Raw genomic sequence first — 72,089 nt, 5'->3', positions numbered from 1 at the left:
TGGCCGACCCAGGGCCGGCCTTCGGCCAAGGGGATGCCCAAAATGCCCCTTTGGTCGCCTATAAATACCAAGGCCCCTCCCTTGGTCCAGGTAATCCATTCTTGAGTACTGAAACGTTGCCGAACTCGTACCTCGCTCGTTTCTCTCAAGTCTCGGCCTCTAAACACCAAAACCTCCTATACCCACCTCAATCCTACTAATGTTGAGCGTCGGAGAGGTAAACAGAGGCAACCCCTCTGTTTCCCCTTTGTAGTTCACACCTTTTCTTCTTGTTTTTCAGGTGCCTGGACGAGATAGACAACACCTACAGCTAAGGGACGGCTTGGGAGACCAAGCCCGACACGCTCGAGTCAAGACGAGACCACTTGGTCCGGCCTTGGGTCTGACCGTCTGTGACTCCTAAATCGTTGTCCGAAAAACTGAGACAACAACCTCATGGATCCAAATGAACAAAGCTTGAGCTAAACACTTGGACTCAAAAGTTCACAAACCTTTTCCAAGTTTAGCTTAATGCCAACTGACTCCACAAAAGAGTTGAAACTGAAAATCTCTCGGTTCAAATGAATTTATTTTCTACTCAAGAATTCAACCAAATTATGATGAGCGGATCCACTGAATATTATCAGCTAGTCGGGATTTACGGAATTACCATTTTACCCTTCTAGCTGTTATTTCCCCAACTCCTTTGTCGCTTGTGAATAAGTTAGAAACAATGTATTGACGAGGGGCTAACAAGTCACATTGTTTCATCCAAAAGAGTCAGGACTCAATTTGGACACTGGCCAGTTCATTTATTCACATTCGAAGGAACAAGGCATGAGGTGATATACATTGCATTTCAGCAATCTTGTACGTGAATTCCATATCTATGAGAACTTCACAAAGTTACTCAAGACATTCTCACAACTTAGTACTTCATCAATAGGCCCTGTTCGTAATCACATAGTGAGTCCGCACTCTGACTTTTTCAAATGAGAATACGTAAGCTGTGAAAGGGCATGTCTCATTTCAAGATTAAGGTAAACACAATGCAATTCATACGTAGTGACTTCGAGACATAAGAGGTTAAATGGTTTTTTCTTATTTTGTCTCTAGAAGTGAACTAGTCAATTCAGTACCTTCAGAAGATACCTAGACGAACTATAGAGTCTCCAACTCTCAATGTCCTATAACCAGACATCATAGATTCTCCTAACAATCATACTGAGGTCAAATAGTCCTTTGACCCTTAGATTGCGAATATATCGTTTTAATCAAACTACGAAGAGTTTGTTCATGCAAATGTAGAATTGTCTCTTCGTACGTTGTTAAGTTTGTTTATGGACTAAAGACTAATGTTTTATCATAAGGCTTCAAACAGACAAGGAAGAATGAATGAATGTTTCAACTTTTTATTAGTGGATAAGCAATTAGAAGCACGAGTCTTCATGAGACTTTATTTCATCAAATGTATAAAATAAAGACTACAACTCTTCTTGTGGGCACCATTGACAACAAACTCCCACTTGACTCAAAGAAGATGTGTGTAGTCCTTCATGCCTAATCCCTCTCGATATTGTCAAAGACCTTGTTCGCTAGGGCCTTGGTGAATGGATCTGCTAGGTTGTCCACCGTTGAGATCTTCTTCACTTCCACGTCTCCGCGCTGCATGATCTCTCGAATCAAATGGTATTTCCTCTCAGTATGTTTAGAGCGCCTATGACTTCCTTTGAGTTAGCGACAGCCCCACTATTATCACAAAAAAGGGTCACGGGCTCGTCGACATTTGGAACAACTTCCAAATACCTAAGGAATTTTTTAAACCATACAGCCTCTTTGGATGCTTCACAAGCAGCCACATATTCTGCTTCCATAGTGGAGTCAGCAATGCAAGATTGCTTAATACTTCTCCACACAACAGCTCCACCATTAAGGATGAACACAGATCCCGAAGTGGATTTCCTGGAATCCTTATCCGCTTGAAAATCGGAGTCGTTATATCTCGTCATAGTCAGGTCAGTACCTGAGTATGTAAGCTTCAAGTTCCTAGTTCTTCGAAGATACTTAAGAACATGCTTAACAGCAATCTAGTGTTCGGGTACAGGGTTGGATTGGAAACGGCCAACTACGCCAACAGAGAAACAGATGTCTGGTCTCGTGCAAAGTATAGCATACATGAGGCTTCCTACGGCAGAGGCGTAAGGAATTTTCCTCATGTCTTCAATCTCTTGTGCAGTCTTGGGAGACTTGTCCTTAGAGAGTGAGAGTCCATGCCTAAAGGGTGTTTGGCCCTTCTTGGAGTCTTGCATCGAGAAGCGATCCATCACCTTATCAATATAAGATGCTTAAGAGGACGACAGAGTCTAGTTTTTCCTATCTCGAAAGATTTGGATCCCCATAATGTACACGGCTTCTCCTAGATCCTTCATATCGAATTGTTTTGCTAGCCAGACCTTAACCTCAGATAACTTACCCATGTCATTACCTATGAGTAATATATCATCGACATATAATACCAGAAACACAACTTTGCCTTCGTGGATTAACTTGTAAACACAAGGCTCATCTATTGACTGTTCAAAGCCGAAGCTTTTCACAGTTTCATCGAATCTAATATTCCATGACCTAGATGCTTGCTTTAGTCCATAAATGGACTTAAGTAACTCACAAACCTTGGTGTCTTGACCTTCTTCCACGAAACCGTCTGGTTAAGCCATGTAAATGCGCTCGTCAAGATTGCCATTCAGGAAGGTTGTCTTAACATCCATTTGCCATATCTCATAGTCGAGAGCTGCAGCTATGGATAGGAGTATGCGGATGGATATAAGCATCGCGACTGGCGAGAAGGTTTCTTCATAGTCAATCCCTTCTTGTTGGGTATAACCCTTAGCCACAAGTCATGCTTTGAACGTCTCGACTTTCCCATCCGGACCCATTTTCTTCTTGTATATCCACTTACACCCTACGGGTTTAATCCCTTCAGGAAGGTCTACAAGTTTCCAGACTTTGTTGACATACATCGAGTGAATTTCAACTTTCATGGCGTCAACCCAAAGGTTTCATTCAGAACAAGTCATTGCTTGGCTATAGGAAACAGGGTCATTCATGTCAGAGACGGCTACGAGAGAGTCTCCATATGACATGTACCTGTCAGGCTTTTGAGTAGCCCTCCCACTACGTCGAAGTACTACTTGACGAGATTCCGAAGAGTTAGGTTGTGTTTCAGTTGGGGTAAGAACAGTTCTTATAGATGAGGTAGAAGCTTCTTCACCCAACTTTTCTTCAAGCACAATTTTGCTTCTAGGTTTTGCATCCTTCATAAAGTCCTCCTCAAGGAAACGAGCATTCGTGCTAACGAAAGTTTTATCGTCCTCGGGACTATAGAAAATGAAACCTTTGGTTTCCTTCGGATATCCAACGAACAGACACAATTCTGACCTACTAGCCAACTTGCTAGTCTTTTGCCTTAGCACGTGTGCAGGACAACCCCAAATTTTGATGCGGCCACGATTCACTTTATGGCCAGTCCATCATTCATAAGGAGTACCAGGAACCATTTTGGACGGAACTTGGTTCAGAATGTAAGCGGCTGTTTCGAGAGCATATACCGAAAACGAAAGAGGGAGTGATGAGTAACTCATCATTGATCTAACCATCTCCATAAGAGTTCGGTTTCTTCTCTATGACACTCCGTTTTGTTGGGGTGTGCCAGGTGCGGTAAGCTAAGAAGCGATACCTTATTCTTTAAGAAAGTCATCGAACTCTCTAGAGATATACTCACCACCTCGATCAGATCGAAGGGTTTTGATCACTTTGCCAGTTTGCTTTTCCACTAAAGCCCTAAAGTTCTTAAATACGTTAAAGGTATCGGATTTGTGTTTGAGCAAATAGACAAAACCATATCACGAGTAATCATCGGTGAAGGTAACAAAGTATTCGTATCCTCAACGTGCCTGTTGGTTGAGCGGACCACATACATCAGAATGTACTAGTTCCAGCAACTCAGTGGCTCTTCGACCTTTATCTTAGAAAGGTCGCTTAGTCATTTTTCCTTCTATGCAGGATTCACAAGTAGGTAGTGAACCTATTGCAGAGGCTTGGAGAGGACCGTCCCTCGCAAGTCTATTAATCCTGTCTAGACAGATATGTTGATTTTATTAGATCGGTGAATTCAAATAGTTTGATCCTCTTTGGCTCCCTAACTAGATCATTATCTATTTCGGTGTCTAAAAGTGATGGTTGAGTGGGATAAATGTAAAAAAGACCATTCTTCATACATGCATCAGTGACGAAAGAATTATCAGGAAACAAAATACGAATTCCATTCTTAATGAACTTTAAACAATAATCTTGCTCAAGAAGACGAGCAACGGATATTAAGTTCCTCCCAAAGGTAGGAACAAAATAAACATGATTCAAGTTTAAAGTGCGGTCTTCAAAAGACAGCGTCACGGATCCCACAACCTTTGCAGACACCAGGCTCCCATCACCCCATTTGAAACAGAAGTCGCCTTCCTCTAAACTTTTGGTTTTCTTAAAACCAGTTAAGGAACAACAAATTAGTAGCAGCGGAGTCAATAATCGACGATGATACATTATCAGCTACTACGGAGGCTTTGTGCTCAGTAGCATGTGCGTCTCCTTGATTCCTCTTTCTCTTAGTGAGACCTTTAGCAGTGTGAAGTTCCTTTACAAGCTCGGTAACAATGTACTCTAGCTTATTCATGGAGTAGTTGCACTTGAAGGTATCAAAAGATTCGAGGAGAGTTTCCAAGATCATATCTATTTTGATCTCCTCGTTAATCTTAGATCCTAGGATTTTCATCTCATTCAGGTAACTAGCGATCAACATCGTATGGTCCCTGACAGGAGTCCTAGCGTTCATGCGACAGTTCATAAACTGTCGGACTGCTTGTTGCCTTGTTTGACGTCTTTGCTCTCCAAACATCTCATGAAGATTGTTGAGCATGTCGGCGGCAGTCTCGATGTCACGATATTGTTGTTGCAACACATTGTTCATTGATGCTAAGATATAGCACCTCACAATCTCATCGGAGCAGAGCCAGGCCGCAAAGGCGTCTTTGTCCTCTTGAGTCGAATCATCATTCATCAGAGGAGGACACGGGGTGGTGAGTACCCATTTGTGCTTGTTAACGGTAGGTATCATGTCAAGGTTATGTTTCCAATCTACGTAGTTTTTGTTTTCGAGTTTGTTTGAGGAAAGGATGATCGAGAGAGGTTTGAGAGACATTTTGCCTATAAAAGTTGAAACAAGTTTATGATTAGTCTTTGGTTTAGGATTTAAGTTTTATTTAAGACTTGACAAAATCCAAAGGTGTTATACACCAAACGATAATTTACTCCCTCAAGAGAAGGCCGTAAAAAATCTCCATTTATAAGTAAATGACACATCATTAATACTTAGCCAGATGTCAATACACCAATTTTGATTAGCCACCTTTTAAATTGGTTTGATCACTCACATCCTTTCGCAGAGCCTCAAGGGAGGATTACTAGGGATTGAGCCTAAGTGTGCCACCAACCACTTAGTCCAAAAGATCAACTTTGAAAAACAATCCCCCAAGGGGAGGCCTTGTCATCATCGTCTCACTCTCGGACGTAGCTCATTGAGCAATGATCGAAGCAAAAATGCCTTAGAGTACTCCCATTTAAAAGAGGGTCGGAAGAGCGGCTCTTAGTTTCACGTTAATTGCATCTTTCATTAGTGTTGGGGATCGTGGGTTACAAACAACAAGTATAACCCTCCCACTTAGTTTTTTGAGTTGGTACATCAACTCTTATAAGTTCGGAAACGGTTTTCCTAGTTATAGAGCGATAGAGCGGACAACTAGAAAAGAATCCTAGAAATTCATGTTCAGAGCAGTGTTAGTGCATAAAGGCACAAGGGACATACTCGGATCTTTTCCTATTTTCTATTCGGGGAAAGTGCATGAGGGAAGTGTGAACTTCAACTCACTCGAACACTTGGAAGTTTGAGATTACACATCTTTTTATTTTTCGGCTCGTCTACGAGGAGACCTCCTACTTAAATTTTTAAGAGCTTACAGATTTTGAACATATGTGATATAGATATAGTTTTGAAAACATTTTGAAAACTAATTTGATTTTGATGACAAAATATTTTCAAGTTTGAAAGTGAAAACGGTTTTTCAAAATTCAAACTACTTTTGTAAAAATTCAATTTCAAGGTAAATTTTCAAAAATCAAAACATTTTAATCTTACACACTATGTTTATAATCTTATGAAAAACATTTTTACCCAAGAAAATTTTCTCATTAGAGTTCTATAACTCATGGTAGTGGGGCTGAAAATCCGGATTTAAAAAAAAACTGGACTTTCGGAACTGCCGCGCACCTCGGAGTAAAATCACCATAACTGGCAGCTCCTATGTCCTTTTCACCCAAAACCGGTGGCATAGGAAAGACGACAAACAGAGATTTAATTTCATACCAGAATCATTAAATTTCGATTTCTGAGAAGAGTGTTATGCCACTTTTACTGCGGGTTTTACTCTACCTCGAAGAAAAAGAAATAATTAAAGTTCGGTCCTTTTGGTGCGTAAAAAGAATCGAGTGTAACAGAACGTTTTAGGAAGTTGTTAAGGCTTTTATTTGTGTTTTATTAACATGGTATAAAAGAAACAGCAACAAGCTCATAATTTTAAATACATGTAAATGCATATCTTTGACAATAGCTCTGATACCATTTGTTGAAATTGATCTAGGGTTTAAGAAAAAGTTTAACGCTTCGGTAAGCAGCGGAATTTTAAAAATTTTCTTTTAACTAGTAAAACGTTTTTACTAACCTAGACAAAGAGCAAGCACATGTAAATAAAACTATTATGAGCATAAATAATTAACTAACCTTTTTAGAAGCTTGAACGTTGATGAGCCTTTAGAAGGTTGAAAACGTTCGTCTCCCCTCGCATCACATCTCTCTTTCTTTCCTCGCCAACTCAAGCAACCATGAAAGTTTCTATCACTAAATCACTCGAGAGAAAAGGAATTAGTGTGTGGGAACTTTTAAACACGACGACTCCAGAACAAGTCTTAGAGTCGAAGAGCTACAACACTAGGTCAAATGTGGACCTAGGTTCCAAAACAAAAAAACGAAATTGACTAGAGAGAGAGAGAGAGGAGTCGGCCAAGGTAGAGAGAGAAGCTCTCAAATCTCTAAAACTTGGATGAATGAAATGAGGAGAATAAGGCTCCTATTTATAGGAGAGGTCTCACCTTCAATAAGGTAGTTTCCTCTTCTATAGAATATCACATATTCATGAGCAAATATTGCCTTATTCCCTCATGAGTCACACGGCCAAGGCAGCCTTCTAGAAGGCTTGGATTTGTTTCCTTTTTTGTTCCTTGCCTTGCCTTTGACTCTCATGGCCGAAATTCCCTTATGCATGCATGGGAAATCTGTTTCCTCTTTTTCTTTTGGCAAGTATCTTGATACATTTATGCGCAAAATATTCTCTCTTTTCCCTTGGGTAGTAGGCGCCCAACATCACCTAGAAAAGGCTTCTAGAAGCTTTTGCATCTGTTCATGACAAACATGAAAAAGGCCCATTAAGAATTTTCAATAAAACTCTTATGAAATGAAATTAATCAACAAGGCCCAATAAAACTAATATTGGCCGAGTGATACATGTCATTGAATGACCTTGTCAAAAAATTTATTGACATTTATTTCATCCTTTGTCTAAAAAAACAGAAATACCATTTTGACAATTTTCGTAAAACATGTGTCGTTCTTGTTTTCACTTAGCTTCTAGTTTAACTATCCCTACTCGATGTGATTCGTGACAGTGACCTCATGGATCCAAATGAACAAAGCTTGAGCTAAACACTTGGACTCAAAAGTTCACAAACCTTTTCGAAGTTTAGCTTAATGCCAACTGACTCCACTAAAGAGTTGACACTGAAAATCTCTCGGTTCAAATGAATTTATTTTCTACTCAAGAATTCAACCAAATTATGATGAGCGGATCCACTGAATATTATATATGTTTACCCTTCATGAATATCATCAGCTAGTCGGGATTTACGAAATTACCATTTTACCCTTCTAGCTGTTATTTCCTCAACTCCTTTGTCGCTTGTGAATAAGTTAGAAACAATGTATTGACGAGGAGCTAACAAGTCACATTGTTTCATCCAAAAGAGTCAGGACTCAATTTGGAAACTGGCCATTTCATTTATTCACATTCCAAGGAACAAAGCATGAGGTGATATACATTGCATTTCAGCAATCTTGTACATGAATTCCATATCTATGAGAACTTCACAAAGTTACTCATGACATTCTCACAACTTAGTACTTCACCAATAGGCCCTGTACGGAATCACATAGTGAGTCCGAACTCTGACTTTCTCACATGAGAATACGTAAGCTGTGAAATGGAATGTCTCATTTCAGGATTAAGGTAAGCACGATGCAATTCATACGTAGTGACTTCGAGACATAAGAGGTTAAATGGTTTGTTCTTATTTTGTCTCTAGAAATGCACTTGTCAATTCAGTACCTTCAGAAGATACCTAGAAGAACTATAGAGTCTCCAACTCTCAATGTCCCATAACCAGACATCATAGATTCTCCTAACAATCATACTGAGGTCAATAGTCCTTTGACCCTTAGATTGCGAATATAACGTTTTAAGCAAACTACAAAGAGTTTGTTCATGCAAATCTACATTTGTCTCTTCGTAAGTTGTCAAGTTTGTTTATGGACTAAAGACTAATGTTTTATCATAAAGCTTCAAACAGACAAGGAAGAATGAATGAACGTTTCAACTTTTTATTAGTGAATAAGCAATTACAAGCAAGAGTCTTCGTGAGACTTTATTTCATCAAATGTATAAAATAAAGACTACAACTCTTCTTGTGGGCACCATTGGCAACACGAGGAAGCTTCGCCCCTACATTTAAGCGCACCCAATCGTGGTGCGTATGGGACACCCCATCGAGAAGTCTCTACAAAAAGGGACCTCGTCTCCAATGGCCATATGGTCCCAAGAGTTTGGCGAGTATGGGGTTGAGTTTCAGCCGAGGACTGCCATCTAGGGCCAGGCCCTCGCCGACATCGTGGCCGAATTCACCAGCGCACCCTCAACTGACGAGGGCAGCAAAGGCAATGAGAACAAAGAAGACAAGGAGAACGACCGCGACGGGTCGTCAAAGAAGAGGACCAACGACCCGATAGGGCCGGTCTTAGACTTGCACGTGGATGGCGCGTCAGAGGAGGACACGGGGTGGTGAGTACCCATTTGTACTTATTAACGGTGGTTATTATGTCGAGGTTATGTTTCAAATCTATGTACTTTTCGTTTTCGAGTTTGTTTGAGGAAAGGATGATCGAGAGAGGTTTTAGAGACATTTTGCCTATAAAAGTGGAAACAAGTTTATGATTAGTCTTTTGTTTAGGATTTAAGTTTTATTTAAGACTTGATAAAATCCAAAGGTGTTATAAACCGAACGATAATTTACTCCCTCAAGAGAAGGCCGCAAACAATCTCCATTTATAAGTAAATGACACATCATTAGTGCTTAGCCAAAATGTCAATACACTAATTTTGACTAGCCACCTTTTAAATTAGTTTGATCACTCACATCCTTTCGCAGAGCCTCAAGGGAGGATTACTAGGGATTGAGCCTAAGTGTGCAACCAACCACTTAGTCCAAAAGATCAACTTTGAAAAACAATCCCCCAAGGGGAGGCCTTGTCATCATCTTCTCACTCTCGGACGAAGCTCATTGAGCAATGATCGAAGCAAAACCGCCTTAGAGTACTCCCATTTAAGAGAGGGTCGCAAGAGCGGGTCTTAGTCTCACGTTAATTGCTTCTTTCATTAGTGTTGGGGATCGTGAGTTATAAACAACAAGTATAACCCTCCCACTTAGTTTTTGGAGTTGCTACATCGACTCTTATAAGTTCGGAAACGGTTTCCTAGTTATAGAGCGATAGAGCGGACAACTAGAAAAGAATTCTAGAAATTCATGTTCAGAGCAGTGTTAGTGTATAATGGCACAAGGGACATACTCGGATCTTTTCCTATTTTCTATTCGGGGAAAGTGCATGAGGGAAGTGTGAACTTCAACTCACTCGAACACTTGGAAGTTTGAGATTACACATCTTTTTATTTTTCGGCTCGTCTATGAGGAGACCTCCCACTTAAATTTTCAAGAGCTTATAGATTTTGAACATATGTGATATAGATATAGTTTTGAAAACTAATTTGATTTGGATGACAAAATATTTTCAAGTTTGAAAGTGAAAACGGTTTTTCAAAATTCAAACTACTTTTGTAAAAATTCAATTTCAAGTTATGTTACCGGTCGTTTTCGGGACACCGGAAACTCAAAAACGATTCAAGGCCGGCCGGGCTTTGCCGGCCGGAAGCCCAACGGGCCCCGGCCCACCAGGCCCGAGCGCCCCGACGCACCCACGGACCGGCACGGCCGGCGCGCGCGCCCTGCGCCCCCGGCCCTGAGGCCCCCGGCCCAATGGGCCTCAGCGCGCCCTATCGCGCCTGGCTCGCGCGCACCCTACGCCCCGGCCTCCCGGCCCGCGCTCGCACTCCTGCGCGCGCCTCGGCGCCCCGGCCGAGCGCAGCTGCTGCCTCAGCCAGGTGTCCCTGCCACCTCGGCCACCTCGGTCGAACGCCTTCGCCAGCTCGGCCGCCTCGGCCGAGCGTCTTGTCCAGCTCGGCCGAGCGTCTTCGTCAGCTCAACCACCTTGGTCGAGCTCCTTCGCCAGCTCGGTCGCCTCGGCCGAGCGTCTTCGCCAGCTCGGCCACCTCGGCCGAGCGTCTTCGTCAGCTCGGCCACCTCGGCCGAGCGTCTTTCCCACCTCGGCCCAGCGTCTTTGCCACCTCGGGCACCTCGACCGAGCGTCCTTTCCACCTCGGCCACCTCGGCCGAGCGTTCTTGCCACCTCGGCCGGGCACGGCCGCTGCCGGGCACGCCGCGCCCGGCCAAGTTCCGCGCCTGGCGCACCCCGCGCCCATCCAGGCGACATGTCTCGCGCGCCCTGCGCCCTCTTGGGCGTGAGGCCTCACGCGCCTCCCTCCTGGCCACCCGGTGGGCCTCAAGAGGCCGGCCCAAGGCCTCCCCTCAAATACTATATATACCCCCCCTAGGGGAGGAAAAGAAGACAATACACAATTGATACAATTGTCAATCCATACATTTCGAGAACATTACTTCTCTTCTCTGATGAATTCTCTCGGGCTCTTGTGACATTCCAAGAGCACGCACTCCTCTTCCCTCTGCTCAGAAACAAGGACCCCCTCCACAAGAGGGAGCGCGCTCCTCTTCTACGACCCGAGCTTCTGCAGTACATACTGCTCTCCTGCTTCTTGGCCCTTGAGCTAGAACTCCGAGCTACGAGGCAAGCGACCCCTCTAAAGTCTTCACTAGAAGCTACGAGCCCGGTCCCCCTCTAAGGCCTTGAATTCACAAAGCCTCCGAGCCCAAGATAGCCTCCCAATACACAAATTGAACTACGTTCTGACCTGATTCCGACTAAAGGGTACGTAGGCAGCCAACCTTTGGCACGGTCACACCCCCCAAAACACACCTCAGGGTTTGGAGGGTGCAGCTCGGTCTACGAGCTCCCATTTTTGGCCCGGGCGTGATCACTTGGTCCGGCCTTGGATCGAACCGCCCGAGGTATTTAATCATTGTTCATTTTCGTGCGACAACATTTTGGCGCTTGAAGGAGGGGACTTCCCGACGTACACAGCCCGAAATCCCTTCTACAGCTCGACCCCTTTCTTCTCGACTTGAGAAAGACATGAGTGGTCAACCACCCGTTCGTTCTGAGGGCGTGAACAACCCCGGAAACGCAACCGCGGTGAAGAAATACTTCCTGCGCTCCTGAGGGCAAGGCGACGAGGAGTCTCTCAACGACGAGAGCCACACTCCCTCGCCCCCTCCTCTTCAGGACAGTCTGGACGACGGCATCCTTGAAATGGAGGAGAGAATCCGCCAACTGAAGATAGCCAATGCAAGGTACCACCGCCAACTGGCGGGCAAGGCACCTGCACACGGCGCCCCTCACGGGGAATCTGAGGACCTCATGGACGAGGGACATGATTATGACCCCGACTATGAACGCTTGGAAATTTCGGCGGACGTCGAGACTTGTCTCACCAAAGACGGGGAACTCCCTGTTGAGATCGAAGCCGGTCCATCGAAAACAAAAGCCCATGACCGACTCGGTCAAAGAGGCAATGTCAGGGAAGGTACTACGACTTGGCGAGTAAGTCATGTGGCTCGAAGCTCACGCCCCCATACCGCCGGGCCGGATCTTAGAGATCGACTTACCGCCCAACGGAACAACCGTGGCGAAGACCTCCGAGAGAGGCTGAGCGCTCGTAAGGGTCACAACCCTACGGCCCCAATCAATGGGGACCCTCGCACGGCTCAAGGGTCGAACGAAAGGCGACAGGTGACTCCTCCTGAACAAGGAGTGACCCCAAACACTGGCCTCGACGTCGTCACCATGATTCACTATCTTCGTAATGAGGTGCGTGACCTGCGTGAAGGCGGCTTGGCTGGTGATACATACGGGGTCGTGGAAGAACATTCCTCTCCCTTCGCCGCCCAAATCCTTGCTGAGGTGTGCACGGGAAACTTTAAACTCCTGAATCTCCCTCCATACAATGGGAAATCTGATCCCACGTATCACATCCAACATTACGAAACTTGGATGATGATCCAGGGCGTCTCACCTGGGGCTCTATGCCAAGCTTTTAGTCTTACCCTCACCGGACCCGGTTTCGAGTGGTTTAAGAATTTAAGACCAGGAAGCGTCCAATCGTTCAAAGACCTGAAGGACATGTTCCTAGCACGATTTGCTACATCCATGGTCCAAAAGAAGACCAAGATGTACTTATGGTCGATCAGGCAAGAGAATAACGAGTCCATGAGACAGTATCTCACCCAATTCACCGCAGAATCAAATAAGGTTGACCGCTTTGACGACGGTGACGCAATTACAGCCATCATCGAGGGCTTGCGCACCGGAGACTTCTTAAAGTCCGTCGTCGGCAGAGTCCCTTCTACGATGGCCGAGTTAATGAACCGAGCCAAAACCTTTGTGGGCGTAGAAGATTACCTCGACGGCCGCAGGAGCAGCAGCCAAAGCTCCCGCCGTCGGGATGAGTCCGGCAATGAGCCTGGAAACCTCCGCAAGAGGATAAACAAGGGCGGTCAAGCTACCGATAGCCGGCCCCCTACGTCTCAAAAGCCGCGCCTTGCGAGCAATTTTAGAGACTACTCGGGATACACTCCCTTGAATGCCCCGGTAGAGCAAATCTACGCTGTGGCGCGTGACAAGTTCGTGGCTCCGGCTCCAATAAGGGGCAGCCCCGCATCTCGCGACCGGTCCCGTTACTGTGAGTTCCACCGGGATTACGGTTACACGACCGCTCAATGCTTCCATCTTAGGAAACAAATTGAGGCATTAATCCAGAAGGGAGAGCTCAAAGAGTTCGTCCTTCGCTTGGTAGGAGCGGCAGCCCCCGCCGGCAACAGGCCGCAGCCTGAGAAAGGTGGAGGGACCAATGCAAACACCGACCGCACAGCGGTCACAGCTACGGCTGATGCGCAACTCCACGTCGTTACCACCATACTAGGTGGCTTGCAAGACGGGGACTCAGCCCGGCAAAGGAAAAAGTTCCTCAGAGCTGCCTCTCAAGAACCTCCGTCCGTACCTTACGAGACGATACAATTCACCAATGAAGAGGCCAAGCGAGTTGTGCACCCGCACAATGACGCTATAGTCCTCAAGGCCCAGGTGGCCAACAACTTGGTAAAAAGAGTTCTTATTGATAACGGCAGCGTGGCCGATATAATCTTTAAGACCACCCTCGAGCGCATGAAGCTCGGGGGCTCCGCCCTATCCCAACTCAGACACCCCTGTTTGGGTTCACAGGAGAAAAGGTCATGACTGAAGGAATCATTGATTTACCAGTCACCTTCGGAACTACCGGAGGCATCGAAGTCGTTCACATGGTCCCCTTTCTTGTGGTCGACCAGGAGTCGCCCTACAATGTTATCATTGTGCGACCCACGTTGAACAGATTAAGGGCTATCACGTCCACTTATCACCTACTAGTGAAATTCCCCACCGAAGAGGGAATTGGCGTCATGGCCGGTGATCAAACCCAGGCGAGGATATGCTACGTCCAAGGCGTGGACGGCAAGCCCGCTGAAAAAAGGGTTAACACGATCTACCAACTGGAGGAGGACTGGCCGTGTGATAAAAAAGACGCACGGCAACTCGGGGAGTTAGACCCCCGCGACGATATCAAGAGGTTGAAAGTTGACACCCCCGATGATCTCACTTCGATCATTCTCGACGAAGCTAAACCTGACCAGGTAGTAAAGATCGGTGCACAACTCCCTCTCGCCATCAAAACTCAACTCGCGTCCTTCCTTCGGGAGTTTAAGAATATCTTTGCATGGACACATGCAGACATGCCCGGCATAGACCCCGATGTGATTGTGCACCGATTGAATGACGATAAAACCAACGCTGAAAAAGGTACAAGCTAGACGTGCGTTCAACCCCGAACGGTACCTAGCAATAAACGAGGAAGTCGAAAAACTTCTCTCCGCTGGTTTCATCCGAGAAGCCAAGTACCCAAAGTGGGTGGCCAATGTGGTCATGGTCAAAAAGCCCAACGGGAAGTGGCGCATTTGCATATATTACAAAGATCTTAACAAAGCCTACCCGAAAGATTGCTTCCCACTCCCACGCATCGAACAACTGGTCGACGCCACGGCAGGACATGAACTCCTAAGTTTCATGGACGCCTACTCGGGCTATAACCAGATACGAATCCACGAGCCCGATCAGATCAAGAAAACCTTTGTCACTGATCGCGGCCTCTACTGCTACAAGGTCATGCCTTTCGGCCTTATGAATGCAGGAGCTACTTACCAACGATTGGTAAACCGGATATTTGCCGACCTAATCGGCAAGACCATGGAAGTGTACGTTGACGACATGCTCGTTAAAAGCCTATTGGCTACCAACCACGTAGACAACCTGAGGGAGATGTTCTTAATCCTCCGCCGGTCCAAAATGAAGCTCAACCCCAACAAATGCGCGTTCGGGGTCGAATCCAGGAAGTTCCTAGGCTACATAGTTAGCCGTCGAGGTATCGAAGCGAACCCCAAGAAAATCAAGGCACTCCTTGACATGAAGTCCCCGCGACGTGTCAAGGAAGTCCAAAGTCTGACCGGTCGGATTGCCGCCCTATCGCGTTTTGTGGCCAAAGCAACCGACAAGTGTCAACCGTTCTTCAAAGCAATTAAGAGGACGGACGCCTTGAATGGACGGACGAGTGCGAGAAGGCCTTCCAAGAAATGAAGGCCTACTTCGGGACACCTCCGTTCCTCTCCAAGCCAAAAGAAGGCGAGACGCTTTACATCTACCTCGCCGTCTCCGAACGAGCTGTGAGCGCCGTGCTGATCCGTGAAGAAGATAGGGCTCAATAGGGCTCAATGGCCCATCTTCTACATAAGCAAAGCCCTACTTGACGCCGAAACGCGTTATACAGAGATAGAGAAGCTCTCTCTCGCTCTCCTCGTAGCGGCCAAAAAACTACGCCCCTACTTCCAGGCTCACCCAATCGTTGTCCGAACCGGACACCCAATCGGTAAGGCTCTTCAAAAGGGAACATTGACCCGCATGGCGGTCTGGTCCCAAGAATTGAGCGAGTACGGGATTGAGTTTCATCCGAGGCCGGCGATAAAGGCTCAATCCGTAGCTGATTTCGTGGCAGAATTCTCCTACACTCCCGACATGGGAAGAGCAGAAGACGACTCGACCGACGACTTGTCAGTTCGAAAGAGAAAGGTCGACCCTACGGGTCCCATCTGGGAACTACACGTAGACGGAGCATCTTATGCCCAAGGAGCAGGCGCCGGCGTGATTTTGACAAATCCCGAACGGGAAAAGTTATGCTACGCCCTCCACTACGGATTCCAGGCCTCAAACAATGAGGCCGAGTACGAAGCCCTCATCGTAGGGCTAGAGCTCGCTCAAAAGCTCAACGTACAGAATTTACGAATACACTGTGACTCGAAGTTAATCGTAAATCAGGTTAAAGGCGACTACGTTGCCAAAGAACCTAACATGATCGCCTACTTGGCTAAGACAAATGCCAAGCTAGACGCCTTCTCCTGGTTCGAGATCATCCAGATCCCACGAGAAGAGAACTCCGAGGCTGATGCCTTAGCTCGCCTCGGATCCGGTATCACCGAAGACGGGTTGGGAACCATCCCAATCGAGTCTCTCTCGCGACCATCCGTCTCACGTGACGAGGTGGGAACGACTGAGAGCGCCGCTCATCCAACTTGGATGACCCCGCTTACGGACTTCTTGCGAAGAGGGGTACTTCCCAAAGACCGCAAAGAAGCCGAAAGGCTAAAGCCCTCGCATCCAAACACGTGTTGAGAGGCGAAGCCTTATACAAGCGCGGGTATTCAACCCCGCTTCTCCGATGACTCAACAGCGTCGAGTCTTCCAAGGTCCTACGCGAGATCCACGAAGGCCTCTGCGGAAACCACGCCGCTGGAAGGTCCCTCGCGGTCAAAGCGCTTCGACAAGGCTTTTTCTGGCCAACGATGAAAAAAGACGCCTACGACAGGGCGAGAAAATGCGACAAGTGTCAACGTTTCTCCAACGTTCCACGACAGCCGCCATCTTCCCTAAGTAGCATCGTTGTTCCACGCCCCTTCGCAAAATGGGGCGTAGACATTATCGGCAAGCTTCCTAAAGCCCCGAGGCAATACGAATACGCCATCGTCGCTATCGACTACTTCACCAAGTGGGTCGAAGCCGAGCCTCTGGCCAGGATCACCGAGGCCAACACTACGAACTTCATCTGGAAGTCCATAATATGCCACCACGGCATCCCCGCGTTAATCGTGACTGATAACGGCGCGCAGTTCGACAACGCGAGGGTTAGAGAGATCTGCGCCCAACTAGGGATAAGCGAGACATTCTCATCCCCGCGACATCCATAGGCTAATGGCCAAGTGGAAGCCGTCAACAAGACGATTAAGAGCAACCTCAAGAAAAAGCTCGAAGCCAAAAAAGGCGCCTTGGCTGAAGAACTGCCTTTCATCCTATGGGCCTATCGAACGACCGTTCGAAACGCCACCGGAGAGACCCCCTTTTCCCTAGATTTTGGGGTTGAGGCGGTGGTCCCCGTGGAAGAAGAAGTCCCCACCAGACTCCCTCGAACTGGATCTAATCGACAAGAAAAGATCTGAGGCTCTCACCTGACTCGCTTCGCAAAAGCGAAATGTCGAGAGATACTACAACGCCAAAGTCAAAAGGCTGATCTTCGCTGTCGGCAGCCTTGTACTTAGACGCGTGTTCCAGAACACCCAAGTGCAAGGCGCCAGAGTCATAGGCCCAAATTGGGAAGGACCGTATAGAGTCCGACAGGTCATACACGACGGGACCTACTACATCGAACACACGGACGGAACTCCAATCCGGCACCCGTGGAACGCCGAACACTTGAGGCAGTACCACCAATGATCAAGCCCCCTCATTATTGCTCTGATTTCCGTTAGTCAATAAAGGCCTATGTGCCACTGTTCAATGATGTTCCCCGTTAGCAAAAATCAATAAAAAATAAAGTTTGCGGTCTTTTTTACCCACTTTATAAAAATAAAAATAAAAAGTTTTTAGTCATCACGGCACGGCCTGTAAACTAAAAACTTGGGGGGCTAATGGGTCCTGCGACATACACTCAAGAATTCACGGCCAAAATAAAAAAAAAGGTAAAAACCTTAAGCTCCCCACTTCTGGGATGAGGCTTAGGTCGACCTAACTCGGCGAGCTCGGTCGCTCACCAGAGCAAGCTCAGCGAGGCCGTCATCAAGTCGAGCTCAAGCTTGCTCCTCGAGTCGAGCTCGCTCCTCGAGCCCAGTTCGCTCTTCGAGTCGAGCTCGCTCCTTGAGTCCAGTTCGCTCCTCAAACCCTGTTCGCTCCTCAAGTCGAGCTCGCTCCTTGAGTCGAGCTCAAGCTCGCTCCTCGAGTCGAGCTCGCTCCTCGAGCCAAGTTCGCTCCTCAAGTCGAGCTCGCTCCTTGAGTCGAGCTCAAGCCCGCTCCTCAAGTCGAGCTCTCTCCTCGATCCCAGTTCGCTCCTCAAGTCGAGCTCGCTCCTTGACTCGAGCTCAAGCTCGCTCCTCGAGTCGAGCTCGCTCCTCGAGTCGAGCTCGCTCCTCGAGCCAAGTTCGCTACTCAAGTCGAGCTCTCTCCTCGAGCCCAGTTCGCTCCTCGAGTCGAGCTCACTCCTCAAGTCGAGCTCACTCCTCGAGTCCAGTTCGTCTCCTCGAGTCGAGCTCGCACCTCGAGACGAGCTCCGAGCCCGTGAGTCGACTGGTGCTCCCCGCACCGAATCTACGCGTCTCCTCGAGTCGAGCTCCGAGTCTACGAGTCGACTGATACTCCTCGTACTGACTCTTCAAAAAAAAAAGAAGAAAAAAAACCTTAATCCCCCCACTCACGGGAGACAAAGGCTTAAGAAGCTCGGGCCCCCGACGGCCCATCAGGCTTACGGGTCAGAGAAATGACGTCGGCCTAACCCGACACACCCGCGTTCGCTCACTCAAGGGTGAGCGGGCATAAAAGACTTCGGCCTAACCCGACGCACAAGGCCTAAGTCCCCCACGGGGATACAGACTTAGGAAGCTCGGACCCCGACGGCCCTTCGTGCATACGGGTTCGAGTAAAACGTCGGCCTTCCCGGCGTGCCGTAAGACGCGTAAAGGCGCAGGTGAAAGACGTCTTCCGAGACGCATGTAAGTCGCGTAAAGGCGCTGCCTCAAACCCGAAAAAAAGGCCAAATTTGAGCCAAACAAAGGTTCGCTAGCCTCAGGGCACGAACACCAAAAGACGCCGGCCTAACCCGGTGCATGTGGTTTGAGTAAAAGACGCCGGCCTAACCCGGCGCAACCGCGTTCCCTCACCCCAGGGTGAGCGAGCCCAAAAGACGTCGGGCTAACCCGACGCACCCGCGTTCGCTCACTCCAGGGTGAGCGAGCCCAAAAGACGTCGGCCTAACCCGACGCAACCGCGTTCTCTTGCCCCAGGGCAAGCGGGCCCAAAAAAGACGCCGGCCTAACCCGGCGCACCTATGTTCCGACGCTCAATGGTGTGAACACAAAAAAGACGCCGGCCTAACCCGGCGCACCTACGTTCCGACGCTCAAGGGCGCGAATGCTAAAAAGACGCCGGCCTAACCCGGCACACCTATGTTCCGACGCTCAATGGCGCGAACACTAAAAAGACGCCGGCCTAACTCGGGGCACCTACGTTCCGACGCTCAAGGGCGCGAACGCTAAAAAGACGTCGGCCTAACCCGGCGCACCTATGTTCCGACGCTCAATGGCGCGAACACAAAAAAGACGCTGGCCTAACCCGGCGCACCTACGTTCCGACGCTCAAGGGCGCGAACGCTAAAAAGACGCCGGCCTAACCCGGCGCACGTATGTTCCGATGCTCAATGGCGCGAACACAAAAAAGACACCGGCCTAACCTGGCGCACCTATGTTCCGACGCTCAAGGGCGCGAATTCCAAAAAAGACGCCGACCTAACCCGGCGCACCTACGTTCCAACGCTCAAGGGCGCGAACGCCAAAAAAGACGCCGGCCTAACCCGGCGCACCTACGTTGCGACCCTAAAGGGCGCGAACCCTAAAAAGACGCCGGCCTAACCCGGCGCACCTATGTTCCGACGCTCAATGGCGCGAACACTAAAAAGACGTCGGCCTAACCCGGCGCACCTACGTTCCGACGCTCGAGGGCGCGAACACCAAAAAAGACGCCGGCCTAACCCGGCGCACCTACGTTCCGACGCTCCAGGGCGCGAACACTAAAAAGACGTCGGCCTAACCCGACGCAAAGCGCGTTCGCTTGCTTCAGGGCACGACCCCAAAGACGCCGGCCTAACGCGGCGAGCTCGGTCGCTCAAACAGCACGAGCTCAAAGACGCCGGCCTAACCCGGCGAGCTCGGTCGCTCAGCAGCGCGAGCTCAAAGACGCCGGCCTCACCCGGCGAGCTCGGTCGCTCAAGCAGCGCGAGCTCGAAGACGCCGGCCTAACCCGGTGATCTCGGTCGCTCAAACAGCGCGAGCTCGAAGACGTCGACCTAACCCGGTGAGCTCGGTCGCTTAAAAGCACGGGCTCCAAAAGTCGCCAGCCCAACCCGGCGCGACTTACACGTCCAGTCGCCAATGGCACGGATGCAAAGCCCCCGGGGACTACCCGGTACGACCTCTTTGATCGCCGAAAGGCACGAAGCGAAGTCACTGGGCCACGATAGCCCACAAAGAAGGCACATGCGAGTAAAAATTGCTCGGAAAATGAGATAGCATTCAACATGAAAGCAACAAAAAATATCTCATAAATAAAAAGAGCCACGGCTCTGATAAACACGTGCTGAACAAAAAGTGCGTGAAAAACAAATAAAATCCTAGAAATAGGAAAAGAAAGCAAAGCGCTAAACATGCGCGCTGTAGAAGAAAGCCACTCAGCTCAAGGAGCACCTTCATCCAGCAGAGGGAACAAGGTGTCGAAGAAGTCAAAAGTGACCCCCCGGGCCTCGTTCTCGGTCGCGGTCGCGTCTCGACATTCCACCGCTCCGGCACGACGGGCTTCCTCGGTCCCTATGTCGTAGTCATCCTGCAAGTCGGACGCTCTTCGCTCCGCTTCAGCAAGCTGGGACGAGAGTCGAGCGTTTTCCTCCGCCATAGAGTCGCGCTCGCGCTCCGCCCTAACACGCCCCGCTTCGCTCGAGGTAAGCTGGCGGTGCGACGTCTCCAAGGCATCGGATCGAGCGTCCAGTTTCCTTCGAAGGTCGGTAACCTTAGTGCAAAAAATCTCCGCTAACCGGGTCGCCACCTCGCAAGCTCGCCGTTCTTCGGTGAGCTCACCCGCAATCTTGACCACTGATAGTTAGGCTCCGTCGCGCTGGACTTGTGCGATCTGGAGTTCTACCCTGGCCTCACGAAGCTGGTCTTGAAGCGTCTCGGTCTCCGCCCCCGGGTGAGAACCTCGCTCGACCTGAGCCAACCTAGTCTTGGTCCGGGCGAGCTCCTCTTGAGATGCCCCTAAGCGCCGGATGAAGTCATGCAAAATCCTGTTGCTTCGCACGGCCCTCGCATACGCCTGCGACGACAAAGAAGCAAGGGTTAAAACTAAAACCTACGCTTATAACGAAACAGACAGAAGTACCGACCCTCTGAGCGTCGGTAACCCCCTTCCACCAGGATAGTGGGGATCCCTCGAGGTGGCGGAAACAATCCCCTTGGGCCTCTACCGCCTCCAGCTCAACTGCCGAGTTCGCCCTCTTGGGTTCGGAGCGTGCGTCGCGAGGGGCCGATGTCGAAGCCCTCTTCAAAGAAGCACGAGACTCCGGTTCGACTAGACCGGCAGTCTCGACATGCTCTCCCTTCGCCTTGCGATCAGCGAACCTAGAGCGAATCTCCGCCATTGACTCAGGGTCCCGAGAAGCGAGAGCCAGCCTCCTAGCTCGCCTCTTCGTAGCTACGCAAGGCAAAGTAACGAAAGTAAAGTTCCTACCGAACAGAAAATTTTTACAAAGCCGTAAAAGTTACCTCGAGAAGCAGGAGCAGCTGGCTGAACCACGGGACTCGGGGGCATGCTCGCCCGGCGTGCCTCCTCGGTGCCCGGAACAAAGGGCGGGAACCACCCAGTGAGCGCCATCAACTTAGGGGAACGGAACCGCTCGCCAGCTTTGCGGGCTTTCGACATCCCCTATATTTCTCTCACGAAGGGGAGCTCCGATGCCCCCTCGGCCAGACGGCCGAAGCGAAGGGGCGCCTCGCCAAAAGCGTCCGAGGTGACCCACACCCGCGCCCGGCGGCTTGGCGGGTCACAATCTTCGACCAGCCTCACATTGCCCTGAGCACGGGCCATATGAAATCCCGGTTGCCCCGGCGCCTGGAAGATGGCGACCAGGTTACGGAAGTCGTCCACGGTCATGGCACGCTGCGTCTGGCAGTGCCACTCCATGAAACATGTAGCCAACAGGCGATGGAACGCCGGGCTCATCTGACATGCATGGACCCCTAGTCGGGTCAGGATCTGCTAGACGATCGTGGGGAACGGGAGACGCAACCCGCAGACAAGACTCCCGATCGTCACGGCCGCATACCCGTCCCTGGGGCGAGAGGGCCTGTCCTCGGGAGCGGGTCTAAGCATTCCCACCAAGGGAGGGATGTTATACGTCTCCTGAAGCGTGCTGAAGACTCGGGAAGTGAGCGTGCTCGCAGCATCGATTCCCTTGCAGTCTAAGCCGACGGGGGCGACAGAGTCGCCTACTCCGTATATACGTGTCCTCTCTAGCGATCGAGCACAAGTGTAGCCCGAAGCCTCCACGGACTCAAGGGTCGGCCATGCCGTCGCCAGCACCTTGCCATTATGTTTCTCCTTCCCCCTCGCGGGAGGAGCCTCCGAGTCCTCTTCAGGGCCCTCCGAGCCCGACCCTTGGGGATCGTCGGAGTAAATCTCGTCCAAGAAAGATTCGGACGGCACTATCGCAAGCTCAACACCCGAGGCATCCAAGTTAGACGCCCGGGGGAGCTCGGCGCTCACCGCCGCTTCACCCCGCTGCTTGAGCAGGGGGGCGTCAAAGGACGCCTCGCGGGATACCAGGTTGATCACCAACCTTGACGAACGTGGGTCCTTGGACTCTTCGTCCTCCCCTTCGGGACCGCACCTAGCAGGTGGGCCGCTCCCGGGCCCCGCCAGCTCGGCGATCGCTGCGGCGTCGGTCTCCAACTCCGCGGGCCATTTGTCGGCCGCACTAGAGTCTTCCTCGACAAAGATGGGAATCCCGTCGAGTTCCTCAAAGGGACCCTTGGCCGCCCCCCCAAAATTTGGGAGAGGGCAGGTAGGGTCAACCTCGGGATCATCAACATGGGAAACAAGTGTTGGAATCGATCTAGGGTTTGAGAAAAATTTTAACGCTTCGTTAAGCGGCGGAATTTTAAAAATTTTCTTTTTAAGTAAAACTAGTTTTTACTAACCTAGACAAGAGCATATACATGTAAATAAAAACTAATATGAGCTATAAAAGTTACTAACCTTTTTGATGCTTGAACGTTGATGAGCCTTTGGAAGGTTGGCAACGTTCGTCTCCCCTCGCAGCACGTCTCTCTTTTCTTTCCTCGGGAACTCGAGCAACCACGATAGTTTCTATCACTAAATCACTCGAAAAGAAGGAATCAGTGAGTGGGCACTTTTAAACACTACGACTTGAGAACGAGTCTCGAAGTCGCAGAGCTAAAGACTAGGTCGAGTGAGGACCTAGGTGCCAAGACAAGAGAAAACCGAAAATAAACTAGAGAGAGAGAGAAGAGGACTTCGGCCAAGTTCTAGAGAGAGAGTCTCTCAAATCTCTTAAACTTGGATGAATGAATTGTGAGGAAATGAGGCTCCTATTTATAGGAGAGGCTTTACCTTCAATAAGGTAGTTTCCTCTTCTATAGAATATCACATATTCATGAGCAAATATTACCTCTTTCCCACTTGAGAAACTCGGCCAAACAAAGCTTCTAGAAGCCTTGATTTGTTTCCAATTTTGTTCATGGCTTGCCTTTTCTCTCAACATGGCCGATTACCCTAGTGCATCTACATGCAAATTTGTTTCCTCTTTTTATTTTGGCAAGTATCTAAATACATTTATGCACAAAATAAACTCCCCTTCTTTCTTAGGGTTGGGCGCCCAAGGCCTTCTAGAAAAGGCTTCTAGAAGCTTTTCCATTTGTTCATGACAACATGAAAAAGGCCCATTAAGAATTTTCAATAAAATTCTTATGAAATGAAATTAATTCACAAGGCCCAATGATCAAGTCATGGCCGAGTGAAACATGTCATAAAATGACCTTGTCAAAAATTTATTGACATTCATTTCATCGTTTGTCTCAAAAGACAAAAATACCCTTTTCACTATTTTCGTTCTTGTTTTGACTTAGCTTCCAGTTTAACTATTCCTATCGATGTGATTCGTGACAGTGACCTCATGGACCCAAATGAACAAAGCTTTAGCTAAACACTTGGACTCAAAAGTTCACAAACCTTTTCCAAGTTTAGCTTAATGCCAACTGACTCCACTAAAGAGCTGACACTGAAAATCTCTCGGTTCAAATGAATTTATTTTCTACTCAAGAATTCGACCTAATTATGATGAGCGGATCCACTGAATATTATCTATGTTTACCCTTCATGAATGTCATCAGCTAGTCGGGATTTACTAAATTACCATTTTACCCTTCTAGCTGTTATTTCCTCAACTGCTTTGTCGCTTGTGAATAAGTTAGAAACAATGTATTGACGAGGAGCTAACAAGTCACATTGTTTCATCCAAAAGAGTCAGGACTCAATTTGGACACTGGCCAGTTCATTTATTCACACTCGAAGGAACAAAGCATGAGGTGACATACATTGCATTTCAGCAATCTTGTACATGAATTCCATATCTATGAGAACTTCACAAAGTTACTCATGACAGACTCACAACTTAGTACTTCACCAATAGGCCTTGTTCGGAATCACATAGTGAGTCCGAACTTTGACTTTCTCAAATGAGAATACTAAGGTGTGAAATGGCATGTCTCATTTCAGGATTAAGGTAAGCATGATGCAATTCATACATAGTGACTTCGAGACATAAGAGGTTAAATGGTTTGTTCTTATATTGTCTCTAGAAGTGCACTGGTCAATTCAGTATCTTCGGAAGATACCTAGAAGAACTATAGAGTCCCAAACTCTCAATGCCTCATAACCAGACATCATAGATTCTTCTAACAATCATACTGAGGTCAATAGTCCTTTGACCCTAAGATTGCGAATATATCGTTTTAAGCAAACTACGAAGAGTTTGTTCATGCAAATCTACATTTGTCTCTTCGTAAGTTGTTTAGTTTGTTTATGGACTAAAAGACTAAGGTTTTATCATAAAGCTTCAAACAAAGAAAGAATGAATGAACGTTTCAACTTTATTATTAAAGAATAAGCAATTACAAGCAAGAGTCTTCGTAAGACTATATGACATCAAATGTACATAAATAGACACTACTACTCTTCTTGTGGGCACCATTGACAACAAACTCCCACTTGACTCAAAGAAGATGTGAGTAGTCCTACATGCCTAATCCCTCTCGAAGTTGGTCGAAGACCATGTTCGCTAGGGCCTTGGTGAATGGATCTGCCAGAGATCTACTTCGCCTCCACGTCTCCGCGTTGCGCGATCTCTCGAATCAAATGGTATTTCCTCTCAATATGCTTAGAGCGCTTATGGCTTCGAGGTTCCTTTGAGTTAGCGACAGCCCCACTATTATCACAATAAAGGGTCATGGGCTCGTCGACGTTTGGAACAACTTCCAAATACTTAAGGAATTTTCTAAGCCATACAGCCTCTTTGGATGCTTCAGAAGCAGCCACATATTCTGCTTCCATTGTGGAGTCAGCAATGCAAGATTGCTTAATACTTCTCCACACAACAACTCCACCATTAAGGATGAACACAGATCCCGAAGTGGATTTCCTGGAATCCTTATCTGCTTGAAAATCGGAGTCGGTATATCCCGTCATAGTCAGGTCAGTACCTGAGTATGTATGCATCAAGTTCCTAGTTCTTCGAAGATACTTAAGAACATGCTTAACAGCAATCCAGTGCTCGGGTCCAGGGTTGGATTGGAAACGGCTAACTACGCCAACGGCGAAACATATATCAGGTCTAGTGCAAAGCATGGCATACATGAGGCTTCCTACGGCAGAGGCGTAAGGAATTTTCCTCATGTCTTCAATCTCTTGTGCAGTCTTGGGAGACCGGTCCTTAGAGAGTGAGACTCCATGCCTAAAGGGTGTTTGACCCCTCTTGCAGTCTTGCATCGAGAAGCGATCCATCACCTTATCAATATAAGATGCTTGAGAGAGCGACAGGGTCCGGTTTTTCCTATCTCGAAAGATTTGGATCCCCAGAATGTACGCGGCTTCTCCTAGATCCTTCATATCGAATTGCTTTGCTAGCCAGACCTTAACCTCAGATAACTTACCCACGTCATTACCAATGAGTAGTATATCATCGACATATAGTACCAGAAACACAACTTTGCCTTCGTGTATTAACTTGTAAACACAAGGCTCATCTATTGACTGTTCAAAGCCGAAGCTCTTTACAGTTTCATCGAATCTAATATTCCATGACCTAGATGCTTGCTTTAGTCCATAAATGGATTTAAGCAACTCACAAACCTTGGTCTCTTGACCTTTATCCACGAAACCGTCTGGTTGAGCCATGTAAATGCGCTCGTCAAGATTGCCATTCAGAAAGGCTGTCTTGACATCCATTTGCCAGATCTCATAGTCGAGAGCTGCAGCTATGGATAGGAGTATGCGGATGGATTTAAGCATCGCGACTGGCGAGAAGGTTTCTTCATAGTCAATCCCTTCTTGTTGGGTATAACCCTTTGCCACAAGTCGTGCTTTGAACGTCTCGACGTTCCTATCAGGACCCCTTTTCTTCTTGTATATCCACTTACACCCTACGGGTTTAATCCCTTCAGGAAGGTCTACAAGTTTCCAGACTTTGTTGACATACATCGAGTGCATTTCAACTTTCATGGCGTCAAGCCAAAGGTTTGATTCAGAACAAGCCATCGCTTGGCTATAGGAAACAGGGTCATCCATGTCGTGGACGGCTACAAGAGAGTCTCCATAAGACATGTACCTGTCAGGCTTTTGAGTAGCCCTCCCACTACGTCTAAGTACTACTTGACGAGATTCTGATGAGTTAGGTTGTGTTTCAGTTGGGGTAAGAACAGTTCTTACAGATGAGGTAGAAGCTTCCTCACCCAACTTTTCTTCAAGCACAATTTTGCTTCTAGGTTTCGCATCCTTCATAAAGTCCTCCTCAAGGAAACGAGCATTCGTGCTAACGAAAGTCTTATCGTCCTCGGGACTATAGAAAGTAAAACCTTTGGTTTCCTTCGGATATCCTACAAACAGGCACAATTCTGACCTACTAGCCAACTTGCTAGTCTTTTGCCTCAGCACGTGTGCAGGGCAACCCCAAATTCGGATGCGGCCAAGATTCACTTTACGGCCAGTCCATCGTTCATAAGGAGTACCAGGAACCGTTTTGGACGGAACTTGGTTCAGAATGTAGGCGGCTGTTTCGAGGTCATATCCCCAAAAGGAAAGCGGGAGTGATGAGTAACTCATCATCGATCTAACCATCTCCATAAGAGTTCGGTTTCTTCTCTCTGACACTCCGTTTTGTTGAGGTGTGCCAGGTGCGGTAAGCTGAGAAGCGATACTTTCTTCTTTAAGAAAGTCATCGAACTCTCCAGACATATACTCACCACCTCGATCAGATCGAACGGTTTTGATCACTTTGCCAGTTTGCTTTTCCACTAAAGCCCTAAAGACCTTAAATACGTTAAAGGTCTCGGATTTGTGTTTAAGCAAATAGACAAACCCATATCTTGAGTAATCATCAGTGAAGGTAACGAAGTATTCATATCCTCCACGTGCCTGTTGGTTGAGCGGAGCACATACATCAGAATGTATTAGTACCAGCAACTCAGTGGCTCTTCGACCCTTATCGGAGAAAGGGCGCTTAGTCATTTTTCCTTCTATGCAGGATTCACAAGTAGGTAGTGAACCTATTGCAGAGGCTTGGAGTGGACCATCCCTCACAAGTCTCTTCTGTTGGAATCGATCTAGGGTTTATGAAAAAGTTTAACGCTTCGTTAAGCGGCGGAATTTTAAAAATTTTCTTTTTAAGTAAAACTAGTTTTTACTAACCTAGACAAGAGCATGTACATGTAAATAAAAACTAATATGAGCTATTAAAGTTACAAACCTGTCTTGAAGCTTGAACCTTGTAGAAGCTTTTGGAAAGTTGCAACGCTCGTCTCCCCTCGCAGCACGTCTCTCTTTCTTTCCTCGGCACCTCGAGCAACCACGAAAGTTTCTATCACTAAATCACTCGAAAAGAAGGAATCAGTGAGTGGGCACTTTTAAACACTACGACTTGAGAACGAGTCTCGAAGTCGCAGAGCTAAACACTAGGTCGAGTGAGGACCTAGGTGCCAAGACAAGAAATAATCAAAAATAAACTAGAGAGAGAGAGGATTTTCGGCCACAAGTTCTAGAGAGAGAGTCTCTCAAATCTCTTAAACTTGGATGAATGAAATGTGAGGAAATGAGGCTCCTATTTATAGGAGAGGTCTCACCTTCAATAAGGTAGTTTCCTCTTCTATAGAATATCACATATTCATGAGCAATTTCCTCTTTTTTCCCTTTGAGACACTCGGCCAACTCAAGGCTTCTAGAAGCCTTGATTTGTTTCCAATTTTGTTCAAGGCCTTGCCTTGTCTCTCACTTGGCCGATTCCCACTTTCCTCTTGGAGGAAATTTGTTTCCTCTTTTTCTTTTGGCAAGTATCTAAATACATTTATGCACAAAATAAACTCTCCTATTTCTCTATTAGGGTAGGCGCCCAAGTCTCTCTAGAAGGAGCTTCTAGAAGCTTCTTTATTTGTTCATGACAACATGAGAAAGGCCCATTAAGAATTTTCAATAAAATTCTCATGAAATGAAATTAATTCACAAGGCCCAGTTAATCATATTATGGCCGAGTGACATTAAGTCATCAAATGAACTTGTCCAAATTTATTGACACCCATTTCATCTTTATGTCTCAAAAGACAAAAATACCCTTTCGACAATTTTCGTTCTTGTTTTGACTTAGCTTCCAGTTTAACTATTCCTATCGATGTGATTCGTGACAGTGACCTCATGGACCCAAATGAACAAAGCTTGAGCTAAACACTTGGACTCAAAAGTTCACAAACCTTTTCCAAGTTTAGCTTAATGTCAACTGACTCCACTAAAGAGCTGACACTGAAAATCTCTCGGTTCAAATGAATTTATTTTCTACTCAAGAATTCGACCTAATTATGATGAGCGGATCCACTGAATATTATCTATGTTTACCCTTCATGAATGTCATCAGCTAGTCGGGATTTACTAAATTACCATTTTACCCTTCTAGCTGTTATTTCCTCAACTCCTTTGTCGCTTGTGAATAAGTTAGAAACAATGTATTGACGAGGAGCTAACAAGTCACATTGTTTCATCCAAAAGAGTCAGGACTCAATTTGGACACTGGCCAGTTCATTTATTCACACTCCAAGGAACAAAGCATGAGGTGACATACATTGCATTTCAGCAATCTTGTACATGAATTCCATATCTATGAGAACTTCACAAAGTTACTCATGACAGACTCACAACTTAGTACTTCACCAATAGGCCTTGTTCGGAATCACATAGTGAGTCCGAACTTTGACTTTCTCAAATGAGAATACTAAGGTGTGAAATGGCATGTCTCATTTCAGGATTAAGGTAAGCATGATGCAATTCATACATAGTGACTTCGAGACATAAGAGGTTAAATGGTTTGTTCTTATATTGTCTCTAGAAGTGCACTGGTCAATTCAGTACCTTCGGAAGATACCTAGAAGAACTATAGAGTCCCAAACTCTCAATGCCTCATAACCAGACATCATAGATTCTTCTAACAATCATACTGAGGTCAATAGTCCTTTGACCCTAAGATTGCGAATATATCGTTTTAAGCAAACTACGAAGAGTTTGTTCATGCAAATCTACATTCCTCTCTTCGTAAGTTGTTTAGTTTGTTTATGGACTAAAAGATTATGGTTTTATCATAAAGCTTCAGACAAGGAAGATTGAATGAACGTTTCAACTTTATTAATGAATAGATAGGCAATTACAAGCAAGAGTCTTCATGAGACTTTATTACATCAAATGTACAAAATAAAGACTACAACTCTTCTTGTGGGCACCATTGACAACAAACTCCCACTTGACTCAAAGAAGGTGTGTGTAGTCCTTCATGCCTAATCCCTCACGATGTTGGTCGAAGACCTTGTTCGCTAGGGCCTTGGTGAATGGATCTGCGAGGTTGTCCACCGTTGAGATCTTCTTCACTTCCACGTCTCCGCGCTGCACGATCTCTCGAATCAAATGGTATTTCCTCTCAATATGCTTAGAGCGCTTATGGCTTCTAGGTTCCTTTGAGTTAGCGACAGCCCCACTATTATCACAATAAAGGGTCATGGGCTCGTCGACGTTTGGAACAACTTCCAAATACTTAAGGAACTTTCTAAGCCATACAGCCTCTTTGGATGCTTCACAAGCAGCCACATATTCTGCTTCCATTATGGAGTCAGCAATGCAAGATTGCTTAATACTTCTCCACACAACAGCTCCATCATTAAGGATGAACACAGATCCCGAAGTGGATTTCCTGGAATCCTTATCCGCTTGATAATGGGAGTCGGTATATTCCTTCATAGTCAGGTCAGTACCTGAGTATGTAAGCATCAAGTTCCTAGTTCTTCGAAGATACTTAAGAACATGCTTATCAGCAATCCAGTGCTCGGGTCCAGGGTTGGATTGGAAACGGCTAACTATGCCAACGGCGAAACATATATCAGGTCTAGTGCAAAACATGGCATACATGAGACTTCCCACGGCAGAGGCGTAAGGAATCTTTCTCATGTCTTCAATCTCTTGTGCAGTCTTGGGAGACTGGTCCTTAGAGAGTGAGACTCCATGCCTAAAGGGTGTTTGACCCCTCTTGCAGTCTTGCATCGAGAAGCGATCCATCACCTTATCAATATAAGATGCTTGAGAGAGCGACAGGGTCCGGTTTTTCCTATCTCGAAAGATTTGGATTCCCAGAATGTACGCGGCTTCTCCTAGATCCTTCATATCGAATTGCTTTGCTAGCCAGACCTTAACCTCAGATAACTTACCCACGTCATTACCAATGAGTAGTATATCATCGACATATAGTACCAGAAACACAACTTTGCCTTCGTGTATTAACTTGTAAACACAAGGCTCATCTATTGACTGTTCAAAGCCGAAGCTTTTTACAGTTTCATCGAATCTAATATTCCATGACCTAGATGCTTGCTTTAGTCCATAAATGGATTTAGCAACTCACAAACCTTGGTCTCTTGACCTTTATCCACGAAACCGTCTGGTTGAGGCATGTAAATGCGCTCGTCAAGATTGCCATTCAGAAAGGCTGTCTTGACATCCATTTGCCAGATCTCATAGTCGAGAGCTGCAGCTATGGATAGGAGTATGCGGATGGATTTAAGCATCGCGACTGGCGAGAAGGTTTCTTCATAGTCAATCCCTTCTTGTTGGGTATAACCCTTTGCCACAAGTCGTGCTTTGAACGTCTCGACGTTCCCATCAGGACCCCTTTTCTTCTTGTATATCCACTTACACCCTACGGGTTTAATCCCTTCAGGAAGGTCTACAAGTTTCCAGACTTTGTTGACATACATCGAGTGCATTTCAACTTTCATGGCGTCAAGCCAAAGGTTTGATTCAGAACAAGCCATCGCTTGGCTATAGGAAACAGGGTCATCCATGTCGGAGACGGCTACAAGAGAGTCTCCATAAGACATGTACCTGTCAGGCTTTTGAGTAGCCCTCCCACTACGTCTAAGTACTACTTGACGAGATTCTGATGAGTTAGGTTGTGTTTCAGTTGGGGTAAGAACAGTTCTTACAGATGAGGTAGAAGCTTCCTCACCCAACTTTTCTTCAAGCACAATTTTGCTTCTAGGTTTCGCATCCTTCATAAAGTCCTCCTCAAGGAAACGAGCATTCGTGCTAACGAAAGTCTTATCGTCCTCGGGACTATAGAAAGTAAAACCTTTGGTTTCCTTCGGATATCCTACAAACAGGCACAATTCTGACCTACTAGCCAACTTGCTAGTCTTTTGCCTCAGCACGTGTGCAGGGCAACCCCAAATTCGGATGCGGCCAAGATTCACTTTACGGCCAGTCCATCGTTCATAAGGAGTACCAGGAACCGTTTTGGACGGAACTTGGTTCAGAATGTAAGCGGCTGTTTCGAGGGCATATCCCCAAAAGGAAAGCGGGAGTGATGAGTAACTCATCATTGATCTAACCATCTCCATAAGAGTTCGGTTTCTTCTCTCTGACACCCCGTTTTGTTGAGGTGTGCCAGGTGCGGTAAGCTGAGAAGCGATACCTTCTTCTTTAAGAAAGTCATCGAACTCTCCAGACATATACTCACCACCTCGATCAGATCGAAGGGTTTTGATCACTTTGCCAGTTTGCTTTTCCACTAAAGCCCTAAAGACCTTAAATACGTTAAAGGTCTCGGATTTGTGTTTAAGCAAATAGACAAACCCATATCTTGAGTAATCATCAGTGAAGGTAATGAAGTATTCGTATCCTCCACGTGCCTGTTGGTTGAGCGGACCACATACATCAGAATGTATTAGTTCCAGCAACTCAGTGGCTCTTCGACCCTTATCGGAGAAAGGTCGCTTAGTCATTTTTCCTTCTATGCAGGATTCACAAGTAGGTAGTGAACCTATTGCAGAGGCTTGGAGTGGACCATCCCTCACAAGTCTCTTAATCCTATCTAGACTGATATGACCAAGTCTTAAGTGCCAGAGGTATGTTGATTTTGTTAGATCAGAGGATTCAGAAAGTTTGATCCTCTTTGGCTCCCTAATTAGATCGTTATCTATTTCGGTGTCTAAAAGAGAAGGTTGAGTGGGATAGATGTAAAAAAGACCATTCTTCATACATGCATCAGTGATGAAAGAATTAGAAAAAGAAATGCGAATTCCATTCTTTATAAACTTTAAATAATAATCTTGCTCGAAAAGTTGAGCAACTGATACTAGGTTTTTCCCAAAGGAAGGAACATAATAAACATTATTCAAATTTAAAGTTCGATCTTCAAAAGATAGCGTCACGGATCCCACAGCCTTCGCAGACACCACGCTCTCATCACCCCACTTGAAGCAGAAGTCGCCATCCTCTAAGCTTTTGCTTTTCCTAAAACCAGTCAAGGAGCAGCAAATATGGTTAGTAGCAGCGGAGTCAATAATCCACGATGATACATTATCAGCTACTAAACAGGCTTCAGTAACAAGTACAATACCTTTTACTTTGGTTTTGAGGTAGGCGGGACAGTTCCTACGCCAGTGACCAGGCTCATTGCAGTGGTGGCACTTGTCTTTAGACTTGTCCACCTTCGGAGCCTTTGGCGCCTTCTTCTTCGTTTGAACCTTAGGTTGGTTCTTCTTCTCGGCATTGCGAGGTCTCTTCTTAGATCCAGAGGTGGAGGCAGTAGCATGTACTTCTCCTTGAGACCTCTTTTTCTTAGTGAGTGCCTCAGCGGTTTGAAGTTCCTTCATGAGCTCGGTAACAGTGTACTCCAGCTTGTTCATGGAATAATTCAACTTGAAGGTATCAAAGGTTTCGGGGAGAGTTTCCAAGATCATATCTATTTTAGTCTCCCCATCAATCTCAGATCCAAGAATCTCCATCTCGTTGAGATAGCTAATGATCAGCATCATATGATCTCTAACGGGAGTTCCAGCCTTCATACGACAGTTCATGAATTGTCGGACCGCTTGTTGCCTAGCTTGACGTCCTTGCCCTCCAAACATCTCATGGAGATTGTAGAGCATATCGGTGGCAGTTTCATAATCACGATGTTGTTGTTGCAACACATTGTTCATCGATGCCAAAATATAGCATCTCGCAATCTCATCGGATCGAAGCCAGGCCGCCAGGACGTCTTTCTCCTCTTGCGTCGAATCATCATTCGTTTGAGGACAGGGGGTGGTGAGAATCCATTTGTTCTTGTCGACAGTAAGGACTATGTCGAGGTTACGTTTCCAGTCGACGTAATTGTCGCCTTCGAGTTTATTCGAGGAAAGAATTGTAGAGAGAGGGTTGAGAGACATATTGCCTATATAAGTTGAAACAAGTTTATGATTAGTCTTTCGTTTAGGATTTAAGTTTCATTAAGACTTTTGTAAAATCCAAAGGTGTTATAAACCAAACGATAATTTACTCCCTCAAGAGAAGGCCGCAAAAAATCTCCATTTATAAGTAAATGACACATCATTAATGCTAAGCCAAGATGTCAATACATCTATTTTGACTAGCCACCTTTTAAATTGGTTTGATCACTCACATCCTTTCGCAGAGCCTCAAGGGAGGATACTAGGGATTGAGCCTAAGTGTGCAACCAACCACTTAGTCCAAAAGATCAGCTTTGAAAAACAATCCCCCAAGGGGAGGCCTTGCCATCATTGCATCACTCTCGGACGTAGCTCATTGAGCAATGATCGAAGCAATAACGCCTTGGAGTACTCACATTTAAGTGAGGGTCGCAAGAGCGGCTCTTAGTCCCACGTTATTGCATCTTTCACTAGTGTTGGGGATCGTGGGTTACAAACAACGAATATAACCCTCCCACTTAGTTTTTGGAGTTGGTTCATCGACTCTTTTAAGTTCGGAAACAGATTTCCTAGTTAGAGAGCGACAGAGCGGACAACTAGAAGAGAATCCTAGATCGACATGTTCAGAGCAGTATTAGTGCATAAAGGCACAAGGGACATACTCGATCTTTTCCTATTTTCTATTTCGGGAAAGTGCGTGAGGGAAGTGTGAACTTCAACTCACTCGAACACTTGAAAGTTTGAGATTACACATCTTTTTATTTTTCGGCTTGTCTACAAGGAGACCTCCCACTCCAAATTTCAAGAGCATATAGATTTTGAACATATGTGATATAGATATAGTTTTGAAAACATTTTGAAAACTTATTAGATTTGGATGACAAAATATTTTCAAGTTTGAAAGTGAAAACGGTTTTTCAAAATTCAAACTAGTTTTGTCAAAATTCAATTTCAATTAATCTTTCAAAAATCAAAACTTTTAATCTTTACACATCATGTTTATAATCATATGAAAAACATTTTTGCTCAAGAAAGTTTTCTCATTAGAGTTCTATAACTCATGGTAGTGGGGTTTGAAAATCCGGATTTCTAAAAAACTGGAGTTTCAGACAGCCGCGCACCTCGGAGTAAAATCGCCATAACTGGCGGCTCCGATGTCCTTTTGAGGCGAAACCGGTGGCATTGGACAGAGGATAGACAGAGCTTTAATTTGATTTAAGAATCATTAAATTTTGATTTCTGAGCAGAGAGTTATGCCGCTTTTAATGCGGGTTTACATTCCAGCTCGAAGAAAAAGAAATAAATTAAAGCTTTGTCCTTTTAGGTGCGAAAAAGAATCGAGTGTAACGGAACGTTTTATGAAGTTGTTTAAAGCTTTTATTTGTGTTTTATTATCAGGGTAATAACATAGAATAAAAGAAATAACAACATGCATAAAACGATTCAAGTAAATAAACGAAACTAGCAAGAAAATAAAACTAGTCACAAAATTTACTCGAAAAATCTCAAACCTTTAAAACACGTTTTTCAATATAAAAAATTAAAAACTTTTAGAACTGATTCTAATGTGTTTTAACATCATCCCAAACTCATAGAAAAACAACATGGTTTTTAATTTAAAGGCATGAGCAATAAATTAAAAAAAATCTAAGATTACAATTCTAACTTGTCACAAAATTAGTAAACTTTCGAAAACGATTTTCAAGCTCATAATTTAAAAACATGCACATGCATTCCTTTGACCATAGCTCTGATACCATTTGTTGGAATCGATCTAGGGTTTGAGAAAAAGTTTAACGCTTCGTTAAGCGGCGGAATTTTAAAAATTTTCTTTTTAAGTAAAACTAGTTTTTACTAACCTAGACAAGAGCATATGCATGTAAATAAAAACTAATATGAGCTATAAAAGTTACTAACCTTTTTGATGCTTGAACGTTGATGAGCCTTTGGAAGGTTGGCAATGTTCGTCTCCCCTCGCAGCACGTCTCTCTTTTCTTTCCTCGGGAACTCGAGCAACCACAATAGTTTCTATCACTAAATCACTCGAAAAGAAGGAATCAGTGAGTGGGCACTTTTAAACACTACGACTTGAGAACGAGTCTCGAAGTCGCAGAGCTAAAGACTAGGTCGAGTGAGGACCTAGGTGCCAAGACAAGAGAAAACCGAAAATAAACTAGAGAGAGAGAGAAGAGGACTTCGGCCAAGTTCTAGAGAGAGAGTCTCTCAAATCTCTTAAACTTGGATGAATGAATTGTGAGGAAATGAGGCTCCTATTTATAGGAGAGGCTTTACCTTCAATAAGGTAGTTTCCTCTTCTATAGAATATCACATATTCATGAGCAAATATTGCCTCTTTCCCACTTGAGAAACTCGGCCAAACAAAGCTTCTAGAAGCCTTGATTTGTTTCCAATTTTGTTCATGGCTTGCCTTTTCTCTCAACATGGCCGATTACCCTAGTGCATCTACATGCAAATTTGTTTCCTCTTTTTATTTTGGCAAGTATCTAAATACATTTATGCACAAAATAAACTCCCCTTCTTTCTTAGGGTTGGGCGCCCAAGGCCTTCTAGAAAAGGCTTCTAGAAGCTTTTCCATTTGTTCATGACAACATGAAAAAGGCCCATTAAGAATTTTCAATAAAATTCTTATGAAATGAAATTAATTCACAAGGCCCAATGATCAAGTCATGGCCGAGTGAAACATGTCATAAAATGACCTTGTCAAAAATTTATTGACATTCATTTCATCGTTTGTCTCAAAAGACAAAAATACCCTTTTCACTATTTTCGTTCTTGTTTTGACTTAGCTTCCAGTTTAACTATTCCTATCGATGTGATTCGTGACAGTGACCTCATGGACCCAAATGAACAAAGCTTTAGCTAAACACTTGGACTCAAAAGTTCACAAACCTTTTCCAAGTTTAGCTTAATGCCAACTGACTCCACTAAAGAGCTGACACTGAAAATCTCTCGGTTCAAATGAATTTATTTTCTACTCAAGAATTCGACCTAATTATGATGAGCGGATCCACTGAATATTATCTATGTTTACCCTTCATGAATGTCATCAGCTAGTCGGGATTTACTAAATTACCATTTTACCCTTCTAGCTGTTATTTCCTCAACTCCTTTGTCGCTTGTGAATAAGTTAGAAACAATGTATTGACGGGGAGCTAACAAGTCACATTGTTTCATCCAAAAGAGTCAGGACTCAATTTGGACACTGGCCAGTTCATTTATTCACACTCCAAGGAACAAAGCATGAGGTGACATACATTGCATTTCAGCAATCTTGTACATGAATTCCATATCTATGAGAACTTCACAAAGTTACTCATGACAGACTCACAACTTAGTACTTCACCAATAGGCCTTGTTCGGAATCACATAGTGAGTCCGAACTTTGACTTTCTCAAATGAGAATACTAAGGTGTGAAATGGCATGTCTCATTTCAGGATTAAGGTAAGCATGATGCAATTCATACATAGTGACTTCGAGACATAAGAGGTTAAATGGTTTGTTCTTATATTGTCTCTAGAAGTGCACTGGTCAATTCAGTATCTTCGGAAGATACCTAGAAGAACTATAGAGTCCCAAACTCTCAATGCCTCATAACCAGACATCATAGATTCTTCTAACAATCATACTGAGGTCAATAGTCCTTTGACCCTAAGATTGCGAATATATCGTTTTAAGCAAACTACGAAGAGTTTGTTCATGAAAATCTACATTTGTCTCTTCGTAAGTTGTTTAGTTTGTTTATGGACTAAAAGACTAAGGTTTTGTCATAAAGCTTCATACAAAGAAAGAATGAATGAACGTTTCAACTTTATTATTAAAGAATAAGCAATTACAAGCAAGAGTCTTCGTAAGACTATATGACATCAAATGTACATAAATAGACACTACTACTCTTCTTGTGGGCACCATTGACAACAACAAGCTCACTCCCCATTAAGAAAAAGGAAAAAAGTCAACTCCCGGGGGAAATTTCAAATTCAAATGAATTTTCCGATTACCCGCAGGCCGCCAGTGTGAACAGAGAGAGCGGGGACTCTCCTATCTTATATTGATAAGGTGATGGATCGCTTCTCGATGCAAGACTCCAAGAAGGGCCAAACACCCTTTAGGCATGGAGTTTCACTCTCTAAGGACCAGTCTCCCAAGACTGCACAAGAGATTGAAGACATGAGGAAAATTCCTTACGCCTCTGCCGTAGGAAGCCTCATGTATGTTATGCTTTGCACTAGACCTGACATATGTTTCGCCGTTGGCGTAGTTAGCCGTTTCCAATCCAACCCTGGACCCGAGCATTGGATTGCTGTTAAGCATGTTCTTAAGTATCTTCGAAGAACTAGGAACTTGATGCTTACATACTCAGGTACTGACCTGACTATGACGGGATATACTGACTCCGATATTCAAGCGGATAAGGATTCCAGGAAATCCACTTCGGGATCTGTGTTCATCCTTAATGGTGGAGCTGTTGTGTGGAGAAGTATTAAGCAATCTTGCATTGCTGACTCCACAATGGAAGCAGAATATGTGGCTGCTTGTGAAGCATCCAAAGAGGCTGTATGGCTTAGAAAATTCCTTAAGTATTTGGAAGTTGTTCCAAACGTCGACGAGCCCATGACCCTTTATTGTGATAATAGTAGGGTTGTCGCTGACTCAAAGGAACCTCGAAGCCATAAGCACTCTAAACATATTGAGAGGAAATACCATTTGATCCGAGAGATCGCGCAACGCGGAGACGTGGAGGTGAAGTAGATCTCCGGCAGATTTATTCACCAAGGCCCTAGCGAACATGGTCTTCGACCAACTTCGAGAGGGATTAGGCATGTAGGACTACACACATCTTCTTTGAGTCAAGTGGGAGTTTGTTGTCAATGGTGCCCACAAGAAGAGGAGTAGTGTCTATTTATGTACATTTGATGTCATATAGTCTTACGAAGACTCTTGCTTGTAATTGCTTATTCATTCATTAATAAAGTTGAAACGTTCATTCATTCTTTCTTTGTTTGAAGCTTTATGATAAAACCTTAGTCTTTTAGTCCATAAACAAACTTAACAACTTACGAAGAGACAAATGTAGATTTGCATGAACAAACTCTTCGTAGTTTGCTTAAAATGATATATTCGCAATCTTAGGGTCAAAGGACTATTGACCTCAGTACGATTGTTAGAAGAATCTATGATGTCTGGTTATGAGGCATTGAGAGTTGGAGACTCTATAGTTCTTCTAGGTATCTTTCGAAGGTACTGAATTGACCACTGCACTTCTAGAGACAAGATAAGAACAAACCATTTAACCTCTTATGTCTCGAAGTCACTATGTATGAATTGCATCATGCTTACCTTAATCCTGAAATGAGACATGCCATTTCACAGCTTAGTATTCTCATTTGAGAAAGTCAGAGTTCGGACTCACTATGTGATTCCGAACAAGGCCTATTGGTGAAGTACTAAGTTGTGAGTCTGTCATGAGTAACTTTGCGAAGTTCTCATAGATATGGAATTCATGTACAAGATTGCTGAAATGCAATGTATGTCACCTCATGCTTTGTTCCTTGGAGTGTGAATAAATGAACTGGCCAGTGTCCAAATTGAGTCCTGACTCTTTTGGATGAAACAATGTGACTTGTTATCTCCTCGTCAATACATTGTTTCTAACTTATTCACAAGCGACAAAGGAGTTGAGGAAATAACAGCTAGAAGGGTAAAATGGTAATTTAGTAAATCCCGACTAGCTTATGACATTCATGAAGGGTAAACATAGATAATATTCAGTGGATCCACTCATCATAATTAGGTTGAATTCTTGAGTAGAAAATAAATTCATTTGAACCGAGAGATTTTCAGTGTCAACTCTTTAGTGGAGTCAGTTGGCATTAAGCTAAACTTGGAAAAGGTTTGTGAACTTTTGAGTCCAAGTGTTTAGCTCAAGCTTTGTTCATTTGGGTCCATGAGGTCACTGTCACGATTCACATCGATAGGAATAGTTAAACTGGAAGTTAAGTCAAAATGAGAACGAAAATTGTCGAAAGGGTATTTTTGTCTTTTGAGACAAAGGATGAAATGAATGTCAATAAATTTTTTGACAAGTTCATTTGATGACTTAATGTCACTCGGCCATGACTTGATCATTGGGCCTCGTGAATTAATTTCATTTTATAAGAGTTTTATTGAAAATTCTTAATGGGCCTTTTTCATGTTCTCATGAATAAATGAAGAAGCTTCTAGAAGCTCCTTCTAGAGACATGTTGGGCACCTACCCTATAGAGAAATATGAGAGTTTATCGTGTGCATAAATGTATTTAGATACTTGCCAAAAGAAAAAGAGGAAACAAATTTGCATAAGGAACTTCGCCCACATGAGATAAAAGGCAAGGCATGGAACAAAATAGGAAACAAATCCAAGGCTTAATGAAGCCTACCTTGGCCGAGTATGTCATAGAGGAAAAGAGGAAATTGGCTCATGAATATGTGATATTCTATAGAAGAGGAAACTACCTTATTGAAGGTAAGACCTCTCCTATAAATAGGAGCCTCATTCTTCTCATTTTTCTCATTCCACACAAGTTAGAGATTGAGAGACTCTCTCTCTAGACATTGTGGCCGAAACTCCTCTCTCTCTCTCTCTAGTTTATTTTCGATTTTTCTTGTCTTGGCACCTAGGTCCTCACCCGACCTAGTGTTTAGCTCTGCGACTTCAAGACTTGTTCTTAAGTCGTAGTGTTTAAAAGTGCCCACTCACTAATTCCTTTTATTTCGAGTGATTTAGTGATAGAAACTATCGTGGTTGCTCGAGGTGCCGAGGAAAGAAAGAGAGACGTGCTGCGAGGAGACGAGAGTTGCAAACTTTCCAAAAGCTTCTACAAAGTTCAAGCTTCAAGAAAGGTTAGTAAACTCTTAGCTCATATTGTTTTTAAGTACATGTACTTGCTTCTTTGTCTAGGTTAGTAAAAACTGTTTTTACTTGAAAAGAAATTTTTTAAAATTCCGCCGCTTCCCGAAGCGTTTAATCTTTTTCTTAAACCCTAGATCAATTCCAACAAATGGTATCAGAGCTATGGTCAAAGATATGCACGTACATGTTTTTAAAATTATGAGCTTGAAAATCGTTTTCGAAAGTTTACTAATTTTGTGACAAGTTAGAATTGTAATCTTAGATTTTTTTTTAATTTATTGCTCATGTCTTTACATTAAAAATCATGTTGATTTTCTATGAGTTTGGGATGATATTAAAACACATTAGAATCAGTTCTAAAAGTTTTTAATTTTTTATATTGAAAAACGTGTTTTAAAGGTTTGAGAAATTTCGAGTAAAATCTTGTGACTAGTTTTGTTATCTTGCTAGTTTCTTATTTTTACTTGAATCGTTTTATGCTTGTTGTTATTTCTTTTATGCCTTGTTATTACCTTGCTAATAAAACACAAATAAAAGCTTTAACAACCTTCATAAAACGTTCCGTTACACTCAATTCTTTTTCGCACCTAAAAAGGACCAAGCTTTAATTATTTCTTTTTCTTCGAGCTGGAGTAAACCCGCATTAAAGGTGGCATAACTCTTTGCTCAGAAATCTAAATTTAATGATTCTTGAATCAAATTAAAGCTCTGTCTGTCCTCTGTCCAATGCCACCAGTTTTGGCTCAAAAGGACATCGGAGCCGCCAAATATGGCGATTTTACTCCGAGGTGCGCGGCTGTCTGAAACTCCAGTTTTTTAGAAATCCGGATTTTCAAACCCCACTACCATGAGTTATAGAACTCTAATGAGAAAATTTTCTTGAGCAAAAATGTTTTTCATATGATTATAAACATGATGTGTAAGATTAAAAGTTTTGATTTTTGAAATATTAATTGAAATTGAGTTTTTAGAAAACTAGTTTGAATTCTGAAAAACCGTTTTCACTTTCAAACTTGAAAATATTTTGTCACCCAAATCAAATAAGTTTTCAAAATGTTTTCAAAACTATATCTATATCACATATGTTCAAAATCTATATGCTCTTGAAAATTTGAGTGGGAGGTCTCCTTGTAGACAAGCCGAAAAATAAAAAGATGTGTAATCTCAAACTTTCAAGTGTTCGAATGAGTTGAAGTTCACACTTCCCTCATGCACTTTCCCGAAATAGAAAATAGGAAAAGATCGAGTATGTACCTTGTGCCTTTATGCACTAATACTACTCTGAACATGTCGATCTAGGATTCTCTTCTAGTTGTCCGCTCTGTCGCTCTCCAACTAGGAAATTTGTTTCCGAACTTATAAGAGTCGATGAACCAACTCCAAAAACTAAGTGGGAGGGTTATACTTGTTGTTTATAACCCACGATCCCCAACACTAATGAAAGAAGCAATTAACGTGGGACTAAGAGCCGCTCTTGCGGCCCTCACTTAAATGGGAGTACTCCAAGGCGTTATTGCTTCGATCATTGCTCAATGAGCTACGTCCAAGAGTGAGACGATGATGGCAAGGCCTCCCCTTGGGGGATTGTTTTTCAAAGTTGACCTTTTGGACTAAGTGGTTGGTTGCACACTTAGGCTCAATCCCTAGTAATCCTCCCTTGAGGCTCTGCGAAAGGATGTGAGTGATCAAACCAATTTAAAAGGTGGCTAGTCAAAATAGATGTATTGACATCTTGGCTTAGCATTAATGATGTGTCATTTACTTATAAAAGGAGATTTTGTGCGGCCTTCTCATGAGGGAGTAAATTATCGTTTGGTTTATAACACCTTTGGATTTTATAAAAGTCTTAATAAAACTTAAATCCTAAACCAAAGACTAAATCATAAATTTGTTTCAACTTATATAGGCAATATGTCTCTCAACCTTCTCTCGTTCATTCTTTCCTCGAACAAACTCGAAAACAAAACTGCGTAGATTCGAAACATAACCTCGACATAATACCTACCGTTAACAAGCACAAATGGGTACTCACCACCCCGTGTCCTCCTCTGACGAATGATGATTCAACTCAAGAGGACAATGACGCCTTAGCGGCCTGGCTTCGATCCGATGAGATTGTGAGGTGCTATATCTTGGCATCTATGAACAATGTGCTGAAAGAGCAACATCGTGACATCGAGACTGCCGCTGACATGCTCTACAATCTCCTTGAGATGTTTGGAGGGCAAAGGCATCAAACAAGGCTACAAGCAGTCCGACAGTTTATGAACTGTCATATGCAGGCTAGGACTCCTGTTGGAGACTTCATGATACTGATCATTAGTTTTCTAAATAAAATGGAAATTCTAGGATCTGAGATTGATGGGAAGAATGTCATAGATATGATCTTAGAAACTCTCCCCGCATCTCTTGATACCTCCAAGATGAACTACTCCATAAACAAGCTAGAGTACACTGTTACCAAGCTTATGAAGGAACTTCATACTGCTGTAGGTCTCACTAAGAGAAAGAGGAATCAAGGAGAGGCACATGCTATTGAGCAAAAAGCCTCCACCTCTGGTACTGTGAAGAGACCTCACAAGGCCGATAAAAAGAACTGTCCTGCCAATCTCAAAGCAAAGAAACATAGTATTGTACTAGTTACCGAAGCATGCTTAGTAGCTGATAATGTATCAACGTGGATTCTTGACTCCGCTGCTACTAACCATTTTTGTTGTTCCTTGAATGGTTTCAAGAAAACCAAGAGCTTAGAGGAAGGCGAGTTCTGTTTCAAATGGGGTGATGGGAGCCTGGTGTCTGCGAAGGCTGTGGGATCCGTGACGCTGTCTTTTGAAGACCGCACTTTAAACTTGAATAATGTTCATTTTGTTCCTACCTTTGGGAAGAACTTAATATCCGTTGCTCGTCTTCTTGAGCAAGATTATTGTTTAAAGTTCATTAAGAATGGAATTCGTATTTCGTTTCCTGATAATTCTTTTGTCACTGATGCATGTATGAAGAATGGTCTTTTTTACATCTATCCCACTCAACTTTCTCTTTTAGACACCGAAATAGATAACGATCTAATTAGGGAGCCAAAGATGATCAAACTTTCTGAATCCTCCGATCTAACAAAATCAACATACCTCTGGCACTTAAGACTTGGTCATATCAGTCTAGATAGGATTAAGAGACTTGTGAGGGATGGTCCACTCCAAGACTCTTCAATAGGTTCACTACCTACTTGTGAATCCTGCATAGAAGGAAAAATGACTAAGCGACCTTTCTCTGATAAGGGTCGAAGAGCCACTGAGTTGCTGGAACTAGTACATTCTGATGTATGTGGTCCGCTCAACCAACAGGCACGTGGAGGATACAAATACTTCGTTACCTTCACCGATGATTACTCACGATATGGGTTTGTCTATTTGCTTAAACACAAATCCGAGACCTTTAACGTATTTAAGGTCTTTAGGGCTTTAGTGGAAAAGCAAACTGGCAAAGTGATCAAAACCCTTCGATCTGATCGAGGTGGTGAGTATATGTCTGGAGAGTTCGATGACTTTCTTAAAGAAGAAGGTATCGCTTCTCAGCTTACCGCACCTGGCACACCTCAACTAAACGGAGTGTCAGAGAGAAGAAACCGAACTCTTATGGAGATGGTTAGATCAATGATGAGTTACTCATCACTCCCGCTTTCCTTTTGGGGATATGCCCTTGAAACAGCCGCCTATATTCTGAACCAAGTTCCGTCCAAAACGGTTCCTGGTACTCCTTATGAACGATGGACTGGCCGTAAAGTGAATCTTGGCCGCATCCGAATTTGGGGTTGCCCTGCACACGTGCTGAGGCAAAAGACTAGCAAGTTGGCTAGCAGGTCAGAATTGTGCCTGTTTGTGGGATATCCAAAGGAAACCAAAGGTTTTACTTTCTATAGTCCCGAGGACGATAAGACTTTCGTTAGCACGAATGCTCGTTTCCTCGAGGAGGACTTTATGAAAGATGCAAAACCTAGAAGCAAAATTGTGCTTGAAGAAAAGTTGGGTGAGGAAGCTTCTACCTCATCTGTAAGAACTATTCTTACCCCAACTGAAACACAACCTAACTCATCAGAATCTCGTCAAGTAGTACTTAGACGTAGTGGGAGGGCTACTCAAAAGCCTGACAGGTACATGTCTTATGGAGACTCTCTTGTAGCCGTCTCCGACATGGATGACCCTGTTTCCTATAGCCAAGCGATGGCTTGTCCTGAATCAAACCTTTGGCTTGACGCCATGAAAGTTGAAATGCACTCGATGTATGTCAACAATGTCTGGAAACTTGTAGACCTTCCTGAAGGGATTAAACCCGTAGGGTGTAAGTGGATATACAAGAAGAAAAGGGGTCCTGATGGGAACGTTGAGACGTTCAAAGCACGACTTGTGGCGAAGGGTTATACCCAACAAGAAGGGATTGACTATGAAGAAACCTTCTCGCCAGTCGCGATGCTTAAATCCATCCGCATACTCCTATCCATAGCTGCAGCTCTCGACTATGAGATCTGGCAAATGGATGTCAAGACAGCCTTTCTGAATGGCAATCTTGACGAGCGCATTTACATGGCTCAACCAGACGTTTTCGTGGATAAAGGTCAAGAGACCAAGGTTTGTGAGTTGCTTAAATCCATTCATGGACTAAAGCAAGCATCTAGGTCATGGAATATTAGATTCGATGAAACTGTAAAGAGCTTTGGCTTTGAACAATCAATAGATGAGCCTTGTGTTTACAAGTTAATACACGAAGGCAAAGTTCTGTTTCTGGTACTATATGTCGATGATATACTACTCATTGGTAATGACGTGGGTAAGTTATCTGAGGTTAAGGTCTGGCTGGCAAAGCAATTCGATATGAAGGATCTAGGAGAAGCCGCGTACATTCTGGGGATCCAAATCTTTCGAGATAGAAAAAACCGGACCCTGTCGCTCTCTCAAGCATCTTATATTAATAAGGTGATGGATCGCTTCTCGATGCAAGACTCCAAGAAGGGCCAAACACCCTTTAGGCATGGAGTTTCACTCTCTAAGGACCAGTCTCCCAAGACTGCACAAGAGATTGAAGACATGAGGAAAATTCCTTACGCCTCTGCCGTAGGAAGCCTCATGTATGCTATGCTTTGCACTAGACCTGACATCTGTTTCGCCGTTGGCGTAGTTAGCCGTTTCCAATCCAACCTTGGACCCGAGCATTGGATTGATGTTAAGCATGTTCTTAAGTATCTTCGAAGAACTAGGAACTTGATGCTTACATACTCAGGTACTGACCTGACTATGACGGGATATACTGACTCCAATTTTCAAGAGGATAAGGATTCCAGGAAATCCACTTCGGGATCTGTGTTCATCCTTAATGGTGGAGCTGTTGTGAGGAGAAGTATTAAGCAATCTTGCATTGCTGAATCCACAATGGAAGTAGAATATATGGCTGCTTGTGAAGCATCCAAAGAGGCTGTATGGCTTAGAAAATTCCTTAAGTATTTGGAAGTTGTTCCAAACGTCGACGAGCCCATGACCCTTTATTGTGATAATAGTAGGGCTGTCGCTGACTCAAAGGAACCTCGAATCCATAAGCGCTCTAAACATATTGATAGGAAATACCATTTGATCCGAGAGATCGCGCAACGCGGAGACGTGGAGGTGAAGTAGATCTCCGGCAGATTTATTCACCAAGGCCCTAGCGAACATGGTCTTCGACCAACTTCGAGAGGGATTAGGCATGTAGGACTACACACATCTTCTTTGAGTCAAGTGGGAGTTTGTTGTCAATGGTGCCCACAAGAAGAGTAGTAGTGTCTATTTATGTACATTTGATTTCATATAGTCTTACGAAGACTCTTGCTTGTAATTGCTTATTCATTCATTAATAAAGTTGAAACGTTCATTCATTCTTTCTTTGTTTGAAGCTTTATGATAAAACCTTAGTCTTTTAGTCCATAAACAAACTTAACAACTTACGAAGAGACAAATGTAGATTTGCATGAACAAACTCTTCGTAGTTTGCTTAAAAGGATATATTCGCAATCTTAGGGTCAAAGGACTATTGACCTCAGTACGATTGTTAGAAGAATCTATGATGTCTGGTTATGAGGCATTGAGAGTTGGAGACTCTATAGTTCTTCTAGGTATCTTTCGAAGGTACTGAATTGACCACTGCACTTCTAGAGACAAGATAAGAACAAACCATTTAACCTCTTATGTCTCGAAGTCACTATGTATGAATTGCATCATGCTTACCTTAATCCTGAAATGAGACATGCCATTTCACAGCTTAGTATTCTCATTTGAGAAAGTCAGAGTTCGGACTCACTATGTGATTCCGAACAGGGCCTATTGGTGAAGTACTAAGTTGTGAGAATGTCATGAGTAAGTTTGTGAAGTTCTCATAGATATGGAATTCATGTACAAGATTGCTGAAATGAAATGTATGTCACCTCATGCTTTGTTCCTTGGAGTGTGAATAAATGAACTGGCCAGTGTCCAAATTGAGTCCTGACTCTTTTGGATGAAACAATGTGACTTGTTAGCTCCTCGTCAATACATTGTTTCTAACTTATTCACAAGCGACAAAGGAGTTGAGGAAATAACAACTAGAAGGGTAAAATGGTAATTTAGTAAATCCCGACTAGCTGATGACATTCATGAAGGGTAAACATAGATAATATTCAGTGGATCCGCTCATCATAATTAGGTTCAATTCTTGAGTAGAAAATAAATTCATTTGAACCGAGAGATTTTCAGTGTCAGCTCTTTAGTGGAGTCAGTTGGCATTAAGCTAACAGAAAGAGGTGTGAACTACAAAGGGGAAACAGAGGGGGTGCCTCTGTTTACCTCTCCGACGCTCAACATTAGTAGGATTGAGGTGGATATAGAGGGTTTAGAGGTGGTGAGAGGCCAAAGATGAGCGAAACGAGTGCAGTACGAGTTCGACAGCGTTTCGGGACTCAAAATTGGATTACCTTTGGGAGAGGGCAGACCTCTTTATTTATAGGCGGCCAAGGGGTCTTTGGGGGACCCCTTGGCCGAGTGGGCACTTAGAGCCGGCCAATGGCCGAGGGAAGGCTCTAGAGCCGGTCAATGGCCGAGGGAAGACTCTAGAGCCGGCCATTGGCCGGGGGAAGGCTCTAGAGCCGGCCAATGGCCGAGGGAAGGCTCTAGGGCCGGCCATTGGCCGGGGGAAGGCTCTAGAGCCGGCCAATGGCTGAGGGAAGGCTCTAGAGCCGGCCATTGGCCGAGGGAAGGCTCTAGAGCCGGCCAACGGCCGAGGGAAGGCTCTAGAGCCGGCCATTGGCCGAGGGAAGGCTCTAGAGCCGGCCATTGGCCGAGGGAAGGCACTAGAGCCGGCCATTGGCCGAGGGAAGGCACTAGAGCCGGCCATTGGCCGAGGGAAGGCTCTAGAGCCGGCCATTGGCCGAGGGAAGGCTCTAGAGCCGGCCATTGGCCGAGGGAAGGCTCTAGAGCCGGCCAATGGCCGAGGGAAGGCTCTAGAGCCGGCCAATGGCCGAGGGAAGGCTCTAGAGCCGGCCATTGGCCGAGGGAAGGCTCTAGAGCCGGCCAATGGCTGAGGGAAGGCTCTAGAGCCGGCCATTGGCCGAGGGAAGACTCTAGAGACGGCCATTGGCCGAGGGAAGGCTCTAGAGCCGGCCATTGGCCGAGAGAAGACTCTAGAGCCGGCCATTGGCCGGGGGAAGGCTCTAGAGCTAGCCAATGGCCGAGGGAAGGCTCTAGGGCCGGCCATTGGCCGGGGGAAGGCTCTAGAGCCGGCCATTGGCCGGGGGAAGGCTCTAGAGCCGGCCAATGGCCGAGGGAAGACTCTAGAGCCGGCCATTAGCCGAGGGAAGGCTCTAGAGCCGACCAATGGCCGAGGGAAGGCTCTAGAGCCGGCCATTGGCCGAGGGAAGGCTCTAGAGCCGGCCAATGGCTGAGAGAAGGCTCTAGAGCCGGCCATTGGCCGAGGGAAGGCTCTAGAGCCGGCCAATGGCCGAGGGAAGGCTCTAGAGCCGGCCATTGGCCGAGGGAAGGCTCTAGAGCTGGCCATTGGCCGAGGGAAGGCTCTAGAGCCGGCCAATGGCCGAGGGAAGGCTCTAGAGCCGGCCAATGGCCGAGGGAAGGCTCTAGAGCCGGCCATTGGCCGAGGGAAGGCTCTAGAGCCGGCCAATGGCCGAGGGAAGGCGCTAGAGCCGGCCATTGGCCGAGGGAAGACTCTAGAGCCGGCCATTGGCCGAGGGAAGGCTCTAGAGCCGGCCATTGGCCGAGAGAAGACTCTAGAGCTGGCCATTGGCCGAGGGAAGGCTCTAGAGCCGGCCAATGACCAAGGGAAGGCTCTAGAGCCAACCATTGGCCGAGGGGAGACTCTAGAGCCGGCCAATGGCCGAGGGAAGGCTCTAGAGCCGGCCATTGGCCGAGGGGAGACTCTAGAGCCGGCCATTGGCTGGGGGGAGACTCCATAGCCGGCCAATGGCCGAGGGAAGGCTCTAGAGCCGGCCATTGGCTGAGGCAAAGTTTCGCCGTCTACGGCCTCGCACCGATCGCGCGGGTCGAAGTGACTCTTTTGTCCTCGTCGGTCCGAGACGGGCCGACAACATTAGCCCCCCGAGTTTCCGGTCGAGCGTAGGTCGAGTGGAAACTCAAAATCTACGCTTTTAGGCGGATGCGGGACGAACGCTCTTGGGTTCGCGTCACGGGGAACGGCCTTTGCGCGTCGTGAGTGACGGCCTTCGTGCGTCACGAGGGACGACTTATTGTGCGTCACGAGGGACGGCCTTTATGCGTCGCAAGGGATGGCTTTTGTGTGTCACAGGGGACGGCCTTATGTGTGTCACGGGGGACGGCTTTTGTGCGTCGCGAGGGACGACTTATTGTGCGTCATGAGGGATGGCTTTTGTTCCGAGTTGATCGTGCACGGCTTATTTTCTCGACCTACCAATGAAGGCATGATCGGTCCGCACGGTTTGGGCCTCGGGGGGCCTTGGTGCCACGTTTGTGTGACCGGGTTATCCGCGGACGCTGGCTAGACCAGATAAGCCCGGCGGACGCAAGGCCTTGAAACCCATTTGAAACTCGCTGCTCTTCGGCTCACGAGCTGGTCGGCGAGCGCGGTGCCACATTCGTGTGGCCAGGTTTCCCGTGGACGCTGGCTAGACCAGATACGTCCTGGCGGACGCAAGCCTTTGAAACCCATTTGTAACTCGCTGCCTTGCGGCTCACGAACTGGGCGGCGAGCGCGGTGCCACATTTGCGTGGCGAGGTTTCCCATGGACGCTGGCTAGACCAGATACGTCCTGGCGGACGCAAGCCTTTGAAACCCTATTGTGACTCGCTGCCTTTCGGCTCACGAGCTGGGCGGCGAGCGCGGTGCCACATTCGTGTGGCCAGGTTTCCCGTGGACGCTGGCTAGACCAGATACGTCCTGGCGGACGCAAGCCTTTGAAACCCATTTGTAACCCGCTGCCTTTCGGCTCACGAGCTGGGCGGCGAGGTTTCCCGTGGATGCGGGCTAGACTAGATACGTCCTGGCGGAGGCAAGCCTTTGAAACCTAGGAGGTTTCACGTAGAGCCTGCACGAGGAGTAGTTAGTTGTCTTGTGGACTCGGGACATAACTCGAGGGCTCATGTAGAGCCTGCACGAGGAGTGGTTAGTTGGCTTGTGGGCTCGATACTCAACTCGAGGGCTCATGTAGAGCCTGCACGAGGAGTTTCGTGAAGAGTCGGCGCGAGGAGTATCAGTCGACTCGTGGACTCGAACTCAACTCGAGGACTCACGTAGAGCCTGCACGAGGAGTTTCGTGAAGAGTCGGTGCGAGGAGTATCGGTTGACTCGCGGACTCGGAGCTCGACTCGAGGAATGAGCTCGTCTCGAGGAGATGTGTGAAGAGTCGGCACGAGGAGTATCAGTCGACTCGTGGACTCGAACTCGGCTCGAGGACTCACGTGGAGCCTGCACGAGGAGTTCCGTGAAGAGTCGGCGCGAGGAGTATCGGTCGATTCGCGGACTTGGGGCTCGACTCGAGGAATGAGCTCATCTCGAGGAGATGTGTGAAGAGTCGGCACGAGGAGTATTAGTCGACTCGTGGACTCGAACTCGGCTCTAGGACTCACGTGGAGCCTGCACGAAGAGTTCCGTGAAGAGTCGGCGCGAGGAGTATCGGTCGACTCGCGGACTTGGGGCTCGACTCGAGGAATGAGCTCGTCTCGAGGAGATGTGTGAAGAGTCGGCACGAGGAGTATCAGTCGACTCGTGGACTCGAACTCGGCTCGAGGACTCACGTGGAGCCTGCACGAGGAGTTCCGTGAAGAGTCGGCGCGAGGAGTATCGGTCGACTCGCGGACTCGGGGCTCGACTCGAGGAATGAGCTCGTCTCGAGGAGATGTGTGAAGAGTCGGCACGAGGAGTATCAGTCGACTCGTGGACTCGAACTCGGCTCGAGGGCTTATGCAGAGCCTTCACGAGGAGTTCGGTGAAGAGTCGGCGCGAGGAGTATCGGTTGACTCGCGGACTCGGAGCTCGACTCGAGGAATGAGCTCGTCTCGAGGAAATGTGTGAAGAGTCGGCACGAGGAGTATCAGTCGACTCGTGGACTCGGACTCGGCTCGAGGGCTTATGCAGAGCCTGCACGAGGAGTTCGGTGAAGAGTTGGCGCGAGGAGTATCGGTCGACTCGCGGACTCGGAGCTCGACTCGAGGAATGAGCTCGTCTAGAGGAAATGTGTGAAGAGTCGGCACAAGGAGTATCAGTCGACTTGTGGACTCGAACTCGGCTCGAGGGCTTATGCAGAGCCTACACGAGGAGTTTCGTGAAGTGTCGGCGCGAGGAGTATCGGTCGACTCGCGGACTCGGAGCTCGACTCGAGGAATGAGCTCATCTCGAGGAGGCATGTGGGGTCGGCACGAGGAGTAGCTTGTCGACTCGTGGACTCGAACTCGACTCTAGGAATGAACTCATCTCGAGGAGACATGTGGAGTTGGCACGAGGAGTAGCTTGTCGACTCGTGGATTCGAACTCGACTCGAGGAATGAACTCATCTCGAGGAGCCATGTGGAGTCTCTCTTTGGGACCTCCGGCCTAACCATCGACCCCTTAAGACTTTACTATTATTATTATTTGTTTTCTGTTTCGAAAGAGTTAGCCCAACACGTTTGGGTGAACTGACGAACCGAATCTAAAGACGTTTGGATAAAGTGATGAAGTCGCTCCAGCTCCACTAGACGAAGTGGTGAGCTCGACTAGACGAAGTGGCGAGCTCGACCGGACGAAGTGGCGAGCTCGACTAGACGAAGTGTTGAGCTTGACCAGGCGAGGTGACGAGCTCGTCCAGGCGAGGTGACGAGCTCGAAATCCCAACCATTCGTTAGAGTCGGCACGAGGAGTATCAGTCGACTCGTGGACTCGGACTCGACTCGAGGACTCATGTAGAGCCTGCACAAGGAGCCACGTGAAGAATCGGCACGATGAGTATCAGTCGACTCGCGGACTCGGACTAAACTCGAGGACTCATGTCGAGCCTGCACGAGGAGCCACGTGAAGAGTCGGCGCGAGGATTATCGGTCGACTTGCAGATTCGAAACTCGACTCGAGGAATGAACTCATCTCGAGGAGTTACGTGATAAGTCTTTCTTTGGGACCTCCGGCCTAACCATCGGCCCCTTGAGACTTTATTATTATAATTTTTTTTTTGAGTTGTTGTTGAGTTGTTTTTTATTGAGCATTGATCCCTGTTAGCCCCCCGAGTTTCTTGCGTTTGTGAGACGAAGGCCAAGAAACTCTTGTGTTGGAGGTATACAAAAAAGTTGTCCTGTGTAGAATAACTTTTTATTGCAATAAGGGTGTCGCTACATTTTGTCATGGCACTTGGCCTTCTTTGAAAAAGGAAAAAAGAAAATTACATTTTCGAATTAAAGTGCTCACGAAGCCGATTGAGTTCGGTCGTGAGCTTAATGGCGGAAGCCGTGGTAGTCATCACGGCGAGTGGTGGGTGCTCGTCTCTCTTTGGGACCTCCGGCCTAACCATCGGCCCCTTGAGACACTTCATTCCATTTGACGAGTCGGGCGCTCGGTCGGGGTTGTCACCTTGTTAACGGATGCGACGAATTCCCTGAGATTCCCACCTCGAATTAGGGAATCAATTCGCTTCTCAAGCTGGTAGCATTCGATCGTCACGTGCCCGTGATCTTTGTGGTATTCACATAACCTACTTCAATCTCGCTTCGCGGGGTCCTTTATGAGTGGAGCGGGGCCTCCCAGCTCATTGCGGCGTAAGCTCAGGATCCGGTCGGGTTTCGTGTTGAGAGGGATGAAGGATTGCTTCGGGGTCGGAGAAGGAAGGTCATTAGGGACTCGAACTTTTCTGCGCCTCTTCCTTCGCGAGTCGGGAGCGACGGCCGATGCGGCGAGTGTGGAGGTGCGTTTCTTGTTAGGTACGAAGTTAGCAGCGTTAGGTGGTTGACGTCCCAAGACGACCTTGCTCGCGATCTCGCGTTGGGCGTTGAGCTTTTCTCTCAAGTCGCTCTGATGAGATTCATTCCGGGAATTGAGGTGATCTCTCAAGTCTCCGGCGGCCGTCCCTATCACTTTAGGCGAGAGTGCATCATTTGAGTGACGTTCTCGATAGACGACACGGCTGTTGTCGCTGATTTTTGGACAACTATTTAGGAGCCCAGAGTGGTTAGACCCAAGGCCGGACCAAGTGGTCTCACTCCGGCTCGAGCGTGTCGGACTTGGTGCCCCAAGTCGTCCCTTAGCTGTGGGTGAAGCTCACCTTGTCTCGATACCTGAAAAGCAAGAAAGAGATTGTGAACTACAAAGGGGAAACAGGGGGAGTGCCCCTGTTTACCTCTCCGACGCTCAACATTAGTGGGATTGAGGTGGAGTATAGAGGTTTTAGGGGTGTTTAGAGGACGAGACTTGAGAGAAACGAGCGAGGTACGAGTTCGACAGCGTTTCAGTACTCAAGAATGGATTACCTAGAGTAGGGGGACGGCCCCTGTATTTATAGGCAGCCAAGGGGTGGTTTGAAGACCCCTTGGCCGAGTGAGCATGTTTGGGTCGGCCATTGGCCGGCTGAAGGGTTGGGTCGGCCAATGGCCGAGTGAGAAGTCTTGGCCGGATGAAGGTTCACTCGGCCATTGGCCGAGTGAACTGCAAGGCCGACTGAAGGGTTCACTCGGCCATTGGCCGAGTGAACTGCTGGAAGGTTCACTCGGCCAATGGCCGAGTGAACTGCCTTGGTGGCTGAAGGGTTCACTCGGCCATTGGCCGAGTGAACTGCTTGAAGGTTCACTCGGCCAATGGCCTAGTGAACTGCCATGGTGGGTGAAGGGTTCACTCGGCCATTGGCCGAGTGAACTGCTGGAAGGTTCACTCGGCCAATGGCCGAGTGAACTGTCTTGGTGGCTGGAGGGTTCACTCGGCCATTGGCCGAGTGAACTGCCCAATGGCCGAGTGAGCCATTTGACCCAGCCAATGGCCGAGTGAGCCATTGACTCGGCCCATGGCTGGGCAAGGCGTTTGACTTGGCCATTGGTTTGGGCTGGCCCCTGGTTGAGTCAGGGTTTCGCCGCCCAAGACCTTGTACTAGCCACGTGGGTCGAAGAGATGCCTTTGTTCCCGTCGGCCCTAGACGGGCCGACAACATTTGCCCCCCGAGTTTCCGGTCGAGCGTAGGTCGAGTGGAAACTCAAAATCTACGCTTTTATGCGGATGCGGGATGAATTCTCTCGGGTTTGCATCACGGGGAACGGCCTTTGCGCGTTGCGAGGGACGGCCTTTGTGCGTCGCGAGGGACGGCTTTTGTTGCGCGCGGCTTATTTTCTCGACTTACCGACGAAGGCATAATCGACTTGCACGTCTTTGTTGTGCGCGGCTCATTTTCTCGACCTACCAGTGAAGGCATGATCGATTAGCACGACTTTGTTGCGCGTGTCTTATTTTCTCGACCCACCAATGAAGGCGTGATCGATTAGCACGACTTTATTGTGCTTGTCTTATTTTCTCGACCCACCAATGAAGGCGTGATCGATTAGCACGACTTGTTGCGCGTGTCTTATTTTCTCGACCCACCAATGAAGGCGTGATCGATTAGCACGACTTTATTGGGCTTGTCTTATTTTCTCGACCCACCAATGAAGGCGTGATCGATTAGCACGACTTTATTGGGCGTGTCTTATTTTCTCGACCCACCAATGAAGGCTTGATCGATTAGCACGACTTTATTGTGCGTGTCTTATTTTCTCGACCCACCAATGAAGGCGTGATCGATTAGCACGACTTTATTGTGCGTGTCTTATTTTCTCGACCCACCAATGAAGGCGTGATCGATTAGCACGACTTTGTTGCGCGTGTCTTATTTTCTCGACCCACCAATGAAGGCGTGATCGATTAGCACGACTTTGTTGCGCGTGTCTTATTTTCTCGACCCACCAATGAAGGCGTGATCGATTAGCACGACTTTATTGTGCGTGTCTTATTTTCTCGACCCACCAATGAAGGCGTGATCGATTAGCACGACTTTATTGTGCGTGTCTTATTTTCTCGACCCACCTATGAAGGCGTGATCGATTAGCACGACTTTATTGTGCGTGTCTTATTTTCTCGACCCACCAATGAAGGCGTGATCGATTAGCACGACTTTGTTGCGCGTGTCTTATTTTCTCGACCCACCAATGAAGGCGTGATCGATTAGCACGACTTTGTTGCGCGTGTCTTATTTTCTCGACCCACCAATGAAGGCGTGATCGATTAGCACGACTTTATTGTGCGTGTCTTATTTTCTCGACCCACCAATGAAGGCGTGATCGATTAGCACGACTTTATTGGGCGTGTCTTATTTTCTCGACCCACCAATGAAGGCGTGATCGATTAGCACGACTTTGTTGCGCGTGTCTTATTTTCTCGACCCACCAATGAAGGCGTGATCGATTAGCACGACTTTGTTGCGCGTGTCTTATTTTCTCGACCCACCAATGAAGGCGTGATCGATTAGCACGACTTTGTTGCGCGTGTCTTATTTTCTCGACCCACCAATGAAGGCGTGATCGATTAGCACGACTTTGTTGCGCGTGTCTTATTTTCTCGACCCACCAATGAAGACGTGATCGATTAGCACGACTTTGTTGCGCGTGTCTTATTTTCTCGACCCACCAATGAAGGCGTGATCGATTAGCACGACTTTGTTGCGCGTGTCTTATTTTCTCGACCCACCAATGAAGGCGTGATCGATTAGCACGACTTCGTTGCGCGTCTCTTATTTTCTCGACCCACCAATGAAGGCTTGATCGATTAGCACGACTTTATTGTACTTTTGTTTTTGTTTTTGAGTTGTTTTTTTTTTTGTCGAGCGAGCGAGCTCTAGTTTCGTTGAGCATTGTTTCCCATTAGCCCCCCGAGTTTCTCGTGTACTCGTAGAGGAGACTAGAAATTATAATGCAACAAGATAAAGACTTCGAGGTGAAATGTAATATAATTACCATGCAGAAATAGTCAAAAATTACATCCCTGGGCCATTGGCCTTATTGAAATTCGAGATTGTCTTAAAACCGGAAATAAAATGACATAATGAGAAACGGGGACGGGCTTCCGCTGCAGTGCCAGCTTCTGTAGCTCGACCGAGCTAGAGGATGGCGCTCACCATCTTTTCCTTCCCTTTCCTGTCCACGCCTTGGATGTAGCACATCCTCGCCATCGACTGGTCTCCCAACATGATGGCAATCCCCTTTTCAGTCGGGAACTTCATCATCAGGTGATAGGTGGACGTTATAGCCTTCAATCGGTTGAGAGTCGGGCGGCCGATGATGATGTTGTACGCTGAGGGCTGGTTCACCACTAGGAAGGACACGATGCGGGTGACCTCGAGCCCCCCCGGCGTCCCGAAGGTGACCGGGAGGTCGATAGTGCCCTCCGTCATGACCCTCTCCTCGGAGAAGCCGAAGAGTGGGGTCGAGATTGGGGTCGGTTTCAGTCCGGTTAGCTTCATCTTGTCCAACGCTGATTTGAAGATGATGTCGGCCGAGCTGCCGTTATCAATCAGGATTCTTCGGACGAGATTGTTAGCGACCGGGGCCGAGACGACTATTGCGTCATTGTGCGGGTGGAGAACTCGTGTCGCCTCTTGGCCGGTGAAGAACATGGACTCGAACGGGGCCGGAGGGGGAGCCTCGTATGTATGGTTGATGTAGTGCGCAATTTTTCCTCGAGAAACCTCGCGCACGTACTTCTTCCTTTGCGTGGACGAGTCCCCAAACTCCGGGCCACCCATGATCGAGCCCAAGACATGCAGCTGTGAGCTCTCCGGTTCTTCAATCGCTGCCTGGTTCGTGACAGTCACCGTCGTTGGACCCTTCCTTCCTTGCCGTGGACGGCCTTCATGCACCGCGGCCGTCCCGACCGTTCTCACGACATACTCTTTTAATTTCCCGTCTTGAATCAGTGCCTCGATCTGACGCCTGAGATGATAGCACTCTGACGTTAGATGCCCGTGATCCTGGTGGTACTCACAGAACTTGTTTCGATCCCTCTTCACGGGATCCTTCGCAAGAGGAGCCGGACTTCCTAGCTTTTCGCGGTGCAGAGCTAGGATCCGCTCTTGCGTAGTGTTCAGTGGGGTGTACGTTGATAACGCTCGGAAGCTATCAACGTGCGACGATCTTGGACCGGAGAGGGGGCGACCGTTAGGGGCCCGGCCTCCCTTGCTCCTCTTCCTCTGAGGGTCGGGACGATCTTCGTCCTGTTCGTCGCGGTGGCGACTACCTTGTCCTCCTGACTTTCGGCCACCTCGGCCGTCGAGATAGTCCTCGATTCCCATATGTGTGCGGGCTCTCGTCATCAGCTCCGCCATGTCTCGCGGGACTTGCCCGACAATGGAGTTGAGGAAGTCGCTCGTGCGAACTCCCTCGGTGATCGCTGTGATGGCGTCCTTGTCGTCGAAGGCCTCGACTTTGTGAGACTCCTCGGTGAAGCGAGCGAGGTATTGTCTCAATGTCTCATCTCTCCCTTGTCGAATGGAGAGGAGGTGGGTCTTCGACTTCTTTTGTGCCACGAGCGTGGCAAAGCGGGCAAGGAAAGCCTCTCGCAAGGCCCGGAAGGACGGGATGCTTCCAGGCCTCAAACTTCGGAACCACTCAAAGCCCGACCCTGTGAGGGTCAGGCTGAAGGCTTGACAGAGGGTCGCATCCGACTGTCCTTGCATTGTCATCCACGTCTCGTAGTGTTGGATGTGGAAGTTTAGGTCAGTCCGTCCATCATAGGGAGGGATGGACGGCAATTTGAAGTTCCCCACGCAAGGCTGCGCGAGGATTTGTGCGGCGAAGGGAGAATATGATTCCGCGATCCCTCCATATGATCTCTGCCTCCCCGAATCCCTCATCTCGATGATTTGGTTTTGGAGGCTCTGAATCATTGTGACCATATCAAGCCCGTTGGCAGGGCCGACTGTCGGGGCCACGGGGGTCACCGGTCGGCGTTCGTTGGATGCTTGGTCAACGACATTGGCCTGAGGTCGGCCGAGAGTTGCGGTGGGCAGCGCGTCCCGCCGAGAATTGAGCCTTTGGCGGAGATCCTCCCCTCGGGAGTTTCTTTGCGCCGTCAAGTGTTCTCTAAGGTCCGCGCTAGGTGCGTGGCGAGGCGAGGTCGCCCTTGGTCGGGCCGTCCGGCGACCGCTTCGGCTATCGGCCCCATCGTCAACCAGAGTCGCTCTCTCCTCGGCGAGGGGCCGTGTCTGGCCACCTCTAGAAACCGAGGGGGCGAGTCCCCGGGACTGCGACCGTGCCTGTTGTCGCGCCGGGTACAAAGGATCGGCCAACGCACCATTGGCCCTCTCGGGTCGTGCTTGAGCGAGGCTAGGGGTGGCCTCGTTGGTCCTTGACTCCCCCACGTATTTGGGGTCGGAGTCGTCCTGAGCGGAACGATTCTCGACGTCGTAGCCGAGGAGATCGGCGATGAGGGAGACGTCAACGCCGGGACGGTCAAGGAGCTCCGCGAGCCGCCGGGCCGTGTCCTCTCGGAGCTCGGCCTCGGGGTCGTTCACCGGGTCTTGGGGCTGGCTCTCGCTATCGCGAGGTTGCCCTTCAAGACGATGTGCGAGGAGTCGGAGACCGTACCTCGAGCTCGTCGCTCGTGTACCCGCGGAGATAGTGGGTAGGTGACTCATCTCTCGAGAGTCGTGAGAACAAAGGGAGAAAACTGGTAGAGGGAATGCGTCGTCAAGGTTGAGAGGGCCCCTCCTTCTAGCGCCAAAATGTTGTCGCTGATTTTTGGACAACTATTTAGGAGCACAGAGTGGTTAGACCCAAGGCCGGACCAAGTGGTCTCACTCCGGCTCAAGCGTGTCGGACTTGGTGTCCCAAGTCGTCCCTTAGCTGTGGGTGAAGCTCACCTTGTCTCGATACCTGAAAACCAAGAAAGAAATTGTGAACTACAAAGGGGAAATAGGGGGGTGCTGCTGTTTACCTCTCCGACGCTCAACATTAGTGGGATTGAGGTGGAGTATAGAGGTTTTAGGGGTGTTTAGAGGCCGAGACTTGAGAGAAACGAGCGAGGTACGAGTTCGACAGCGTTTCAGTAGTCAAGAATGGATTACCTGGAGTAGGGGGCGGCCCCAGTATTTATAGGCAGCCAAGGGGTGGTTTGAAGACCCCTTGGCCGAGTGAGCATGTTTGGGTCGGCCATTGGCCGGCTGAAGGGTTGGGTCGGCCAATGGCCGAGTGAGAAGTCTTGGCCGGATGAAGGTTCACTCGGCCATTGGCCGAGTGAACTGCAAGGCCGACTGAAGGGTTCACTCGGCCATTGGCCGAGTGAACTGCTGGAAGGTTCACTCGGCCAATGGCCGAGTGAACTGCATGGCCGGCTGAAGGGTTCACTCGGCCATTGGCCGAGTGAACTGCTGGAAGGTTCATTCGGACAATGGCCGAGTGAACTGCCTTGGTGGCTGAAGGGTTAACTCGGCCATTGGCCGAGTGAACTGTTGGAAGGTTCACTCGGCCAATGGCCGAGTGAACTGCCTTGGTGGCTGAAGGGTTCACTCGGCCATTGGCCGAGTGAACTGCTGGAAGGTTCACTCGGCCAATGGCCGAGTGAACTGTCTTGGTGGCTGGAGGGTTCACTCGGCCATTGGCCGAGTGAACTGCTGGAAGGTTCACTCGGCCAATGGCCGAGTGAACTGTCTTGGTGGCTGGAGGGTTCACTCGGCCATTGGCCGAGTGAACTGCCCAATGGCCGAGTGAGCCATTTGACCCAGCCAATGGCCGAGTGAGCCATTGACTCGGCCCATGGCTGGGCAAGGCGTTTGACTTGGCCATTGGTTTGGGCCGGCCCCTGGTTGAGACAGGGTTTCGCCGCCCAAGACCTCGTACTAGCCACGTGGGTCGAAGAGATGCCTTTGTTCCCGTTGGCCCTAGACGGGCCGACAAGAACGGCCATTGTTGTCGTCATCCCCCTGGGGGTTTTGGACGCGGATGGTGAGCTTGGAGCGTCCCTCTCGGGACCTAGAGGTCGAGCCCCCCCGTGTACCTTTCGACACTTGTCGTCTTGACGTGGTCGCCCGAGGGTGTCCCCTCGAGGGCGCGTGCGGGTGCTCATTAGAAAGTTGACGTTTTGACGCGGCTGCCCGAGGGTGTCCCCTTGGAAGCGTGCGCGTGTGTCCACTTTCGTGAATAGCGTGGTCGAGGTTGGTCTCGTGGTTGATGTCGTCGACGTTGTTGGGGTCTAGGAGGTCGGCGATGAGCGCACCGGTAACACCGGGGCGGTCTAGGAGTTCGGCGAGCCTTCGAGCCGTGTCCTCTCGGACTGCGGCCTCGGGGTCATTCGCCGGGTCTCGGGGCTGGCTCTCGTTATCACGAGGTTGCCCTCCAAGACGACGCACGAGGCTTCGGAGGCCGCACCTCGAGCTCGTTGCTCGGGCGCCCACGGCGGTGGCGGGGCCATGACTCATCTCTCGAGAGTCGTAGGTGTCGTGATAGAGGAAAGGAAGGGAGAGCATCGAGGTCCCCTCCTTCGAGCGCCAAAATGTTGTCGCTGTTTTTCGGACAACGATTTTGGAGTCAAAGGCGGTTAGACCCAAGGCCGGACCAAGTGGTCTCGCCTTGACTCGAGCGTGTCGGGCTTGGTATCCCAAGCCGTCCCTTAGCTGTTGGTGGTGTCAATCTCGTCCAGGCACCTAAAAACCAAGCAGAAAGAGGTGTGAACTACAAAGGGGAAACAGAGGGGGTTCCTCTGTTTACCTCTCCGACGCTCAACATTAGTAGGATTGAGGTGGATATAGAGGGTTTAGAGGTGGTGAGAGGCCAAAGATGAGCGAAACGAGTGAAGTACGAGTTCGACAGTGTTTCGGGACTCAAAATTGGATTACCTTTGGGAGAGGGCAGACCTCTCTATTTATAGGCGGCCAAGGGGTGATTGGGGGACCCCTTGGCCGAGTGGGCACTTAGAGCCGGCCAATGGCCGAGGGAAGGCTCTAGAGCCGGCTAATGGCCGAGGGAAGACTCTAGAGCCGGCCATTGGCCGGGTGAAGGCTCTAGAGCCGGCCAATGGCCGAGGGAAGGCTCTAGGGCCGGCCATTGGCCGGGGGAAGGCTCTAGAGCTGGCCAATGGCCGAGGGAAGGCTCTAGAGCCGGCCATTGGCCGAGGGAAGGCTCTAGAGCCGACCATTGGCCGAGTGAAGGCTCTAGAGCCGGCCATTGGCCGAGGGAAGGCTCTAGAGCCGGCCATTGGCCGAGGGAAGGCTCTAGAGCCGGCCAATGGCCGAGAGAAGGCTCTAGAGCCGGTCATTGTCCGAGGGAAGGCTCTAGAGCCGGCCAATGGCCGAGGGAAGGCTCTAGAGCCGACCATTGGCCGAGGGAAGACTCTAGAGCCGGCCATTGGCCGAGGGAAGGCTCTAGACCCGGCCATTGGCCGAGAGAAGACTCTAGAGCCGGCCATTGGCCGAGGGAAGGCTCTAGAGGTGGCCAATGGCCGAGGGAAGGCTCTAGAGCCGGCCATTGGCCGAGGGGAGACTCTAGAACCGGCCAATGGCCGAGGGAAGGCTCTAGAATCGGCCATTGGCCGAGGGGAGACTCTAGAGCCGGCCATTGGCTGGGGGGAGACTCCAGAGCCGGCCAATGGCCGAGGGAAGGCTCTAGAGCCGGCCATTGGCTGAGGCAAAGTTTTGCCGTCTGCGGCCTCGCGCCGATCGCGCGGGTCGAAGTGACTCTTTTGTCCTCGTCGATCCGAGACGGGCCGACAACATTAGACAAAGAGCAAGCACATGTAAATAAAACTATTATGAGCATAAATAATTTAGTAACCTTTTTAGAAGCTTGAACGTTGATGGGCCTTCGGAAGGTTGAAAACGTTCGTCTCCCCTCGCAGCACGTCTCTCTTTCTTTCCTCCCCAACTGGAGCAACCACGAAAGTTTCTATCACTAAATCACTCGAGAGAAAAGGAATTAGTGTGTGGGCACTTTTAAACACGACGACTCAAGAACAAGTCTTAGAGTCGAAGAGCTAAAACACTAGGTCAAATGTGGACCTAGGTGCCAAAACAAAAAAACGAAATTGACTAGAGAGAGAGAGAGAGGAGTCGGCCAAGCTAGAGAGAGAAGCTCTCAAATCTCTAAAACTTGGATGAATGAAATGAGGAGAATAAGGCTCCTATTTATAGGAGAGGTCTCACCTTCAATAAGGTAGTTTCCTATTCTATAGAATATCACATATTCATGAGCAGATATTGCCTTATTACCTCATGAGTCACACGGCCAAGGCAGCCTTCTAGAAGGCTTGGATTTGTTACCTTTTTTGTTCCATGCCTTGCCTTTGACTCTCTTGGCCGAAATTCCCTTATGCATGCATGGGAAATTTGTTTCCTCTTTTTCTTTTGGCAAGTATCTTGATACATTTATGCACAAAATATTCTCTCTTTTCCCTTGGGTAGTAGGAGCCCAACATCATCTGGAAAAGGCTTCTAGAAGCTTTTCCATTTGTTCATGACAAACATGAAAAAGGCCCATTAAGAATTTTCAATAAATTCTTATGAAATGAAATTAATCCACAAGGCCCAATAAAAGTAATATTGGCCGAGTGATACATGTCATTAAATGCCCTTGTCAAAAAATTTATTAACATTCATTTAATCCTATGTCTCAAAAGACAGAAATACCCTTTTTGAAAATTTTCGTAAAACTTGTCTCTCCTTGTCTGAAGAGCTTTACGAAGAGACAAATGTAGATTTGCATGAACAAACTCTTCGTAGTTTGCTTAAAACGATATATTCGCAATCTAATGGTCAAAGGACTATTGACCTCAGTACGGTTGTTAGGAGAATCTATGATGTCTTGTTATGGGGCATTGAGAGTTGGAGACTCTATAGTTCTTCTAGGTATCTTCCGAAGGTACTGAATTGACCTGTGCACTTCTAGAGACAAGATAAGAACAAACCATTTAACCTCTTATGTCTCGAAGTCACTACGTATGAATTGCATCGTGCTTACCTTAATCCTGAAATGAGACATGCCATTTCACACCTTATGTATTCTCATTTGAGAAAGTCAGAGTTCGGACTCACTATGTGATTCCGAACAAGGCCTATTGGTGAAGTACTAAGTTGTGAGAATTGTTATCGGCCCGACCCCGATCGCGGCCGAACGGAGGCGAAGCGACGTCGAACGCGTCTCGGCAGCTCGCCCCGGCCATTGGCCGGCCCAAACAGCCTCGGCCATTGGCCGGCCCAGAGGCCAGCCTCGGCCAATGGCCGACCCAAGCTACTCCCGGCCATTGGCCGTCCCTAGGGCCAGCCTCGGCCAATGGTCGGCCCAAACAGCCTCGGCCATTGGCCGGCCCTAGGGCCAGCCTCGGCCAATGGCCGACTCAAGCTACTCCCGGCCATTGGCCGGCCCTAGGGCCAGCCTCGGTCAATGGCCGGCCCAAATAGCCTCGGCCATTGTCCGGCCCAAGGGCCAGCCTCGGCCAATGGCCGAGCCAAGGCTATCCTCGGCCAAGGGGTTGCCCATAACGCCCCTTGGTCGCCTATAAATACAGGGGCCACTCCCCTAGTCAAGGTAATCCGAATTTGAGTACTAAAACGCTGTCGAACTCGTACCTCGCTCGTTTCTCTCAAGTCTCGACCCCTAAACACTAAACCCTTTACAAACCACCTCAATCCTACTAATGTTGAGCGTCGGAGAGGTAAACAGAGGCAACCCCTCTGTTTCCCCTTTGTAGTTCACACCTTTTCTACTTGCTTTTCAGGTGCCTGGATGAGACAGATACCACAGACAGCTAAGGGACGACTTGGGATACCATGTCCGACACGATCGAGTCGAGACGAGATCACTTGGTCCGGCCTTGGGTCTGACCGTCTGCGACTCCTAAATCGTTGTCCGAAAAACTGCGACAACATTTTGGCGCTAGAAGGAGGGGATCTCTCGACCTTGACGACGTATTCCCTCTACCAGTTTTCTCCCTTTGTTCTTACGACTCTCGAGAGATGAGTCACATTCCCACCACCTCCGCGGGTACCCGAGCGACGAGCTCGAGGTACGGCCTTCGACGCCTCGCACATCGTCTTGAAGGGCAACCTCGCGATAGCGAGAGCCAGCCCCAAGATTCGATGAATGACCCCGAGGCCGAGCTCCGAGAGGACACGGCCCGGCGGCTCGCGGAGCTCCTTGACCGCCCCGGCGTCGACGTTACGCTCATAGCTAACCTCCTCGGCTATGACATTGAGGATAGGTCCGCCCAAGACGAATCCGACCCCGAATATGTGGGGGAGTCGAGGACCAATGAGGCAACACCCAGCCATTCCCCTTCGCGGCCCGAGAGGTCTAACGACGCTTTGGCCGGGCCGTCGCACCTGGCGCGACAGCAGGCACGGTCACATTCCCGGGGACTCACCCCCTCGGTTTCAAGAGGTGGCCGAACACGGCCCCTCGCCGAAGCGCTCGCCAGACGGTTCGACCAAGGGCAACCTCGCCCCGCCACACACCGAGTGTGGACCTTAGAGAGCGCCTGACGGCGCAGAGAAACTCCCAAGGGGAGGATCTCCGCCAAAGGCTAAACTCTCGAAGGGACGCGTTCCCCGCCGCAACTCTCGGCCGGCCTCAGGCCAATGTCGTGGACCAAGCGTCCATAGAACGCCAACCGGTGAATCCCGTGGCCCCGACGGTCGGCCCTTCTAACGGGCTTGACATGGTCACGATGATTCAGAGCCTCCAAAATCAAATCATCGAGATGAGGGAGTCAGGGAGTCAAAGGCCGTACGGAGGGACCCGAGAGAAGCCGACGATGATGGTCGCTTGTTGGAGGAGATTGCTTCATTCCACGCCCGCGATGGCGACCCCCCGCGACGGGCCTCAGCTGGAGGACGAGCCACGATCGTAGCATCGTCGGTGGGCGTTGCTCTCGGCATTTGTGTGCGCGGTCAATGACGTCGAGCCATGGTACCTGCAGAGAAGAAAAGAGCGTCTGTCAGTGAAAACATAACGATAAGCATAAATAATGGAAAACAACGATAGCGCGGTAACGCGAAAGTATATGCGCGGCCAGTACCCCCCGCGTCGGGGGAAGGAGCTGACGAACCCCCCTCCTCGGTCTCGGGATCCTCTGTAGCCCCCGCGTCGAGGCCAGGGCACGAAGGAACATCGTCGCTAGGCACCACCCGGTCCTCGCCATTAGGTCTGGGGACTCGAAGAGCGTTCCTTGCCGCCTTGATTCCGGGATCGCCCTAATCACCGCGACGAGCTCGGAGCCCTCGATATCGCCCACGGGTGGAAAGTCGTCCGCGGGGCCGAAGGAGAGAGGCGCGATCCCGAAGGCTGACTCGGACACCCACACCCAAGGGTATCGATGCTTCGAGGTAACTTTGGTGACGACGGAGATGCGCTTCCGAGTGAACGCCGTGTAGAAGCCTGGTTTCCCCGGAACCCCGCGAACGAGCACGAGATCTTGGATGTCGTCCGCGGTGATCGCCCTTCTCTTTGCTCGATAGAGCATCATGTGGCACGCGGCGACTACCCGGTAGAAGGTCGGGGACATTTGCGACGCGTGCACCCCCAACCGAATCAGTAACTCTTGGATCACCGACTGGAAGGGTAACCGTAACCCTCCGCGAAGGCTCGCCTCGTGAATGGCAGTGTGTCCTTTCCGGGGGCGAGTCGGAAGATCGTCGGGCAATGGTCGCAAGATCGACATGGAGTCCGGGATGCCGTATCGCCTCCTCAAGCTCGTAAAACTGGCGATCGAGAGCGAGCTCGGGATGTCGACACCCGAGCAATCCAGGCCGCCACGTATTGCCGATTCCCCGGTCGGGAAGGATAGGGCTCGTGCTTCCTCCCGCGATGTTAAAGAAGGCATTGCCGCGGGTGTTGCATGACGGTCCGACGACTCGCTCGAGCACTCGACGCCGGAGGCGATCCCCGGCCCAGCAGATCCCTCGTGGCGATCGCCCAGCCCAGTGGCGCACGCACCTAGCCCAGCAGAGCAGCCCGGCCCGCCAGGTGGGCTCCCCCCGTGCAGCCCTAGCCCGCCGGCTCCTAGGGCTAGGGCGACCAACGCCTCGGCCGCCGCCCCCCGGCCGGTGCTGTCCGGCCGGCCCTCCTCGTCACCGGCGCCGGCGCTCCCTCCAGCAGCGCCGCCCACCTCCGACGGCCCTTCACTGGCGCCGCCCGCCTCCAGTCGGCCTCCACCAGCGCGCCCCTCCTCGGGAAAGGCCGGGCCCGAGTTGCCCGGGCCTCCTTCGCCGCCGCTCGCCTACCAAATAGGCCCAGAATCGCCGCCCAGGGACGACGCTACGCTCCTGACGCCCGACTCGGCCGGCGCGGCCCCTCCCGGGGCGGGCGCTCCCCCTGCGCTGCTTGGATCTCCCCCGGTGGCGCCTCCAGCGCAGACAGCGCCGACGAAGACCCGCGCACCATCGCCCAAGCCTGCCTCACCGAGTGCGACTCCACCCGGGCCGCGCGCGTCCCCAGCGCCGCCTGGGGCTCCTCCGACGACGCTCCCGGCACAGACGGCGCCGACAGGGGCCGGCGCATCTTCTCCCGGGCCCAGCTCGCCGAGCGCGCCTCTGCGCTGGTCGACCCAGCGCTCCCCGACTCCCAGCGCTCCTGGGCCGGCGTCCCCCTGACGGCCGGGGCCGTCCCCAATGCACGTGTATTCCTCCTCGTCGGCCAGCCATACTTCAACCGTGTGAAAGTCTCCCCCGGCCATCTTTGTCACGTGGTTGCTCAAAGGGCGTGAAGGCGGCACGGTGTTGGTAACCAAGGGAGATTAAAATTGCGTCCACAACTCGTCTAAGTTCGCGTCTTGATTCCCGAGCAAAGGGAAGAGGTCGTCATCAATGGACCCACTCCCCGACAGGTGGTTGGTAGGGTCCATTGGCGAGTGTAACGAGACAAGGCAAAAAGTGACCGGAGAAAAGAAAAAATAATAATTAAAGGAGCCGAGCCAAACCTTGTCACGACGGGCTACTCCGGTGGGCCGATGACGGCAAGAGTCTTGAGTTTACAGCACGAGTTTCACTCGGCCGTAAACTCGGGGGGCTAGTGTTATCGGCCCGACCCCGATCGTGGCCGAACGGAGGCGAAGCGACGTCAAACGTGTCTCGGCAGCTCGCCCCAGCCATTGGCCGGCCCTAGGGCCAGCCTCGGCCAATGGCCGGCCCAAACAGCCTCGGCCATTGGCCGGCCCAAACAGCCTCGTGTTCTCAATGGTGCCCACAAGAAGAGTAGTAGTGTCTATTTATGTACTTACAAAGAGACAAATGTAGATTTGCATGAACAAACTCTTCGTAGTTTGCTTAAAACGATATATTCGCAATCTTAGGGTCAAAGGACTATTGACCTCAGTATGATTGTTAGAAGAATCTATGATGTCTGGTTATGAGGCATTGAGAGTTGGGGACTCTATAGTTCTTCTAGGTATCTTCCGAAGGTACTGAATTGACCAGTGCACTTCTAGAGACAATATAAGAACAAACCATTTAACCTCTTATGTCTCGAAATCACTATGTATGAATTGCATCATGCTTACCTTAATCCTGAAATGAGACATGCCATTTCACACCTTAGTATTCTCATTTGAGAAAGTCAAAGTTCGGACTCACTATGTGATTCCGAACAAGGCCTATTGGTGAAGTACTAAGTTGTGAGTCTGTCATGAGTAACTTTGTGAAGTTCTCATAGATATGGAATTCATGTACAAGATTGCTGAAATGCAATGTATGTCACCTCATGCTTTGTTCCTTGGAGTGTGAATAAATGAACTGGCCAGTGTCCAAATTGAGTCCTGACTCTTTTGGATGAAACAATGTGACTTGTTAGCTCCTCGTCAATACATTGTTTCTAACTTATTCACAAGCGACAAAGGAGTTGAGGAAATAACAGCTAGAAGGGTAAAATGGTAATTTAGTAAATCCCGACTAGCTGATGACATTCATGAAGGGTAAACATAGATAATATTCAGTGGATCCGCTCATTATAATTAGGTCGAATTCTTGAGTAGAAAATAAATTCATTTGAACCGAGAGATTTTCAGTGTCAGCTCTTTAGTGGAGTCAGTTGGCATTAAGCTAAACTTGGAAAAGGTTTGTGAACTTTTGAGTCCAAGTGTTTAGCTCAAGCTTTGTTCATTTGGGTCCATGAGGTCACTGTCACGAATCACATCGATAGAAATAGTTAAACTGGAAGCTAAGTCAAAACAAGAACGAAAATAGTTAAAAGGGTATTTTTGTCTTTTGAGACAAAGGATGAAATGAATGTCAATAAATTTTGACAAGTTCATTTGATGACTTAATGTCACTCGGCCATGACTTGATCATTGGGCCTCGTGAATTAATTTCATTTCATAAGAGTTTTATTGAAAATTCTTAATGGGCCATTTTCATGTTCTCATGAATAAATGAAGAAGCTTCTAGAAGCTCCTTCTAGAGACATGTTGGGCGCCCAACATACCTAAGGAAAGAGAGTTTATTTTGTGCATAAATATATTTAGATACTTGCCAAAAGATAAAGAGGAAACAAATTTTGCATATAGGATGCATAAGGAATCGGCCATGTTGAGAGAAAAGGCAAGCCTTGAACAAAATAGGAAACAAATCAAGGCTTCTAGAAGACTTGTTTTCGCCGTGTGTCTCAAGTAGGAAATAGGGAATTAGCTCATGAATATGTGATATTCTATAGAAGAGGAAACTACCTTATTGAAGGTGAGACCTCTCCTATAAATAGGAGCCTCATTTCCTCACATTTCAATCATCCAAGTTTAAGAGATTTGAGAGACTCTCTCTCTAGAACTTGTGGATGAAAATCCTCTCTCTCTCTCTCTAGTTTATTTTCGATTTTTTCTTGTCTTGGCACCTAGGTCCTCACTCGATCTAGTGTTTAGCTCTGCGACTTCGAGACTCGTTCTTAAGTCGTAGTGTTTAAAAGTGCCCACTCACTGATTCCTTCTTTTCGAGTGATTTAGTGATAGAAACTTTCGTGGTTGCTCGAGGTGCCGAGGAAAGAAAGAGAGACGTGCTGCGAGGGGAGACGAGCGTTGCAAACTTTCCAAAAGCTTCTTCAAAGTTCAAGCTTCAAGAAAGGTTAGCAAACTTCTAGCTCATATTAGTTTTTAATTACATGTACTTGCGTCTTTGTCTAGGTTAGTAAAAACTGTTTTTACTTGAAAAGAAATTTTTTAAAATTCCGCCGCTTCCCGAAGCGTTTAATCTTTTTCTTAAACCCTAGATCAATTCCAACAAATGGTATCAGAGCTATGGTCAAAGATATGCATGTACATGTTTTTAAAATTATGAGCTTGAAAATCGTTTTCGAAAGTTTACTAATTTTGTGACAAGTTAGAATTGTAATCTTAGATTTTTTTTAATTTATTGCTCTTGCCTTTAAATTAAAAAGCATGTTGATTTTCTATGAGTTTGGGATGTTTTTAAAACACATTAGAATCAGTTCTAAAAGTTTTTAATTTTTTATATTGAAAAACGTGTTTTAAAGGTTTGAGAAATTTCGGTAAATTTTGTGACTAGTTACCTTGTCTTTCTAGTTTCTTTTATTTACCGTATTCGTTTTATGCTTGTTGTTATTTCTTTTATGCCTTGTTATTACCCTGCTAATAAAACACAAATAAAAGCTTTAACAACCTTCATAAAACGTTCCGTTACACTCGATTCTTTTTCGCACCTAAAAAGGACCAAAGTTTTAATTATTTCTTTTTCTTCGAGCTGGAGTAAACCCGCATTAAAAGTGGCATAACTCTCTGCTCAGAAATCTAAATTTAATGATTCTCGAATCAAATTAAATCTCTGTCTGTCCTCTGTCCAATGCCACCGGTTTCGGCTCAAAAGGACATCGGAGCCGCCAGATATGGTGATTTTACTCCGAGGTGCGCGGCTGTCTGAAACTCCAGTTTTTTAGAAATCCGGATTTTCAAACCCCACTACCATGAGTTATAGAACTCTAATGAGAAAACTTTCTTGAGCAAAAATGTTTTTCATACGATTATAAACATGATGTGTAAGATTAAAAGTTTTGATTTTTGAAAGATTAATTGAAATTGAGTTTTTACAAAACTAGTTTGAATTTTGAAAAACCGTTTTCACTTTCAAACTTGAAAATATTTTGTCACAAAAATCAAATAAGTTTTCAAAATGTTTTCAAAACTATATCTATATCACATATGTTCAAAATCTATATGCTCTTGAAAATTTTGAGTGGGAGGTCTCTTTGTAGACAAGCCGAAAAATAAAAAGATGTGTAATCTCAAACTTTCAAGTGTTCGAGTGAGTTGAAGTTCACACTTCCCTCATGCACTTTCCCAAAATATAAAATAGGAAAAGATCGAGTATGTACGTTGTGCCTTTATGCACTAATACTACTCTGAACTTGTCAATCTAGGATTCTCTTCTAGTTGTCCGCTCTGTCGCTCTCTAACTAGAAAATCTGTTTCCGAACTTATAAGAGTCGATGAACCAACTCCAAAAACTAAGTGGGAGGGTTATATTCGTTGTTTGTAACCCACGATCCCCAACACTAATTAAAGATGCAATAACGTGGGACTAAGAGCCGCTCTTGCGACCCTCACTTAAATGTGAGTACTTCAAGGCGTTATTGCTTCGATCATTGCTCAATGAGCTACGTCCGAGAGTGATGCAATGATGACAAGGCCTCCCCTTGGGGGATTGTTTTTCAAAGCTGATCTTTTGGACTAAGTGGTTGGTTGCACACTTAGGCTCAATCCCTAGTAATCCTCCCTTGAGGCTCTGCGAAAGGATGTGAGTGATCAAACCAATTTACAAGGTGGCTAGTCAAAAATGATGTATTGACATCTTGGCTAGGCATTAATGATGTGTCATTTACTTATAAAAGGAGATTTTTTGCGGCCTTCTCTTGAGGGAGTAAATTATCGTTTCGTTCATAACACCTTTGGATTTTATAAACTCTTAAACAAACTTAAATCCTAAACCAAAGACTAATCATAAACTTGTTTCAACTTATATAGGCACTATGTCTCTCAACCATCTCTCAATCTTTCTTTCCTCGATCAAACTCGAAAACGAAAACTACGTAGATTCGAAACGTAACCTCGACATAATACCTACCGTTAACAAGCACAAATGGGTACTCACCACCCCGTGTCCTCCTCTGACGAATGATGATTCAACTCAAGAGGACAATGACGCCTTAGCGGCCAGGCTTCGATTCGATGAGATTGTGAGGTGCTATATCTTGGCATCTATAAACAATATGCTGAAAGAGCAACATCGTGACATCGAGACTGCCGCCGACATGCTCTACAATCTCCTTGAGATGTTTGGAGGGCAAAGGCGTCAAACAAGGCTACAAGCAGTCCGACAGTTTATGAACTGTCACATGAAGGCTAGGACTCCTGTTGGAGACTTTATGATACTGATCATTAGTTTTCTGAATAAAATGGAAATCCTAGGATCTGAGATTGATGGGAAGAATGTCATAGATATGATCTTAGAAACTCTCCCCGCATCTCTTGATACCTCCAAGATGAACTACTTCATAAACAAGCTAGAGCACACTGTTACCAAGCTTATGAAGGGACTTCATGTTGTCAATGGTGCCCACAAGAAGAGTTGTAGTCTTTATTTTGTACATTTGATGTAATAAAGTCTCATGAAGACTCTTGCTTGTAATTGCCTATCTATTCATTAATAAAGTTGAAACGTTCATTCATTCTTTCTTTGTTTGAAGCTTTATGATAAAACCTTAGTCTTTTAGTCCATAAACAAACTTAACAACTTACGAAGAGACAAATGTAGATTTGCATGAACAAACTCTT

This window comes from Urtica dioica, chromosome 5, assembly GCF_054948205.1.
Source record: "Urtica dioica subsp. dioica isolate 48M chromosome 5, U.dioica_male_clone48M_v1_H2, whole genome shotgun sequence".
Taxonomy (NCBI): Eukaryota; Viridiplantae; Streptophyta; class Magnoliopsida; order Rosales; family Urticaceae; genus Urtica; species Urtica dioica.
This window is presented reverse-complemented; position numbering follows the sequence as displayed.